This window comes from Scyliorhinus canicula, chromosome 20 (assembly GCF_902713615.1).
Source record: "Scyliorhinus canicula chromosome 20, sScyCan1.1, whole genome shotgun sequence".
Lineage (NCBI taxonomy): Eukaryota > Metazoa > Chordata > Chondrichthyes > Carcharhiniformes > Scyliorhinidae > Scyliorhinus > Scyliorhinus canicula.
The window spans coordinates 18,044,232-18,116,320 of NC_052165.1; the positions used below are offsets into that span (position 1 = coordinate 18,044,232).

At 44.4% G+C, this 72,089-nt stretch overlaps 1 protein-coding gene across 1 annotated transcript; it reads left to right on the top strand.

Moving 5' to 3' along the window:
- Window positions 1-15,226: 15,226 nt before the first annotated feature.
- wif1 (wnt inhibitory factor 1) lies at window positions 15,227-53,303 on the top strand. Its single transcript, XM_038780409.1, has 10 exons — window positions 15,227-15,532; window positions 17,915-18,054; window positions 29,202-29,310; window positions 32,222-32,362; window positions 35,988-36,083; window positions 38,433-38,528; window positions 44,788-44,883; window positions 47,575-47,670; window positions 51,338-51,433; window positions 51,943-53,303. The coding sequence occupies exons 1-10, from the start codon at window positions 15,394-15,396 to the stop codon at window positions 52,062-52,064; spliced, it is 1,131 nt and encodes a 376-aa protein (XP_038636337.1). The 5' UTR covers window positions 15,227-15,393; the 3' UTR covers window positions 52,065-53,303.
- The last annotated feature ends 18,786 nt before the right edge of the window (window positions 53,304-72,089 follow it).

Genomic DNA, 72,089 nt, shown 5'->3' on the forward strand with positions numbered 1-72,089 from the left:
CCAGCCTCCAACCTATCCCTGGCCTATTTTGTTTTATACTTCAGGAATATCTGCAGTGCTGCATCTCATGACAGAGGTCCACTGCAAAGCTTGTTAATGTTCAGGCCGCCTTCATAGAGGGTTTAGGCTCGAGTTCCTGTTAGACCATCTCCTCCAACAGATTTGAGGATTTGATTTAATCATTGATGAGGGTTTCATCAATATCGCTGCCTTCAGGGCAGCTCACAAATCAATGTGCATCGTGAGATAATGCATGCTGCCACTGTATAACTCTATGAGCTAACAACACGTCTGGGCCTTCGTTGATGCCTGTATGCATCATAAAAAGAAGGCATGGCCTGGTGGCTCATAGATGTGAAAGTGACAGAAGCGGTGGCTTGACCATGTGACGATCCCATTCTTGTCAATTATGGATCCCACCAATCCATGAGATTCTCAAAAACACAAACCAGTGACCTCACAGATACCAGTTACCAACGGAGCACCTGGAAGAAGCAATAGATTTGACTTGCGATGTATAGCAATTGTACACTGCCAGTAAGGATAACACCATGAAGCTAAACACAAGACGTATCCACATCACATTTTGAAGCATAAAATTTGGTTGTCTAAAAGTTATACTGGTCTTGGGTTTCCTAGGTCTGGGGCTGTTTAGCACAGGGCTAAATCGCTGGCTTTGAAAGCAGACTAAGGCAGGACAGCAGCACGGTCCAATTCCCGTACCAGCCCCCCACGAACAGGCGCCGGAATGTGGCGACTAGGGGCATTTCACAGTAACTTCATTTGAAGGCTATTTGTGACAATAAGTGATTTTCATTTCATTTCAATGACGCTTCTGCCACAAGTATGGTAATATGCATGCAAAATACTTCAGCTACAGTAGACCTGGCCTGTCAATTTAATTTCTGTGTAGTTTTCTGTAGGCAGAATCTCCATCTGCTCCAAAATAATACCTTTTGCCAGGGTTGTGGGTCTGGTTGGTGGGATGGGTGGGTGGGAGGGAGTTCTAGATCAGGAGGTTCCTTTGCTGCAGTCCAGCATGTAGCTGGTACATGATTTGAAAGGAAGTGTATTGGCCTGAAGACTAGATTACAACACTAAAGAAAACAGCCCTCTTTACTGGGTGGGGTGTCGCATAGGCAGAGTACAATGATGATAAGCTTCATCCAACTAGAATTCTGGGCCTGGACGTGCAAATATATATCCAAAAAAATGACTTCCACCACTTCCCCCACTCTGGTAGATATCTGATATATAACCATTACTAGCTTTGTACTTAAAAAAAAAAGAACTTTCTCCTCACCTCACATATCCCAGTAAAATCAATGACAGAGATTTCTGGCAGGAAATTCAAGGCACTTCCAACAGTGACACAGGCCAGGTGTATTTGAACTCTGTGCTCGGAGAATGGTCTTGTTATGATGTTGTTTAATATAATTATTGAATTCAAACTGATTAATTATAGAGCCTGGTAAACAAAATAAACGGATAACAAACTATCAGTTTCAAACAGAATCCTGTAGTTAAATTAATTCCTTTATAATTCAGAATTGGCAATTCCAACCAGGCTACCTTGTAACATCAATGAAGGTCGCTCACTCCTGCAGTAAAATTAGCACTATCTTTTGATTAAACTTAAATACATTAAATGCGAGACAAGATTATGCCATACAAAAGTAATCTTCTTCGTCCATGTCCTTTTCACTGATTGCAAAATCCGCTTGTTGTAACATATTCTCCTCTGATCTGCATGTTAAGACACAGTAGTGTTGACCACTGACTTATTCCCAAACGCTGTTAATGCTCACAAGTGATCCAATAGGAGGTATGATTTTAAGCAAATTAAGTTTGACAGCATCGGTTTTCTCCACATTTCCATCTGGCAATCTGTTCAGCAAGCTTGACCAAAGACTGGTGAAATTCTCAATTTATCCAAATGAGACTGACTGCTAGGCCTCAAATTCAAACTTTTGACTTCTTGTTTAAGGGGCAAAATGCTCACACGCGCATGTAAGCTACTTAGGTGATGGTTGAAACCCATATTTGAAAAATCAGGAATTTCTATCTTTTTTTCTTACGCAATCCAGCAACCATTACCTGTACTTCTGAAAACACTGGTGTCCTGCAGAGGGCTCTCTCTGACCAGAAGCCTGTTCAGTTAACATTACTGCTTCTGAGGAATGACATTGCAAGGCTATTGTAATATTTAATCCACATACTTTAAACATATTACTATACAAGACAATTCTTTCATTTGATATAAACCCAATTGATAAGTCTTATAAACTTGAATATTTTTGACTTGTTTACATGATCAGCAGTACAGCACATCATAAAGATTAAACTGAAGGTCATGTGGTTGGCTGAATACACCCATTGCAGTTTGAATCAAGTTCACAATGATGCTGAAAATTTAAAAAAGTGTTTAACATTCAATATTTTGTGGCATAAATTAACCTTCTCACATTGCTTTTGTGGAAAATAATTGTTTTTAAACATTCTTTTAAAGGGTAAATCTCAATATTTCGGGGAGTTACCAGGTAAACTCATTTCTCTGGGGGAGTTTTCTCTGAAAAAGCTTCTGAAGCAGCATTTAATTGAATACTACAGAAAATCTCTACCACGAAAGACATTGGCCGGAATTCTCTGCGTCCCGACGTCGGTGGGGAGAATTGCGATCAGGCAGAGGATTGCGCGCAATGGAAAAATCGGGATTTGTGCTCGGCGCTGATTCCGATGCCCAGCTCTGGTCCCTTGTTGGTGGCGTTATCGAAGTTTGCAAAACCGTCATTTGCAAGGATTTAAATCTCATTAGTGGGTTGGACACTTCATGCTCCACCCCTCTGCGATGCTCCGCGCCTCTTAGGCAGTAGTCACGTAGGCGTGCATTGGTGCAAGTATTACAATGGGGCCTGGGAGCCATGGTTGTTGAGGGGCAGCGAGAGACTTAAAAACTCAAACATCATCGGGCTTCCTGAGGGTGCTGGCAATTTGCACATCCTGATCGCGGAACGAGTAGCGCCCCCAAGGGAAAGCGGATTGCAGGGAATTCAGTCCTAGCAGGAACACTTCATTTTGCAAATGGAGAATCCAGCCTCTTGTGGGTGAAACTTGTCTTTTAACAAAAGTTGTTACATCTCTTTTCCTCCACAATTAACATCAGTTCAGGAAATTGCTTTCAGAGTAATTGTACATTTCAGAGCTGTTTGTTTCTACAATTTTGTAATGGGCCCCTGTAATGAACTCCAATTGGCTTTATTGGTTGGCCAATTGGAGTATGAGCTCCCTCAATGATAGCACATCGAGGGGGTCCATATAAGCACCTGTGAAGGCTTTGTGAGCCAGTCTTAAGTTGACTGGACTGCTAGCAGCACTGTTTGTAGCTGCTCCTGTAATATCGTTATTGTAAATAAATATTGGTGTGGTGACTGAACTCCTGCCTCCTGTGCATTACTGCAGTGGCGATGAGGTAAACTAAGAATTTTGCGGAGACCAGCTGCCGCACTCGGAGGGTAAGCCTTGCCATTTTTAAAATGCCGTTTTTTGGGAGGTTAGAGGCATTCGACCCGGCTATTGAGGACTGGTCCCAGTATGTGGAGAGAATGTGCTACTTCTATCGGGCAAATGATATACTAACGGACGAAAGGAGACGGCTTATCCTGCTGTCGGCATGCGGACCCTCAGCTTTTGCCATTATACATAGTCTGACTTATCCCGATGCGCCGGACACGAAAACTTTCCAAGAAGTAACGGAATTGGTGAAAGAGCACTACGACCCAAAACCACCCCTCATTTTGCATAGGTACAGATTCTACACAGCGAAGCGGAAAGACAGGGCGTCAGTCACGAATTTCTTGACCCACCTGAGAAGGCTGGCGGAAAAATGTGAGTTCGGCCCGATGCTAATTGAAATGCTTCGGGACCGGTTAGTGTGTGGTATAAACGACCTCACAATACAGAAACACCTGTTGGCGGAAACGGAGCTAGACTGCAGGCAGGCGTTACAGCTCGCACTGTCCCTAGAAAAGGCAGCAAGTGGGGCCCAGGAACTACAGGGCACGCCAATGGAGGTAGATTAGTGTGAGAGGGACTACCACAACGGGTCCTGCTACCAGATAGCTGCTCTCAGGAAAAACCTGAGGAATAGAGGGGAAAAAGGAAAACCCCAGAACTGCCCCCAAGTCTGCCAGGACTAACTGGAGACAGAGGGAAGTACCGGCTGAGGCTCCCCCAACAGAGAAGGACCGTTTCTGGCACCAGACAGAGTGGGGTAACAGCGACAGAAACCCTAGAAGGAGGTGGCAAAAGAGGAATAGCAAGTGGGGACGCAGGGAAGTACACAACCTAGACGCCCCATCCTCCTCCGAAGGGGAACAATTACATAATATTGCAACGAAGAAAGCAGAACCCATTAAGATTACCCCACGGGTGAACGGGCGGCTGACAATAATGGAAATAGACACGGGTGCGGCCGTATCAGTAATGGGAGTGGCAGCATTTAGAAAAATCAAAGATGAACTCTTAATGGGAAGATGGTTGAGAACGAGGCTGAGACTCCTTTTCCCAAATTTAACGGGGAAAGTGGAGAAACAACAGGAGGCCCAATGCAGGGGACTTGATAATAGTCGGCAGCAGAGACATTTCCAGGTGGGGGCACCGGTTTGGGTCAAGAATTATGGGAATGGACCAATGTGGGTCAAAGGCACGGTAGAGTCCCAAACAGGGCCCATATCCTATGAGGTTTCGATAGGAGGTAAGGTGCTGAAGAAACACCTAGACCAAATAAGGGCAGCGGAACCACACCTGGAGGCAGGCGAAGCAGGACCGCCCCAAGCTGGGATAGCCCAGACGGAAAGGATACCCACACTCCAGCCCCGAGCAATTTCTCCAGACCCCTGTCATCCAGCCGTCAGAGTCGGAGATGGACACGCTCGACGAGGCCGCCGCAACACCTCTCCCCGAGGAGGAGGAAGAACAACTTCCAAGGAGGTCATCAAGGAAAAGACGGGCACCTATAAGGTACACCCCGCCCACTTCGGAGAACCACCCGGCGGACGACACAGAGGTGACAGACTCAGACATGAGGAGCAGGAAGAAGCTCAGAGGAATGCCAGCTGGCAGGAATTCCTCGGACCTTGGGGGGGAGGGGTGTAATGAACTCCAATTGGCTTTATTGGTTGGCCAATTGGAGTATGAGCTCCCTCAATGATAGCTCATTGAGGGGGCCCATATAAGCACCTGTGTAGGCTTTGTGAGCCAGTCTTAAGTTGACTGGACTGCTAGCAGCACTGTTTGTAGCTGCTCCTGTAATATCGTTATTGTAAATAAATATTGGTGTGGTGACGGAACTCCTGCCTCCCGTGGATTACTACAAGGCTTATCAAAGCTTTTGGTATCAATGTTTATGATTTCTGCCAGTTTCCTTTAGTGGTTCATATTAGCTCATTACATTTTATTTTTAGTAGCCTTTTGCTGAACCTTAAACTTCTCCCAATCCTCCATCTTACCACTAGCTTTTGCAGTCTGGCATGCCCTAGTTTTTTGCCTTTATGTCCTTTTTGACTTCCTTTTTTAGCCATGGAACGTTTCTCTTCCTTTTAAAATTCCTCTTCCTCTCAGGAATATACTTTAATTGAGAGGGATTTTTTTAGAGTACCCAATAATTTTTTTGCAATTAAGGGGGCATTTAGCTTGGCCAATCCACCTACCCTGCACATCTGTGAGACCCACGCAGACACTGGGAGAACGTGCAAACTCCATATGGACAGTGATCCGGAGCCGGGATCGAACCTGTGTCCTCGACGCCATGAGGCAGCAGTGCAATTGAGAGCTATTTAATATCTCCCTGAACATCCGTCATTGTTTCTCAGCTGTCCTACCCTCAATTATTTGTGCCCGGTCTACTAAGAGGACCAACTCTTTCCTCAGGCCTGTATAATTACCTCTGTCCAATGCTAAAACTCCAATATGGCACTTTATCTTCTCTCGCTCAATCTGAATTTGAAATTCCAGCATGCAAATACAAAACTAGGCAGCAGAAAAATAAGGAAACATTGTTGAATTCAGCAACCGTGAGAGCTCTGTCTGAGAGGAAACTGGCAGCGGATCCTGCTGCATCGGCGGGCACTCCACTAACTGCTGAGGTACTGACTGGCATCTTAGTGGGGGATCTTCAGAAACTATGGCGGGAGGTCTCTCAGGATTATGAAAGAGCGATTGAAGGGGCGATGTCCTTGATTCAAGCAGCCTTGGCAAAAGTGGAAGAAGTGTTAAAGGCACAGGGTGCGGAGTTAAACGAGGTGGAGGCGGCTATTTTGAGGCAGTGACCAGATCACATCTCTGGAACTGGGGATTGTGCGGATGACCGGTTACAACAAGAGCCAAGATGGACGATTTGGAAAATCTCTCCAGAAGACAGAATTTGAGTGTGGTTGGGTTGCTGCAGAGCTTGGAGCGTCCAAATCCGCCAAAGTTTATGTCGTAGTTGTTTTGGAAGATGGTGGGGGAGGGGGAAATGCCATCCCTTCCGGGTTTTGAGGAGTGCGTGGGCAAGTTTCAGCTTCCAAGAACTAATCTATTTAGGTATTATCAGATGTGTAATGTTTTGCATAAGGAGATTCCTTCTCTCCCATTGGCACCCTTGCCCTCCTGATGGATGGGCTTCTTTCAACAGTTGAGCTGGGAGGAGGGCGCATATCGGATATTTATAGATGGCTAGTTTCAGTCGAGCAAGCTGCATTGGATGAGGTTAAAGGGAAGTGGGGGAGGGGCTGGGTCAGGCTTTTGAGGGGGCTGTGGAGTGAAGCTCTACACAGAGTGAGCTCCACATCCTCATGTGTTAGACTCAGCTTGATTCAGTTCAGGATGGTGCTCAGGGCACATCTGACCAGGGCACGGATGACTTCAGGGAACTGGTCACAGTCAGATGTTGTGGGGGGAGGGGGGGGGGTTTCAGGGTTTGTTTTGGGTTTTTTGTCTCAGTTGTTTTTACTTGTGGGGGTGGTTTAGTTTAAAATTGTATTTGTACTTGTGTAATATGGGTATATAACATGGATTTTACTGTGTTTTATATTGAGAAGATTTTCTGAATAATGTTTTTTTTTTACTATTCAATTGGGGAAAACTATTCTGACAGCAGAGGGATCTTAACAATATCCAGGTCTACCTCCACAATGTCTCTCACCGGAGCACCCAGAGGAAACAACCACTGGGCTGGTGCATGGTTACTTACAGCCCCACGTGATCTGGAGTTGCAACACAATTGAAATTAACAAAGATTTCTTTGGAAAAACACCCAAAATCGTTGGCCTTTGGTGGCCCAATAACCACAGTCAGCAGGTTTGTAAATAATAACTATAATTCAATATGCAGCAAATACAACTGGTTAACTATTATCTAATTCCTAACCTCCCCCCTTTAACTCACCCCACCCGCTACACACACAAGACAGGCAAACAAACACAGAGGGGAAACGAGGGGTGTAAACATAATGGGTGAAAGTAAAACGGATAAGAGTCTTTGTTTCAGATAGTTGTCTTCAAGCACACCTTCCTTTAGTTCAGGTTTTCAGTCTGAGGTTTCTGCTTTCAGTCTGTAATGGTTTTCACTGTAGATTCATCCAGGTTCTCTGTAGGTTCAGAAACACAGCAGCTAGAAGGGCGGCATGTGGCGCAGTGGTTAGCACTGGGACTGCGGGGCTGAGGACCGGTGTTCGAATCCCGGCCCTGGATCACTGTCCGTGTGGAGTTTGCACATTCTCCCCGCGTTTGCGTGGGTTTCACCCCACAACCCAAAGATGTGCAGGTTAGGTGGATCGGCCACTCTAAATTGCCCCTTAATTGGAAAAAAAATTGTGTACTCGTAATTTATATAAAAAAAGAAATACAGCAGCTACAAAAGAGGGAGAAAGACCCACACAGCTTCATCCAGGACCCAACCGTCCTTTCTTTCTTTCTCTAAAAACCATCCCACTTGGATAGGACCCAACCACCGCCCGTCGCTGGGCAGAATTTGGCCACTAGCCAACCAATCGAACTGAGTCTCTTCTATCTCTCGGGTGCCAAAAGGTGCTGCTGGTCAAAAGCTAGCAGTGTACTATATTATAAATTTTGAGTTCTTGACTTCCTCTGCTCGACTTCATGGTCTGTGTCCATTATACATCCATGGATCAAAAATGATAATGGCAAATAAAATAAATGGGAAAAAAGGGAATCAACAGGAAGGGACCTTACAGTATGATCAGCACTCATTTGGAGTTGGCCATAATCTTGATGTCACTGAGAGGCATCTCCTGGACCAAGAAGGGAAGGGGGTCAAGGATGCATCCTTGGAGTACCCCAGAGATGCAGGGATGGGAAGAGACACTATAGGTATTGGAGTTCTGTTTAGGATAGAACAGCCAGTGGCGTAATCACACAAAACAGCTCAATGATAAGGTGCAAAAGGAAGATGTTGTGAATGGCTCTGTTAACTACTATGGAAATGCCAAGAAGGACATGAAAGGCAACATCATAGAATTTACATAAAGTGGTTATAGTCACAAATCATCATGGAAAAGGCATTGTTCTGTTCTTCAGTGATAGAGGAGTTTCAGGTCTGTCTTCCTCTGAGTTCATTAGTCAGGCATCAATTAAAGAATACATCAGTCCACCCTATTCACGAAAACAGAATTTTTGCCTGGTTTGGTCCTGGGGTACAGAAAGCAGGAGGCACCCATATTCAATTCTGATGAATGCTGAGTTAGCTGATTTCAACTGTGGTAATTGTAAGCGTACCACAATAAGCCTCAATGCCCCTAAGCGAGGGAGGTGCAAAAGTTAGAATTCCAGCTACTAACTACTATCCAATGATTCCTGCCAGAAATGATGTACGTCAAGTGAAGACACTATTGTACTTGGCTGAGATGCTTTCCTGCTTCTGCAATCCCTGCCCATGCCTGACAAGTTGAGCAGTCGTTTAACATTAATTTACAAGCTCACAATTCGTAAAAATTGGCCACTTGGTGAAATATTGGCAGGCTGTAGTTATTCATAGAACTGTATTCCAGGACCAGTCAACAACTAAAGGATGAGTTAGAATAAAAACTGGACCACCTAAGATGTTTTAAACACTATCACTTACTCCTTATATTATAAATATATTTGAGAGGTAATTTGAAAAGATATTCAGCTAACAATCCAAAAGATTTTGTTACAGCCTCGCAGTAGTTCAATCCTCTCTTTGAATTATGCATTTTTTATCGAATGAGAATAAAGATATCCGTGCCGCTAAATATTTTGCCATTTGAAAGTGGAAATTATGCCAGAAGGGATGGCATGGTAGCACAGTGGTTAGCACTGTTGCTTCACAGCTCCAGGGCCCCAGGTTCAATTCCCGGCTTAGGTCACTGTCTGTGCGGAGTCTGCATGTTCTCCCCGTGTCTGCGTAGGTTTCCGCCGGGTGCTCCAGTTTCCTCCCACAGTCCAAAGATGTGCAGGTTAGGTGGATTGGTCATGCTAAATTTCCCTTAGTGCCCAAAAAGGTTAGGTGGATTTACTGGGTTACAGGGTTTTGGGTGCAGGTGTGGCCTTAGGTAGGGTGCACTTTCCAATATCCGGTGCAGACCTGATGGGCCGAATGGCCTCCTTCTGCACTATAAATTCTATGAAAATGGATCTGAACATTTCACAAGGGCTTCTGGTGACTGTAAACTGTGAAGGTCTCTGTAAGAACAATTAATTTAGGGCGGCATGTGGCGCAGTGGTTAGCACTGGGACTAGGGTGCTGAGGACCCAGGTTTGAATACCGGCCCTGGGTCATTGTCCGTGTGGAGTTTGCACAGTCTCCCCATGTCTGCGTGGGTTTCACTCCCCACAACCCAAAGATGTGTAGGTTAGGTGGATTGGATATGCTAAATTGCCCCTTAATTGGTGATGTTTTTGGGGGGTACTTTAAATTTAAAAAAATAATCATTTGTATTTAATAGTGTAACATTAATAATTATGCTTCTACCATTTGTGATATATAATTTTTAAAAAAAAAATAATTTTTATTCAAATTTTCACATTTTCCCAAAAATAAAACAATAACAGAAAATTCTAAGAACAAAAAAAAACAGAACCCCCCGCCATAAATACAAAAGAGAAACAATAAATTAACGCCTGTCGTTGGCAAAAAACAGATATTCAACCCAATACAAAAACAAAGAGCCAACCCCCCTTCCCCCCGGGGTTGCTGCTGCTGCTGACCTTTTGTTTTTACCATTCTGCCAGGAGATCTAGGAATGGTTGCCATCTCCTGAAAAACCCCTGTACTGACCCCATTAGTGCAAATTTCACCCCTTCCAATTTAATAAACCCCGCCATATCGTTGACCCAGGCCTCCATGCTTGGGGGCCTCGCATCCTTCCACTGAAGATTGTGATATATAATTTGATAACAAGTGAAAATTAGATCTCATAATTCTATTGATAGTCCTCTGAACTTTTGGAAGTGTGAAGCACTCTTCAATTTAAAAAAAATAAATTTAGAGTACCCAATTAGAGTTTCAAATTAAGGGGCAATTTAGTGTGGTCAATCCACCTAACCTGCACATCATTGGGTTGTGGGGTTGAAACCCACGCAGGCACGGGGCGAATTTTCAATTTGTTTGGTCCCCTGGACATAAGCAATGCTGGTGTTTCATTGCCCTGCAAAAGTGGTGTTGTGCTCTTTCCTTGAACCACTGGAGTTTGTGAAATGATGATGCTCCTGTAATGGTGTTCTCCAAAGGGTACCCAAGAATATTGATGTAGCAATGGTGAAATAATAACAGTGCATGACCAAAGACGAATGGTGAGCGACTTGGAGGGGAACCTGGGGGAAATGGCGTTCCCATATTCTGCCTTCCCTTGTCCTTCTTAGTGATAGAAATTACAAAGGAGAAAATGATCAAAGTGATGTTGGAGAGTTGCTGCTCAGCATCCTGCAGATAGTACTTGTTGTAATTTTACCCTCCCATCACTTGTGGCATTAAAGTGCCATGTTTCCAATTCCTCAACATACACTGAACAGAAACTCCTGTACTCTGATCATTTTAAATCTTTTTCTAATCTGTCTGAACTGCTTTTCATTTTGCGACTTAATGAGAAATAATGCGATACATTTTTAATTTTGTGGAAGTGGAACTCAATTTAATTTGTGTGACTCAGTCCAGTAATCTACAGCCCTGTCACCCCACTTCACCTGAAAAATGTGTTTAGTCCTGCCTGTGAAATGCCACAGTAGATCAATTATACTCTTCATGTATGAAGATTAAAAATAAGTATCAGTGCCAGCATATGGTTAACTGTTAACTCCCATTAATGGGAGCAGCCTCCCTTTAGTTTCTCTTAGTTTAATTTTTTTAAATTATGCTTACACTTGTCATCTTTTAAAGTACACCCATGTTTACCATCTGCTGATATTGTACATTTTGGATGAAGCATTGAACTAAGGTTCTGTCTATTCTCTGTAACATATTAAAGATTCCATGGCATTACTCAAAAAGGATAGAAGCTCCTGTGGTGTTTGGGCCAATAATTATCCATGAACTAATATCACTTATAAACGATTATCTGCTGACTTCCGGTGGCGCCCTCGAGGAAGCAAGTTGCAGGTCAGATCGCTCCCACTCGCGATGGGCAAACGGACCTTTTTCAACGGACTTTTTCGGGACCTGGCGACCTGAATCGGTGGAGGAGACCATAGGGAAGAGGCTTCTCCCCCCTGGGGTATGGACAGCTGGACCAGAAGTGGTCGAGTGGAGCGGCAAGGATCGAAGCGGGGACCCCAGACCGGGCGGCGAAGCATGGCGGACGGCAGGGACCAGGGAGCAGAGGCTCACTGGCCAAGGGAGCAACAGATGGAGTTCTTCAGGAATTGCTTCGCCGAACTGCGGAGGGACACGCTGGATCCAATGAGAGCGGTAATGGACCGAATGGTCGAGACACAGGTGGTCCAAGAGAAGGCGCTCAGGGAGGTCGAGGTGAAGCTCTCTAGCCAGGCGGACACGGTAACGGAGCTGGAGCACGAGGTGGAGGAGCTGAACGCCTGCCAGAGGAGGATGCAGGAGCAGCTTGAAGAGCTGGGGAACAGAGCCAGGAGGCAGAATTTGAGGATCGTTGGCCTCCCCGAGGGCTGCGAGGGGTCGGATGTGGGTGCATATGTGACAGGTATGCTCGCGGAGCTGATGGGACCGGAGGCCTTCCCTCGACCCCTGGAGTTGGATGGGGCACAAAAAGCAAGGGTGACCGACCGAGGGCCTTGGTGGTCCGCTTTCACCGGCTTGCTGACAGGGAACGTGCACTGCGATATGCCAAGGCAGAGAGGAGCAGCAGATGGGAGAACTGCGAGGTGCACATTCACCAGGACTTGGGAACGGAGCTGGCCAAGAGGCGTGCAGGATTCATGAAGGTAAAGGCAGTCCTCTACAAAAAGGAGGTGAGGTTTGGAATGCTGTATCCTGCGAAACTTAGGGTTACCTTTGAGGAACTCCACTACTCTTTGAGACACCAGAACAGGTTTGGGCTTTCATTAAAGATAAGAAACTGGACTTGAACTAACGGGCACTTAGTTCTTTCAGTGCTGTACAGTGGCGGCGGTCTGTTAACCTAATTTGCTCTGATTAGGTGTGGACTTTTATTAAAAGAAGAAGCTGGACTTGAACTAAAGGGGCGGAATTCTTTCCCCCCATGCCGGGTGGGAGAATTGCTGGGGCGCCGGTCGAGTCCCATCACGCCGCCCCGGCACCCGCACGTGATTCTCCCACCCCCCCCCAAAACCGGCGAGGCGGGATTTACGGCTGGCCGCTCGGAGAATCGCCGCTCGCCGTTTGTAACGGGCGAGCGGCGATTCTCCGGCCCGGATGGGCCAAGCGGCTTGCCCAATACGATGGGTTCCCGCCGGCGCCGTCCACACCTGGTCGCTGCCGGCGGGAACAGCGCGGGAACGCTGGGGGGGGGGGGGGGGGGGGGGGGGGGGGGGGGGGGGGGGAGGCCTCAAAAGGGGTCTGGCCCACGATCGGTGCCCACCGATCGGCGGGCCGGCCTCTCTGAAGGAGGAACTCCTTTCCTCCGCCGCCCCGCAGCATCCATTCAATATTTCTTATTTATGAAAGTAGCTATATAAATGCAAGTGTTTTTTCCTTTCAGCGTTACTGCGTCACAGAACTTTCACTTTGGACAAGAATTCAGGCAACTTATTGCGATATCTTGTTATCAGATTCAGGGTTGTTGAGGAAACTGAATGAAGCAGAAAGATATTTGTAACTAATGAACTTTAATCAAGCATAACATTTTATAGGCTATAAAGTGTATTCGAATATCTGTCTCTGCACTTATGTGTACCGAATAGGCAATGCTTCCTATATCATGAAGCTTCTGACTGAAAGTTGTCTTATTCCCTCTTATTAGGCTAACAGCGTGCCTTGGGCTCCTGATGAATTAAACAGTTTGTGTCAAGTCTTCTGATACATAGAATTTAACTTGTATTTGTAAAACATCAAAGGTGGCTTGCACTCCACAGAAGTCCTTAAATATGTTGAAGTGTGTGTGCGTGTGGCAGGGGCGGGGCAGGCTATGGGGAGGCACTGGGCGATGGTGGGAGAAAAAGTGACACAACATAAACCTAAAATATTTGATGGGCAGCATGTTTCCCTAATTACTTTCAGTCATTATGCCCATGCCTCAGGGTACGGTTGATGCTTGGAAAGCTTGATGTATTTATGGAAGCTTGGCGTAGTCAAGTTGACACTGGGAGTCATAATTATTAGTTTCGCAATTCTACACAATGAGCATATGTCAGGATGCAATTGCACAACATGGGGCTGGTGCTAGGGTTGATACAATTTAAATCCAGTGCCAGTGCTGCCCTGAGGACTGAAGCATAGATCTGAAAAGATGTCTTACTCTCCATCATTATAGAGTCAGGCCAAACCCTAATTGGGCATAAACAAACTGTAGCATTGATGTTAGACAAAATTGCTCAGCACCAAAGCTACTATTGCAGTTACAACACAAGACTGGAAACATTTAAGCACAAAACACTCCATGATCAAGGCAATTATTAAGTTAAATATGTGGTACTTGTCATGACTACTATAAGATCACTTTTCTAATATCCCAGGTAAAACTACTTGTTTACTGCCTTATGCATTCCTGAATGGACTAAATTATGGACCTTCACCCGAGGATGGAGCAGTGCTCCGAAAGCTAGTCATTTGAAACAACCTGTTCAACTTTAACCTGGTGTTGTAAGACTTCTTACTGTGCTCACCCTAGTCCAGTGCAGGCATCTCCACATCATGGTTAGGATAGTAGTGGGGATAGGTGTATGTTTTGGGGTAGTTGGTCTGTTTGGGGGGCCCCGATCGTTGGGCAGGGAGTGATTGAAGGGTTGTGGAGTCACCCAGCAGTTGGGAGCAGGATTTTTATATTTTATCCCATTCTTAAAGTTACAAAGCCCATGCACAGTGTGGACAGGCAAACACTTAATCCTCCTCATTGCTTGCTCCAAAAGCCAATTCAAATTGAATCCAAATCATGGTCACCACAAGAGAGACCTACAAGTTTCAAGCTTCTCAGCAGTGCCTTCATACTTTGGGGGCTGCACGGCAGCATTGTGGATAGCACAATTGCTTCACAACTCCAGGGTCCCAGGTTCGATTCCGGCTTGGGTCACTGTCTGCGCGGGGTCTGCACATCCTCCCCGTGTCTGCGTGGATTTCCTCCAGGTGCTCCGGTTTCCTCCCACAGTCCAAAGATGTGCAGGTTAGGTGGATTGGCCATGCTAAATTGCCCTTAGTGTCCAAAAATTGCCCTTTGTGTTGGTTGTGTTACTGGGTTATGTGGATAGGGTGGAGGTGTTGACCTTGGATAGGGTGCTCTTTGCGGTGCAGACACGATGGGCCGAATGGCCTCCTTGTGCACTGTAAATTCTACGAAAAGCTGAGAAGAAAAGGCATTGCACCTCACCTTGGTGTTTATCTGAAACTTGATCTTAACCCAAAAAACTGTCTTTCCATAATCCTGCCCAGTGGGGAAAAAAGTGAAAGGGGAAATAAGAATGTTTGTTTTCCCCGCTTCTGACTGGGTCACACACACACACACACAGCCCGAGTCTGTGGAAAGTTTTTGACCCACGTTTTCTTTTCGCTGGTTTAGCGGGGCGGGGGCGCGCGGCGCTCTGCGTGCCTCGCCTGGCGGGGGCGCGCGGCGCTCGTGCCTCGGCTCCCCGGTCAGGTTGTGCGGGACGCCGAGGAGCGCAGAGCGGAGCCGAGCCGAGCCTGGAGCTGAACATCAGCGTGAGCGCAGGGCGGCAGCGAGAGGGCGGACAGAGCGAGAGAGGAGACACACAGAGAGAGGAGACACACACAGAGAGGAGACAGCAACCTGCGAGGATGAGCTGCTCCGGGACACTGCTGCGAACCGCGAACCTGTGCTTGACGCTGAAACTTCTGGTGCTGCTGACTGAAGCCACCCGGGCTGAGGGGACCCTTAACATGTGGATAGATGCTCACCAAGCCAGAGTATTGATAGGTGAGCACCATTCTTACCCGTGCCTGGCCATGCAACCTTCAGAAACACTCCCTCCACTTCAAGTGGCAGGGTTTGCAAAGGTTGTTGCAGGAGTCTGCCTTGCCTTTTTAAATTTTTATTTAAAACTCACTTTGCCAGAGTGTCTTCTGTTGGCAGCGCTTGGTGCTATGTGTGACGTTCACTGAAATGTTGAGGAGACAGTCGTGCTAAATGAATGAAAATTCAATTGAACTTTTTTTTTGCACATCCTAATGTCTCGGGGTGGCCTTTCCCCCCCTCCCGAAAATTAATTGAGCTTTTAATTTTTATATTGCCATGTTTGGCATTCCTTCAATCGGATTTATGCCCCTGCCACAGTGCCCAAACGAATTTTATCAAAGTCACACACAAATGGCATCCTGTGGGATTGTGACCAAGGTAAACTTCCAACTGCTTTGACCTCCTAGATCTGTCTGCAGCCTTTGGCATGGTCCACCACCCCACCACCTCCTGATGCCTCTCCACTGTCGTCCATCAGGGTGGGACTGCTCTCCAGTAGTTTCATTCTTATCTAATCATAGCCAGCAAGCAATGGTTTTTCGTCCTGCTACCACTCTGCCATGCTACCTCTGGTGTCGCCAAGGATCAATTCTTGGCTCCCCTTATTTCTCATCTGCATGTTGGCCCCTGGTGACATCATCTGAAGACACAGTATTAGCTTTCAAATGTGCGCTAATGACTCCTAGCTCATAACTACCTCTATAAAATCCCTACAGTGCAGAAGGAGGCCATTTGGCCCATCGGGTCCGCAACGACCCTCTGAAAGAGCACCCTACCTAGGCCCACTCCCCTGCCCTATCCCTGTAACCACATAACCCCAGTTAACAGTCGCAGCTTTCGGACACAAAGGGGCAATTTAGCCTGGCCAATCCACCGAAGCTGCCCATCTTTGGATGTTGGGAGGAAACCCGATGCAGACACGGGGGGGGGGGGGGGGGGATGTGCAAACTGCACACAGGCAGTCATCCAGGCCAAAATTGAACCCTGGTCCCTGATGCAGTAAGGCAGCAGTGCTAACCATTGTGCCATCCTGCCTGCCTATCTCAACTCCTTCACTGTTGCTAAATTATCTGACTGCTTATCAGGCATCCAGAACTGGGTGAGCTGAAATTTCCTCCAATTAGATATTGAAAAGACTGAAGGCATTGTTTTTGGCCCCCACTCGAAATTTGGTCCCCTACCTGCTCACTCCATCCCTCTCTCGGGCAACAGTTTAAGATTAAGCCAATCTGTTCACAATCTTGGTGCCACATTTGATTCTGCAAACTTGCATTTGTGCCATCTGTAAGACAACCTATTTTCACCTGCGTAACATTGCTCAACTTTACTCCCGTCTCGCCTCATCTGCTCAAATCCTCATCCATGTCTTTATTTTCTCTAGACTTTGCATATTCTACTCACGGTAGACATGAGGTTGTCCCAAATTTAGCTGCACACAGTAACTCACAGTAAGTTATGCTAGCTGACCTCTGTTGGCCCCTGGTCAAGAAAAGTCTTGATTTTTAAATTCTCATCGTTGTTTTCCAATCTCTCCATGGACTTGCTTCTCCCTATGTCTGTAATCTCCTTCAACCCCACAACCCACTGGGATATGTGTGTGCCCCTCTAATTTTGGTCTCTTTTGCATTCCCAATCACTAGTGCTCCACCATTGATGGTCCTGCCTTCAGTTACCAGACCCAAACTCTGGAATTCCCTCTCTACACCCCTCTGCCTCTCTACCGAGCCTCCTTTAAGACACTACTTCAAGCTGATTTCTTTGACAAAGCATTTGGTGATTTGGCCTAAAATCACATTTGTGCCTTCATGTCATACTTTGTTTAGTAATGCTCCTGTGAAGTACCTTGGAATGCTTCCTTATATTAAAGACGCAATATAAATATACATTGTTGTTGCCCCCATGTCCTGGATTTACTTATGTACACTGTTGTTGGGTACATCCCTTCCTGTTCTTACCAAAAATCCAGCACAATCAGTTTAAGATGACTTGAATATATGGATATCAATCTTGAGAGTTGAGAATGAATACATGTGATGTCCACAAATGTTTGTTGAACAATGGGCATCAAGCAGGCTGAAAGGTTCTGAGTGATTTATAATTCTAATTAGTTTTATGAAACTGCAGTGGTCTTTGTGATTACTTCAGAATGTAAATGTGCAATTACCGTGCTCCTTGAGGATCTGGAAATCGGTGATATTCAGTTCAAGAAAGACTTGTCTAAAATATTGAACTCACACATGACTATGTTTGACGATTTGGTGTTCAGATTGGCCGGAAAAGGTCAAACCGCTGCCACAGTATTAGGTCTAAGTTCTTGATCATTCTGAAATTACCACCTTTTAGGTTTTGAAGAGGATATTCTTATCGTTTCTGATGGTAAAATGGCTCCGTTCACTCATGATTTCAGGAAAGCCCAACAGAGAATGCCAGCGATTCCAGTCAACATCCAGGCCATTAATTTTACCTGGCAGGCGACAGAGCAGGTAAAGAATGGAGCCAACATGATTTCATAGCAAATGTTCCAGTGTAAGCCTTAATTATATCTGCAAGTTCTGCCTGTGACTGTGAATTTCTTGAGCGTGGTGACTTTATTATTCTGTAATTGAAGCAGCCATATATTTCAAAAATCATTATATTTGTCTACGCAACAACAAAGATGGCTAATTATCGATCTGTTCCGATAAATTCACAAATTCTACAGTATGCATTTCACATGGCCACAAACGTAGCTCTGGTAAAAATTGTACAGCAGGTCAGTAAAGATTGTACATCATCTCTACTTAACTGTTTGGAAGGATTATTATTTTTTTTTAATGCTGTTGAAAGCAAAACTGAAGCAGCTGGTTGTATTCCAGGGCAGCACAGTGGCGCAGTGGGTAGCACTGTTGTCTCACGGCGCCGAGGTCCGGTTCAATCCCGGCTCTCGGTCACTGTCCATGTGGAGTTTGCACATTCTCCCCATGTTTGCGTAGGTTTCGCCCCCACAACCCAAAGATGTGCAGGCTAGGTGGATTGGTCACGCTAAATTGCCCCTTAATTGGAAAAAAATGAATTGGGTACTCTTTAAATTTTTTTTAAACCTTTACGGCGTATTCTAGATGCTGACCCTGTTTCTGCAAAATGAAAATTGTACCATTCGGTGTAGCATCGAGAATAAAATTCCTAACTTGATCAGTCATGGCAAGAAAAAAAGATTATTCATAAATTTGGAAATGATCTATGAAATTATAAATAAATGTTTACTATATTGTTGGCCGTTAAGATAATGAAAGAGCAAAATTTATTAGAATACTTTAATATTGTCAGTATATCTTTATTTGAAAACATATTAATTCATATATATTTTGATTTTGTTTACCTGTCACATTGCCCAGTATGTGCTCAGTCATGTAACTATAATTTTGCCCCGATCCACCCCCATAGTACCTTGTCCTTTCAGCTGTAATGTCATCAAACATAAGAAATACCTTGTTTGTGGCCTCTATCCAGAGCAGCTTGAATGTGGATGTGAATTTTGCCTGTAGCTTGTAAGCTTTGTTTTACAGAAAGTGGTTCTTGTTGAAAATGTGCTCCTTTTGAAGCCTTAATATTTTTATCATGTTCCACTGTGGTATTTTGCATCTTAGTGCTGTGCATGCCAACCAAGATTAAAGCAACGGGCCCAGGAGATACCACTTTATTCAGTACAATATGCATGTGGCAGCCATCTGTTCCATCTACTAACAGAAAATAACAGTGATAAACTTCTCAGACTTCTGCCAAACTTAAGAGTTTATTGCCTACAGAGGAAGGTTTGATAGCTATCTTGTGGTCTACATCTGGTTTCACTGGAACTGTACATCATACAGACGCAAACTTGGTGTTTATGTGGCAAACATTATAGCTGGGTTATAGGCTATCAAAAAAAGAAAACATGCACTCTGAAGAAAGAGAAAATGTAGTGAAATATTAGAATTCAGATTAAGCACACCCTTGTATTTTTGTAGCAGTAGAATCTTTATGACATTGTCTCAGCTTAACAGTGTTCAAAGGATAAGGCTGTTTCAGCTTAACAGTGTTCAAAGGATGAGGCTGATTTTGTTCAGTTAAGAAGTAATACAAATTTTATTATTTCCAGGTAATCACTTAATTATTGGTTGACAAATGTTCAGTAATTACAACACAACCATTATTTCTTCAGTCTAGACACTTACAAATGAATATAATGAAGCAATGTGGTTATTGGCATTTACAATGATAACCTCGCTGGAATTAACAGGATCAAAAACAAAGTAAAATCACTACTGTTACTCACAGACATACTATAACACATATGTCTTATGGCGGTGGCTATGTTTTGCATACATATTATGTTAGTTACGTTTATATATAATGTATTTAAAATTATTTCAAGAGTATAATCTCTTTTCAGGTTTACTACGGTTGCAAATTCCTTGATATTGCTTCCTTGATATTGCTCCCACATATTCACTGGCCTCTGTTTAAAAATCAAATCTGTACATTTTTGTCTGCTCCCTGCCCCATTGATGGATTAAGCACATTCAAAGTTGAACAAAATAGTAGCAATCTGCTAAATATCATTGATAATGGTGTTACATCGAGAAAGTCTTTCAAAAGTTTACTAAATAGAGTTACAATAATAAAATGATGGTGAAACTTAAAATTCTTAATTACACATCAGTAAGCGATAACTGAATTATTTTTAAGTTTTGTTTTACTACGTCTGCTGACCCTGAAGTAGGTACAACGAGTGTTTAACCACTGGTCTTGGAATAAATGCTGTAGTACATCTTATGTTTTTATAAGCAGAGGTTACCTATAGAACGAACTGCTTTCAGTTTCAAAAAATAAAACTATAAATAACCCACAAAACAAAATGCTGTTTTTTAACTTTCAAACTCCTTTTAAGTAGTTCAATATTGTAACCTGATAGTTAAATTCCATTGGTACCGTGCTGTTTCTGATGGGGTTTTGGGTTTTTTATGCCGTGGCTCGAGGAATACTTAACGAACCAGGTACCCAGGCTCATCAATCTCAACAAGTAAGGGAATAACCCATGGCTTTACCTTTGATCCGATGTGGCTTTAATGAAGGGAGTACTCTGGGATTAGAGGTAGGCTATTTTTTTTTAGGAGTTTCATGGACCAATTATATCCTGGGAACAAGCTAAAATTTGGTGTCCATTTTCTGCTTTATTAAAATGCATTTTATTAGTATTCAGTAATGTGTTCAATCTGAGTGGACTTTAAATGGGTGAAGATTTGTTGAACAAGCTTTTGCGTTCTTTTGACCAAAAATTTACTGGTGACTGATTACCATTCCAAATGATCACAATCGGGAGGGGGGCACATTAGGAGGATTTCATCCTGAACTTCAAAGCTATATTTAGGGGCTTAAGAACAAAGACTTTGAGACACGAAGCATGGCCTACTTTAATGTTATGGCTTATCCGTGATGATTACTATTCAACAGCTGGATTAACCTTTCCACACAATGTGAACTTTCTCTCATGTGGCTCATTAGGACATGGGATTGAGTGATTGAGAAAGGTTGCAGAGGAGGTTTACCAGGATGTTACTAGGGATGAGGAGAAGGCTGAGAAGTATTTGGACTGTTCTCGAAGAATGATAGAATCCCTACAGTGCAGAAGGAGGCCATTCGGCCGATCGACCTTCCGAAAGGACACCCTATCCCCAGGCCCCCACCTAATCTTTGGACACTCAGGGACAATTTAGCATGACAATCCACCGAACCTGCACATCTTTGGACTGTGGGAGGAAAACGGAGCACCCAGTGGAAACCTACTGGGAGAACATGCAAACTCCCCACAGACAGTCAGCCAAGGCCTGAATTGAACCCGGGTCTCTAGTGTTGTGAGGCAGCAGTGCTGACCATTGTGCAACCGTGCTGGCCTTATCCTCCAAACAGGAAAGTTTAAGAGGTGGCCCAACAAGTTGGTTTAGAGACGATGAGAGATTTTGAACGTAAACAGGAAAACAAAATATTCCCTCTGGTGAGCGGGTCAATAATTAGAGGTTGTGGATTGAAAGGTCAATGGATGGATGAGGAGAATTTTAAAAAAAAGTTGTCATCATCTGCAATGCTTTGCCTGAAAAGGTACTGGAAGTTGATCCTATAAATAATTTTAAAAGTTTGACAGTTACTTCAGGATGAGAAACCTGCGAGGATATGGACAAAAAGTGGGGTTGTGAGACTAAACGTGACTGATTGTTCAAAGAGCTTGTTTGAGCACAACAGACAGAAGGCCGCCTGTGCGGTACGTTTCTATGATTTAAAAAAAAAAACATTTTTATCATTAATTTTCATCATCTGGCAGATCAGAATTCATGGCATCATAACAGCAGAAAGATATAAATCAGGCTTTTAATCAGTACTCCTGCTGGCACACGGCAATAATTAAAATTTCCAGAATACTCCTTGGGACATGGAAACAAAATCAGATAAACGTGGTTTAAGTTTCGCAGTAAGTGCTGAGTATTTCCATAGCCAAATATAGAGACTGCGCAGCCATGTAGCTCTTAGCATTACCTGATGAAATTAGATGGATTAAAGCTAATGATCTGGATCATGCTATGGACTATCGAGCAAACTGTTTCTAATTCTAGGGATTCCTATCTCTCCTCTAGTTTCATACAAAGCAGAAGAATCATAATTGTATCTTATTCATATTTCCACAAACAGAAATTAAGCCCAAGTATCGACCCGTTCTGAGTGCATGCCATTGCTTTGTTTTTCGCTGCTCTTGGCTTTATTGAATACCACTGAATTCCTTCACCTTTCAGCGGCATTCCCATTCCATGACAGAACTTTGCGGTTTTCGTCGACGGGTTTGCAGAGGGGGGCAGGCGGGCAATAAAATTCCTCAGATGGTTTCCCCACCAGGTTCCCGCCTGCCCAAACCTCTCTGCAATTTTACAGCGGAACAGCTGAGGCTTAGGCAGGCCCACCCAATTGAGGCTCTTCAGTGACCAATTCAGTGATCAATTCAGTGACCAGTGATCAATTAATGACCACTTCAGGGCTAGTACCCACCTATCCTCAGTTTTCAGATTGGCAGGAGCAGTTCAGGATGGGGAAGCCTGGAAAGTGACCTTGCAGGGGCCTCGGGCAGGATGAGGGGAAGGTGCATTGGGCACTGTGGCTCCTGACACTGCTGGGACTAGAGAGCTGCCGGCTGGGTCTCTGAGGGCAGGATCTCCTCCCGGGTGAAGGGTGAAAGTCCCATTTCCAACCAATTGATGCTGAATGGCTGTGGGACAGTGATGGCGGCAGTGCATCCCCACCCCCCCCCCCCCCCCCTTCAGATGGGAAACCCTCTCCTAAAAATCCTAGCCCGTGTTTCTCTTGCCTTTACTCATACCTGTTAACTACTGCTTTCTCCTTGTATGTTGGAGTTACCTCATAGCTCCCTCTCTGTGATTCATACTTTTGAATATCTTCACCCACCCCATAATATTTAGTTTCCCAACTTGCGTAAAATACCTATTTCAGGCTTCGCTTCTAATGAAGGGTTACACACCTATAATGTCGCAACTGGTTTCTCTTCCTATTTACTGATTGATGTCCAATCTTTATTCTCTATTAGAGAGTATTCCCAATGTGTATGAGATTGTGCAAACCATTGTAACCAGAAAGGCAAAGTTCCACCTTATTCAGGGAGATAAAATGGGTAGTCAAATGTAATGACACATCTGTTGGAAAGGAAGGGATCTGGAAAGCATGAGGCTATATACCTATTGCTAGGATTAGGCATTTAATCACCATTGAATGGATATTGATGCAACAGCATGTTGTGCCCCCCACAAAATGCATTTTTTTTCCAAAACGGAAATATCAAACTGCATACCAGGCAGTAATCTCACTTGAGGGTCTCATAACAAAGTTCTAATAGTTGTTTGGCAGTGCAGAACTTGAATCTTTCTGAAAAAGGAGAAGTCTTTTGTCGAAGCTTTTTGTTTTGCACTCATTGGGACAATAAGAAAAAGTTTCCAATTAAGGGGCAATTTAGGGTGGCCAATCCACCTACCCTGCACATCTTTGGGTTGTCGGGGTGAGGCCCAGGCAGACACGGGGAGAATGTGCAAACCCCACACGGGCAGTGACCCGGGGCCGGGATAGAACCGGGGTCCTCGGCCCCGACAGGCAGCAATGCTAACCACTGTGCCACCCATGCATCAGGACATTTCTGATGTATTCTCCATGGCAACACCAATCAGAGATCACTTGCTAACCAATCAGCACTCTCTTCCCATTGAGTCTAAATTTGTTGTCTCTCTTGGATTTGTATTCTTGCAAAATGTCCTGATAAGTGTTAAAAGCTTCATTGTAAAAATGACTTTCTTTCAGCAATGCTAAAGCTCAAATATTTTACAGCAGTTATCTAAATGGCTTGATAGATATGTGCTTCAATAATTGTGCCTAATTATACTCCATCTGGGTGTAAATTTTACAATTTATTACTCCTAGTGTGGTGTATTATGCAGTACAGCAGACATTAGGGGCGGGATTCTCTTACCCGGCACGGGGGGGGGGGGGTCCTGGTGGGACGGAGTGGCGAGAACCACTCTGGCGTCGGGCCGTGCCAAAGGTGCGGAATCCTTCAGGGGCTAGGGCTGCCCGGGAGTGGTTTGCGCCACGTCGCCCGGCGGGAAAGGGACTTGGTGCCACGCCAACCGCCGCCGAAGGGCCTTCGCCGGCCATCGCATGCATGGGAGCACCAGCATGTGCTGGCGTCATCCCCGCGCATGCACAGAGGGCTTCGCTTCCGCACCGGGAATGGTGAAGGACCACAGCTTCTGGTGCGGAAGGATAGAGTGCCCTCATGGCACAGGCCCGCTCGCGGATCGGTAGCCAGGCCACCGTGGGGGCGCCTCCCCAAGAACACCGGAGCCAAACCGCGCCACCAGACCCCGCCGGTAAGGGACCTACTCTAATTTACGCTGGCGGGACTGGCAAAGAACGGGCGGGACTTCGGCCCATCGTGGGCCTGAGAATTCGTGGAGCCCCGGGGCCCACTGAGGTGCGCCGGTACCCGCCATTCTCCGAAGCGGGTGGCGTGACCCATGCCAGGACAATTTTTGGGGGGGCGGGAGAATTTGGAGGACGGCGGGGGAGGGATTCGCGCCAACTCCCAGCGATTCTCCGACCCGGCGGAATCTAGTTGACCACAATTTCTAATCCATTAAAATAGATGCGGGGGGCACTAAATTGTATATTTTGCCTCCGCTTGTAAAGTAGCTGTAAAACTTCCAGGTAATTAATTATTCCGTGATAAACTCGCGGTAACCATATCAATCTTTCAATATGGCTTCTCATGTTTCAGCTACATGGAGTATATTGGGGCGGTACGGTGGCACAGTGGTTAACACTGCTACCTCACAGCTCCAGGAACCCGGATTCAATTCTGGCCTTGGGTGACTGTGTGGAGTTTGCATTTTCTCCCCGTGTCTACGTGATTTTTCTCCAGGTGCTCCAGTTTCCTCCCACAGTCCAAAGATGTGTAGGTTAGGAGGATTGGCCATGCTAAATGCCCGTGAGTGACCTGCAGGATAGTTCAAGGGTGGGCCAAGGAAGAGTGCTCTTTCAGAGGGTAAATGCAGTATCATTGTGCCGAACAGCCTCCTTATACACCAAAGGAATTCTGTGGTCCTATGTGTCTTTTGATACTTGCCATTAGAAAGCAAAAATATAAAGTCTGCCCAGAAGGTGTCATCTTCTACATGTTTACCTAGCAGAGCTCCCATGGTGTTGCTCATCATGAGTCTTTTGCTCACCTGATACTTGTATCTTTTTAATTGTGTCAGTGTGAGCTCACGGTGCTTACTCCACTTTTATTCTCAAAGATATGCAGCGCGATTCTCCGCCCCCCACGCCGGGTGGGAGAATAGCTGGAGGGCCTCCTGACATTTTTCACGCCCTCCCGCTATTCTCCCCCCCCCCTCCCCACGGCCGACCCACGCCACAAAAACGGCGAGCGGCGATTCTCCGAGGCCGAGCGGCCGGGCCTTCACGCCCGTTTCAACACGGCAGCAAACACACCTGCTCGCTACCGTCGTGAAACGGGCGCCAGATGCCCGTTTGGGGCATCTGGGGGCCCGATTGGCACGGCAGTACCACGGCCGTGCCAAGGGGGGCATAGGCCCGCGATGGGTGCCCACCGATCGCGGGCCGTGCGTCCGTAACTAACGCACTCTTTTCCCTCCACCGCCCCACAAGATCAAGCTGCCACGTCTTGCGGGGTGGCTGAGGGAAAAGACGGCAACTGCGCATGCGCGGGTTGCCGTTGTCCAACCTGCACATGCGCGGTCGACGTCATCGGCCGCGTCAGCCGGCGTGACGCTTGACGTGCGGCCTTGACGACCGTCGTCAAGGCCGCGCCGCCGTGACGCACGGGGTCGCGCTCCTAGCCCCGCCCGGGAGGGAGAATCAGCCCTGAAAGTGGGCGTGAAGGCTGCCGTGGGTCACGGCCTGTCCCACGGCAGCCTTTACGATTCTCCGCATTTGCGGAGAATCTCGCCCATGTTTTCTCTCAGAAGTTGTGTTTTTATTTTTGTGAAATGTGAATCTGAATTTTGTGTTTTTCTTTGTCACAATTTGGGCTTCCAAGGATCTATTCTGGGACATTACATTGCATAACCACCATCTGTCATATATTTCCACCACTGGTCACCTGTTGCATCGCATACTGCTTTTTAACACCAACTGTAAAAGCAAGCAGACTCTGTTGACTAATTGCATAATATTTGACTGTCAAAGCCAAACAGCCGTTTTCCCCATCACCAATAGTTTTATAACTAATAAAAGAAAGTGTTCCAAGAACATTGAGATAAAATATGCTTTGTTTCTTTAATGCTCCTCGGATGTTTATCCTCGGTTGCTTGCAACCGTGTCCAGGAGGTTAGCCTCCGATTCCTCGAGATTCTGAGATTATTATCCTGGCAACTATAGTCCCTGTTTGTGACTCCTCCTTTCAGTGTTCCAGATAGATTATCCATATTTTTCCTCCAACCCTTTTGTTATGTCTTATTTTCCATCTTTTCATTTGCTACAGTTTATTTCTTATCCTAAAATGTTTATTTTTTTCTCGGTGCCTCAATCTCTCTCTTTCAATTTGTGTCTCCATCTATATTTCTGCTCCATTAATTTTTCCCTGTGACTCAGACCCTGAAAATTTTTATGTTTTTCTGTTAATTCAGAGTTTCTGAGGACAAATCCCACCATGGAAAATTATGAAACTGGTTGTACTGAATCTGGTGATTTACAGACTGGCACAGAAAAAAGTGAACATCGAAAGAAGCTCGATTGTCGTAAAAACCCAACTGGTTCACTAATGTCACTCTACCTGGTCTGACCTACATAGGACTATAGGCCTACTCTCTAAGGATAATTAGGGATGAACAGTACATGCTGACTGTCCCGTGATATCCACATCCCAACAACAAATAAGAAAAAAGCATTCTGTAACTGTGCTGACAATCTCATTTTTCTCTATCCTATAGGTTTCTCACGCTCTCTCTCTCTCTCTCTCAGTGCTCCTTTTGTATCTGTATCTACCTCTTATTGCTGGCCCTTAAATCACCTCTCTGGTCCTGGAGCACTGGTGGAAGTAAGGGCAAGTATTGACCTTCCTCCCTCCCAAAGCCTTCTCAGTGAAACAGTAATGAGTAAGAGTGAGTTTCAAACTTGTTGTCAGTAGGAGGTGGTGTGGCAGAAATGTAAAACCCTCCCCTCACAAGGCTCAGATTCGTGGTAGTGGAAGCCTTATTAACAGACATGTAGCAGTTTGCATGTTGTGAGTGCGGGATAGAGGTGAGAGGACTTGCCAGCCATCACATTCTTCTTTTGGTGGGTTTGAGCATAGTGTTGGGGAAGAGGAGGCAAAAGGTCGCGAGTACACCCGACGGGGGAGAGGAGGGGATGAGCTTCTTGCCAAATGTCTGATACAACTGAGTAACAGTCTTTCAGGTGGCCAGTATGTGGCAGCACAGAACAATTCAGGGAAATAGTCTTTTTTCACATCAAGTGATGCCTTTGGCATCCTATTGTTAGTCTACAAAATAGAGATATCCAGGATTGACTATGGGTCAGAAATGAAAGGAGGAATGCAAATTATGCTGTAAAGCATCCAGGTTTTACTTGCAGTTGATGACTTCACCTGAATCCCAGTTGGAGTTTGCTGTCTATAAAGATCTACGGGTGTCGATAGCCCTTTGATTATTCAAAATTGCACTAGAAAACACGCAATCACCCAATTTTATAAAATAAACCTGAAACACATACCTCAAAATTGTCTAGGTTTCGAAAGGAAAGCCATTCTTCCTTCAGATTTCAATTTCAGACAAAATGTTTATCACATCCAAAAATTTCTGGAAATTCAAATGTGCGAATTATTTATTTTGCTAAAATGATTATTGGTCTGAAATAGACCACCCACATCCATAATATATAATTTCTAATAACAATAAGAAGTCTTACAACACCAGGTTAAAGTCCAACAGGTTTGTTTCAAACACTAGCTTTAGGAGCACTGCTCCTTCCTCGGGTGAATAACAATGATATATTTCCCTATCAACATTTAACAGAAGTACTAATGTCTGCAGGATTATAAGTGTTCTCCATCAAGTTCACTGACCTCACTACGAGCATTCACCTTGGGCTAAATAAAGTTGTATCTTATAACCCATAAGTCACAAATTAACCATCTTCTCTTCCAGAACTCTTAATGAATGGTATGGTTCTTTTTAACTTTGAGTCCTCCAGTGAGAAATATAATAGATTCTGATCTCTAATTAGTAAATCCTTTTTTCGTTTTTAAAAAGTAATTTTAACCTCACTTTTGTTTTAGTTTTTTTCCTGTTCTATTTCCATAAATGGTTTACCTTGATTGAAATTTTTTAGAATCTGTAACAGTGATCTTTCTGTGTTTGGATGTGTAATTTGCAGAAAAGCGGATCGTCAGAAGGGAGCTCGGTTCTGATCTGAATTGGATTTCAGCTGTTCGAATCGAAGTCTTGAATTTGGATTTCTTTTCACATTTCTCACCAGGTTTTACTCCCTCCTGCTAAAAGTGGTGGGTCTTGTAGGCATATGCTACCACAGGCACAAATGCCATCCAGAACCTTGTGCATATGTGACCCTGACAGCAAATGCTCTTAAGCTATTCAACTTGCAAAGGGCATCATGTTTCACCTAACACTGTCTCTATATCCACATAAGCGAATTCCAGCAGGAGTAATACTTGGGAAGGTGACCTGACCGTTCTTTGCTCCCTCTCTTGACTTGCTACTACCCTAACTGGGATTAGTACAGATTTCAACTGGTTTCAACTACACCAGGTATTACAGTTGCTCACTGAACAGACTGGATGCTCAGCCTTTTCTTTGTAAGGCGCATGCATGCATATTCAAAAAATGTAATTAGCTGAAAGAAACAAAGGTAACATTCGTAATATGAATTTGTAGAATCTGGGCAAGTTTTAAAATACTCTAAAATTCTCAGTTATACTCTTTTTAAAAAAGATACCTAGTCGCAGTTCACAGAAGACAAATTAATCATTGGAAAATGAATTAATGTCAATTCTAATTATCAATTCTATAAACCATCATTACAGGCTCTGTATTTTTATGAATTTCAATCCCTTCGGTCAATGGATAGAGATGTCATGGGAGATCCAACCGTGAACATTCCATTGCGGGCAACAATCTCACACAAGGCCACAGGTCAGTAGATTTTGTGTTTCTTACTTCCTTCGGTATCAACTAGATTGTTTTCAAATGCTTAACGTTAGAACTACCACCTGCTTGTTTTACTTGTACTTAAAAGAACCAGTTTGGAAAACAATGCTTTAAAAAAAAACGCTGTTTCATGTTTTAAGTGTGAAATATGTTCAGTTGTGAATACGGTTAATGTTGAAACAAAATAGGCTGAATGTAGGTAGATTTAAAAGGTCAAATTAAAATTGTGAATTTTGCGCTGCCAAAGATTTGGTGGGTTAATACACTGTTGGCAGTGACATTGAGCTCCAGGACTGGAGATGTTTAATTGTGATTGCCCCCTGGTCTGTGCGAGCATGAGACCTGGTTCCATCCTCGCTGGTAAGGGAGGGAGAACAAATTTGGCACAGCTCCCGATCGCCTATACAAGTGACCCTCGATGTAATGTGCATGTGAAGATATGATAAAGCTTGACTGTAATTCCTCCCTCCTCCACCCCTACCACCATGTTTCAAATACCTGACAACACTGAATGTTAGGCTTGAAGAATGGTACCATGCGGTTTCCTACATTAATCAGCACAGCCAGAAGGGGAAGGAAGATGTGTAATTTTGAATTATTCCTTATTTTCAATTTTCTTTTCTTAATGTCATGAAGCCATTGACTCTTGAGCACATTCCTTATGTTTTAAATAAATTTAGAGTGTCCAATTCATTTTTTCCAATTGAGGGGCAATTTAGCATGGCCAATCCACCTACCCTGCACATCTTTGGGTTGTGGGGGCGAAACCCACGCAAACACGGAGAGAAAGTGCAAACTCCGCACGGACAGTGACCCAGAGCCGGGCTCGAACCTGGGATCTCGGCGCTGTGAGGCAGCAGGGCTAACCACTGCGCCACCATGCTGCTCCTCTTTTTTAAAAACATTTTTATTCTCCTTTTTCACATTTGCTCCCAGATTTATACCCAACAATAAACAACAATTATGCTGTCCCTCTTGAGCATTCCTAACTTTTACTCTATCCTTTTTTTTCAGTGCACTGAGTTTTAAAAAGTATTTTGAAAAGAAACGTCAGTAAAATATGGCTGGTTTGGTTTGAGCAGTTTGGAATAAATTTTTATATATAAATTTTATGAAGTAGCTGATTGAGCCTCTGGTAATTTAAATGACTGCCCTTTTCAAGATGCTCTCTATTAACGATATTGCTCTTATCACAGCAGTGCAATTTGCTGATCTATTATGTTACTGGTGAAATCACATTGCTATAGAGATCACTTTACTGGGTAGCAGAAATTCACAGAATCTTCCACAGTTTGGACTGTATAACAGTATTAGCTCAACAGTATAGTTATGTACTAAAGTTACAGGACCCCTGTGTTTCATCCTCTGAGCTGGAATTTTGTCAGAGATTGATCAAAAGCCACATTGTCTGAAAGAAAACACTGATTTAGAAATTTTAAAGCGAAGGTTAAAATATATGCAGAGCTTAAAATCCAGCGAGGCCCAACATAATACAGTATAGAAATGTTGGGTGAGTTCAGTAATTTGGTTGGGGTTATTTCTCAACATTTTCAGTGGAGAGGACTGTTTGAAGGTGAAGTAAAGCCTCAGATGAGTATTTTGTGCTTAAAATTGCGTCCCCATTTATAGGAGAAAATAATGTAGATTGTAATGTAAATAATGTATATTATGTACTATAATTTTCTTGATGGTGTAAAACCTCTTCAGCTGGGCTGCAGTTGTGATTGTGTTGATGAAATCCACGTTCAAAAGCAGCTGTATGGGTAGTACAACAAGCCACGTTTTTAGAGCAGCACAGGTACCATTATGCAGTAGGGTGGATCCTTCCATCCGTGGCTATTTCTAGTCCATGAGGGGGCCATGGGCATCTCTCTCTGTTCACACCAACTCTGCACACAGCTGTCATTCCTCCCTCAGTCCAGTTTATGGATGGTGCTTGCCCATCCAATCGTCCTGCCCCCTGACCTGTTCTGTCCTGATTTTTCACCATTTATTGCTGCCAACACCAGACCCTCACTTGCCTTTCCCACCTTCTCATTTTCCACTCAAGGGGACAGTCCAAACAAGTTTGCAGTGCGTTAGCTTGCGACCATTCTACACAGGTAATGGTCCCACTCCTAAACAGGTGGGGACCGTTTTTTTTAGGTTTGCCTGTTGATACCTAAAGCGGGTAAATATGTCAATGAGTTAACAGTTAACGTCTGTTGAAAGACTCTGCAAAATTTGTCCTCAATGAGCAGCTCAGAATTCTCCAGCCCCTGTGGCTGCACACGAAAGGTAACTGCTTTATTTCAAAATAAAATGCCTTCTACAGGGCCTGGCGGAACAGAAATTTCCAGAGCTTCCCCTCAACGCCACAGCTCCAATTCCCTTCAGGGCATTTTGCTGAATTTATGTTTCTCATGGGGCAAGTTGCTTTTGGAGGCGCAGAAAATGTAGCTAGAACTTGTGGCCAATTTCAGGACAGCTATGGGCCTCGTTGATCGGGCACACGCTGCTTCTGGGCCTGGATTTTCTGCCACAATCTTCCCATGGAAATGGGTTCGCTCGGTCCCATGAATCAGAAGCGACGTCAAGCCAGTCTGAAGTTACAAGTGCCCACGGTTTCCTGTGGAGTCTTTTGAGGGCACATCCTCAATTGCAGAACGGACTAAGAGGAGGAAATGAGGGAATGCCCTATTTCAGGGGCTCCATTCCTGCCACTAAATGACTTTTTCAAGTAAGACATTGAGCAATTTCTACGTAGGATGTGTGGATTATTAAAAAGGGAAGTGCCCTTATTCGCTTCTTTTCCCTCTTCCAAATTTGGAAATTTTTCAAGGATGTGTAAATGCAGATAATGAAAAGGAGAGTGTAGCAATTTTCAGTGCTGATGTAAGCTGTTGTGACGTTTTAGTTGTGCAGATTGGATTTCCTTGCCTTGGCAACCAGGATGGGGTCGCAGCTTTTGAGGTCACCGTGGTCATTATGGATGTTGAAGGGAATGTTGTTCTTCGGACACCTCATAATGCAATATTCTTCAAAACATGTCAAAGAGGTAAACAATGCTTTTTCTAATCGTTACGTTGCTTTTGTCATTTAAATACATTTGCTAAAAATAAATAGAAACATGTAAGTCTGCAAAATTCATTATTTTCTGATTTAGAATCATAGAATTCCCACAGTGCTGAAGGAGGCCATTCAGCCCATAGAACTTGCACCAATCCTTTGAAAGATCATCCTGCCTAGGCCCAATCCCCCGCCATATCCCCACCCAACCGTTGGATAGTTAGGGGAAATTTAGCATGGCCAATCCACCTAACCTGCACATCTTTGGACTGTGGGAGGAAACCGGGGCACCCGGAGAGAACCCACGCAGGCACGGGGAGAACGTGCAGACTCAGCACAGACAGTCACCCGAGATTGAAATCTAACCCAGGTCCCTGGTGCTGTGAAGCAGCAATGGTAATCACTGTGCAGCCCTAGATTTTGAAAAGTACTTTGCAAAATAATCTTGCTGGACGTTTGAGTTCATGAAAAATATAATGGAGCAAATGCATCACCTGAACAATATAAAAATAAACAACTGTTTAGAACTCTGCTAATGTTAAATGCAAGGGTATTCAAAACCCAGAATTGTAAACCAATTCTTAGTGCTGCATATTTTCAGTTTGGTATACTGTGAGAAATGATATGCCAACCAGAGAGGAATAATCCAGTAATTTTGTGATCAATTAATAAAGAATATTTATCAACTTACAAAGAAAACCACACAATAAGGAGGACTATAATACACTACAGCAGCACTCTTAACTCCACTGGCTATGCACACACAGTATTACATGAAGTTCCTCCTTTGTTCTCAACTACCTACGTTTCCTGAACACTGAGATACCCCTTGTTCCCAAACAACATCCAATATTATATTAGAGCTAAATCGAGAAAATAATTACCATGCACAGGTTAGTTGTCCATGTTTGGGAAAACTGTCTTCAGTTTCAGCGAGGTATAGTCTTCTTGGTTCGAGTTTTGGATTTTAACCGGCTGCCCTCTTAGCAATAACTTGTTTTCAGGAGGGACTAATTTCTGCAGCTGTGTGGCAGTGATGGTAACTGCCTTTACTGTGTCCCTTTCTCCAGTTATTGTACTATGGCTACATAATGCTTTTTGCACGGCTGCACAGTGGTTAGCACTGTTGCTTCACAGCACCAGGATCCCAGGTTCGATTCCTGGCTTTGGTCACTGTCTCTGCGGAGTCTGCACTTTCACCGTATCCGCATGGGTTTCCTCCGGGTGCTCCGGTTTCCTCCCACAAGTCCCAAAAGATGTGCTTGTTAGGTGAATAGGACATTCTGAATTCTCCCTCCCTGTACCCGAACAGGTGCCAGAATGTGGCGACTAGGGGATTTTCACAGTAACTTCATTGCAATGTTAATGTAAGCCTACTTGTGACCATAGTAAAGATTACTATTATTCCCATTGATGTTACCCACCCTGTGGATCCTTCTTTTTAGCATGCAAGTGCCAATCCCTTTGTACAATTAGTTACCTCTTCTATACCTCATTGTTTCTCCCTAGTCACATAGATAAACATTTGCCTTTCTCACCTGGTATGCTAATTTGCATATCAAAACCTCCTGTACACAGCGGCCCTTAGCAGTTTCACTTTTTATTTTATTTTATCCCAATTTCATTTTTTAACCTGAATTTCCTCCAATTCCTAACATGACCACTGTAAAAATCTCATACTTTCAGCCAAGATGTGTCTTGTCAAGGTAGCTAGGCATTGCTGGGCTTGTAATGAACATTTGTATTCGTGCATCACCAGAAATGGGAGACAGAGAAGTCAAGAAAGAGAAGGGAAGTGTCGGAGATGGACCATGTGAAGGAGGGGAAGAAATTAAAAGTAAATGTGATAAATGTTTGCAGGTCAAGATGAGAGTATGAAGTAGCACCAATACAGTCCTCGATGTCATGGAAAAAGAGTTGTGCGAGAGGCCCTGAATAGGACTGGAACAAGGGTTGTTCTTCACCCACAAAAAGAAAGGCATAACTGGGGTCCATGCGGGTACCCACGGACACACCTTTTATTTGCAGCAAGTGTGACAAGTTAATGGAGAAATTGTTGAGTGACAGAATGAGTTCAGCCAGGCTGAGAGGAGTGGTGGTAGATGGGGGAAACCTCGGGCTTCCTTTCAAGGAAGAAGTGAAGAGCCATCAGACCCTCATGATGGGGAATGGAGGTGGAGAGGGAACAGACATCCGCAGTGAAGTGAAGGTGGTTTGGGCCAGGGAATTTGGAATTGTTGATGTGACGAAGGGCATCAGAGGAATCACAAATATAGATGGGAGGAGACTGGACAAGGGACAGAGGATGGACAGGGCACTCAACCGGAAGCAACATTTCACTTGCACCTCCTTCAATTTGGTCTATTGTATTGCTGCTCCTAATGCAGTCTCCTCTACATTAGAGAGACAGGATTAGAGATCACAGACAGGGTGATTGTGTGACTCCCACCTTCCTGTTGCATCCCATTTTATCTCCGCATCTTGCTGTCAAGCCCACGTGGCTACATTTGGCGGGCTACAATGTTCCAGTGAAACCCAACACAAACTGGAGGAGCAACACCTCCTCTTCTAATTAAGCACACTACAGCCGCAGGACTCATTGTTAAGTTCAACAACTTCAGATTGTGACCTTTCTCCTCAATCTTTAATTCTTTTTCTTGTTCCTATCCAACCCCCCCCCCCCCCCGCAACATCAGGCCATCTGTCACTTGTTCTGAAATTTTGTAACATCTCTGTTGCAATCTCTCCTAGCTCCCACTAATCACTGTTCTAGCTGTTCCACCTCCTCCTATACAGCCACATTTTCTCGTCTCTTTAGTTCTGAAGAAGGGACATACGGACTTGAAACCGTTACTCTGTTTTCGCTCCAGACCTGCTGAGTTTGTACAGCTTTCTCGGTTTTTGTTTTAGATTTCAGCATCCGCTGTATTTTGCCTTTTTTTTTGTTATTTGGATCATCAGTTTTACCCTTCGTACATGATTAGAACGGGTAAGATCCCATCCTGCTATCTGCTCACCCCTGCATTTGTTTTAAAGAAAAACTGACCAGAAAAAAAAGAATATTTAAAAGGCAATCAAGACAAATATAAAATTAATCCTGTTGACATTTTTGCCAGGTTAAACACTGGTTGAAAAAAATCCTCCAGAAACTACAAAACCATTTGCTCAGTATAGGAACGAACCTTAGCTAGCTGTCAGTTTTAAGGAAAATCAACTTTGCCGAATATGGGTGGCGCAGTGGTTAGCACTGCTGCGGCGCAGTGGTTAGCACTGCTGCCTCACGGCACTGAGGTCCCAGGTTCGACCCCAGCCCCGGGTCACTGTCTGGGTGGAGTTTGCACATTCTCCCCGTGTCTACGTGTTTCACCCCCACAACCCTGTGCAGTGTAGGTGGATTGGCCACACTAAATTGCTCCTTAATTGGAAAAAATAATTGGGTACTCTAAATTTATTTTTTTAAAACTTTGCTGAATATATGCTTGTTTTAATTGGTAAAGAGAAAACTATTTATTGTTACATATGCCTTTATTTATGAATCACGGAAATAAGGAAACAAAATTGTACATGCATTATTTACCGAAGATTTACACAGACATTTTTTTTCCTGTGTAAAGCTAAGTGTCCAGGAGGCTGTCGCAACGGAGGTTACTGTACAGAGAGACAGGTCTGTGAATGTCCCGATGGATTCTATGGGCCACATTGTGAAAAAGGTAATATTTAAACCACAAGCATACAGACTATCATTTAACTGTGAACTTTTAAAACTTGTGCAATCAGAATAAAGTTTTATGCACAAATCAAAGTTTGATCAGTTCTGTAACTGATGCACTGCTTTCTGCTCACCAAGACATTCTCTCTCTCTCTCTCTCTCTCTCTCTCTCTCTCGTTATTGCTTTAAGCTACCCAGAGAAGGGAAGGAAAGTTGGCAGGCAAATCACCTGGCGGCTCTCGCACACCTTCTAGCAGCCTGTCACAAGGGTGTTTTTGTCTGGCCTCTTGGCAGCGATGTGCTGCAGAAAACCTACAGGAGAGAGAAGATTAAAGCAGCACGGAGAATAAATTTAGGAATGAATAAACAAATCAAATGAAAACTATTTGAGTTACTTTGTAAGCTAAAATAGTGGATTTAAAATGATGTGTTATGTTAGAAATATAAAACATTTCAAGCTCACCTATGCCCTACAACAAGAAAACAGCCCTGTTACTTGAAATAAAAAGTGATGTCTTGTGATTATGCCTGTTCTGTTGGTGTAAAGGACCTGACCAAATGTAAGAAAGAGCTCAAGGCAATTATCCCAGATTGGTGGTACCTCGAGCATATACTTTGGCATGTGGTAGACCTATTTGTCCACATTTGTTATACATTCTAAATTATGCAAAAATTAAATGCTCTGTTTATTTTTTGCATTAAGTGTGAAATATTTTTGTCAATTTTTAAATTAATTATTGTAAAAAAAAAAGCCCAGTTAATATGTTAATCATAATCTTATTTGTGGTGTGTTTACATTTAGCCCACTGAAGTCAACAAAAAGAGCATTTAATATTTTCAAATTATCTCATGTAGTCTTGACATTTGAATTTTCCTGCCCCGAGCACCCTTCAGAGGCAGTGTTTCTGAAGTGTGCTGTTGCTGTTTAGCCCCAGGAACAATGACGTTTTCTGCTGTTTTCACGGGCTCATGGGACCGGGTTGGAAAGGGGTGGAAAGTAGATACAGTAGCACCTTAGAAGCCTCCACCCCTGTCTGTGTTCTTCAGGAACTTCTATCCTGTGGTGCCAGCCAGCAAGCTCGCCAGAGAATAAGATTGAGAAACTGGGAACAACACTTCATCTACAGTAAATATATTCCTTCTACAGCTCTCTTGTCAAACGTCACCATGCAGGAAAAGCACCTAAAATCCTGCAGTAATGTTACAGAGGAGGGATCTGACCCCCTGAGCCCCACCCTCTCTTTTCTGACTTTCATGCCCTGGGTACATCGTTCCCTTCAGTTTTAACTTTTAAAATGTGCAACACAAGATGAGATATACCAAATGGTCCTGAAAATGAATAAGCCAGCCAGTCCAATAATTATATTGGGACTGAGCCCGCTGTTCATTCCACTAGGGTATGTGGAGTCGGCCAACAGCCAGGTTATGATTGTTCATTGGAGAACCATTACACAGAGTAAATTTACCCCTGCATATTAGGCCACTCCAGCCCACTTCCTAGCCTCATTAAAGTGTCTTGGGAGCAGGTTGTCTGCTGTCTTGGCTGGGCTGGGAGAGCAAACACAGGTGCAAAATCAATGCAAGAAAGGTACACCATAGAAAGCATCCTATTTGGCTGCATCACAGCCTGGTATGGCAACTGCTCGGCCCAAGACCCCAAGAAACTTCAGAGAGTCGTGAACACCGCCCAGTCGATCACACAAACCCGGGTCCCATCCATTGACTCTGTCTACACCTCCCGCTGCCTTGGGAAAGCAGGCAGCATAATCAAAGACTCCTCCCACCCGGGTTATTCACTCCTCCAAATTCCTCCATCGGGCAGGAGATACAAAAGTCTGAGAACACACGCAAACAGATTCAAAAGCAGCTTCTTCCCCGCTGTTACCAGACACCTGAATTACCCTCTTATGGGCTGATCTGATTAATACTATACTCCTGTCGCTTCACCCTGTGTCGATGTATTTACATTGTATATCTTGTGTTGCCTGTTAAGTTTTCTTTTCATGCACTAAATGAGCTGTTTGAGCTGCATGCAGAAAAATACTTTTCACTGTACCTCCGGACACGTGACAATAACCAAATCCAATCCAATATGTTTATCAACTGGTTTCTTTGCTCACTGGGCTAAATCGTTGCTTTTAAAGCAGACCAAGCAGGCCAGCAGCACGGTTCGATTCCCGTACCAGCCTCCCCGGACAGGCGCTGGAATGTGGCGACTAGGGGCTTTTCACAGTAACCATTGAAGCCTACTCGTGACAATAAGCGATTTTCATTTCATTTTCATGCTGTACTGAGAATCAGTACATTTCTAAAATTTCATTCAAATTTCCCTTTCCTTTCGTCTTGTTAGCTCTGTGTGCCCCCAGATGTCTGAATGGAGGACTTTGCGTCAGTCCAGGATTGTGCATCTGCCCTCCGGGATACTTCGGAATCAACTGTGATAAAGGTAAAAATAAGAGAATGGCGGAGGAACTGTGTTTTCTTAATTTCATTAGGATACGTTTGCTGAATGTTTGTGCTCATCAGGGTGAGGGATGTTTGCAGCAGTGGAACACTTCTGATCATGGGGCCAACGAACACAGTCAGGTCAGATATGACACTGAGGTGTACTTAGACATGCCCCCCACGCTCCCTCACCACAAAATGGTCAACCAACACAAGAGAATAAATGTTTTTTTTTGTTCATTCTAGGTATGCATATGTTCAAAAATGCTTTCTTATCAATCGATTATTGTCAGCTATAACTCAGCTCTTCCAGAACTACAATATTTAAATAATGCCTTTCCTGCCCTCGTCAGTCCAGACTCCTGTTACTGATTTAAAGTTGGCAACTGTCTCTGTAGAACAGATACAGTGAGAGGAGATTTAAAGTCAGTAGTAGCTGGACTGGAATCAGGAAGGAAAGTTGGCATTGAAATATCAGCGTACTGGAGAAGCCAAGTTGTTGCTCCACTCCCTTTGGAACTTGTTAAAAGGAAAATCTAATGCAGATCATGTTTCATGATTGTATTATTCAGATTGTAGCTTTATCCCATACAGATGGTGTAGTGTGGGATGCTCGGTGTGCTACAGATGCAGCACAAAAATGTCCTCTGCTCAATAATGTCCGCAAACTCCGTAAAATAACGTGCGGTGTGAATATGAAATTCGCCATTTCTCACAATAGATTTGAGTAATGCTGCTAATCAAGTGGTAGGTTATTGTTCTGGAGCGTTGGTTACACCTCGGTAGGTTTGATGATGTCTTTGTAACCTTTGTTAACTACTAGCACAGTGGGTAGCACTGTTGCTTCACAGCTCCAGTGTCCTAGGTTTGATTCTTGGCTTGGTTCACTGTCTGTGTGAAGTCTACACGTTCTCCCCGTGTCTGCGTGGGTTTTCTCCGGGTGCTCCGGATTCCTCCCACAAGTCCCGAAAGACGTGCTGTCAGGTGAATTGGATATTCTGAATTCTCCCTCTGTATACCCGAAATGGCGCCGGAATGTGGTGACTTGGGGCTTTTCACAGTAACTTCATTGCAGTGTTAATGTAAGCCTACTCGTGACAATAAAAATTATTATTATTATTAGAACTATTTACAAATATACAATAAAGGGTTTAAGCTAGGAACTGTCTCCATGCTTGGCTCTGTCCAACAACACAGTGACCCCGTGGTGGAGTCATGTGTTCTCTCTCATCGCCCTGCGAGCTGCATTTTACTTTGTCCCATGTTAACCCTTTATGTGCCTGACCCTTATACTACACCTCCCCCACAGTCTGTGTCCAATGTATTTTAAGTGATCGTTTATCTTATGCCTTATGTTGTTACTACTATCATACATTTATATTGTTATTACCACACTATCAGTACCCCATCTCCCGCTTCAAGAACTTGAATTTAAACGTTCAGCCAGTCTGGAGGCAAATCTCATTGGCTTTACTGTTGGGAGGCCTGGTAGGCTCTGTCGCAGCTGTTCTTTCTCTTTGTTTGGCGGTTGAGCTGCCATCTGGATACCTTTTTCATTCTTTTACTTCATGTTGAACCGAACTTGGCTGGTTCAGCTGTTCCACTGAATGGTGGTGGTTATTCTCTCTCGCTTCTTGCAGGATGGACAAACATTGTGCTCATCTCCTTGTCCTGCTTTCACTTTTTGAGGTTTTGCGATATGCCCATTGTCACTGACGGCTGCTACCTGCTTCCATCGAGTTTTTAGACTTTGGTATGCTGGCTGGGAGTTGCAGTGTATTCATGATGGCTGCAGTGTTGACCTACCGTACTGCTACCTGAGCCAGCGATTGAGACTCATCGGGCTGCTGATCACTCTCCTTTGACATCCTTCACTTGAGGAACCTTGGTTATTTCCTGGGTCGCTGGCTGGCCTGACCATTGAAAATTTGCAGACACCATGTAACAAGAATAGATAAGGTTGCTCCACAAAGAGAGAAGACAGTTCACAGCTGAAGTCCCAGTCTGGGCACTTTTCTTTGAGTACTCTGGGACATGCAGTTCTGTTCGGTTAACGACAGTGGTGGTTAACGACAGCAGTTGTCTTGGCATCACCTGACGTTTCGAAGAGATACAAGGCTGTACATGCATCCCTGCTCAGGAGGGGGAATGGCTGGTTACAGATGATAGAAGTCAGCTGGAAGATCCTTTTGCTGGCACACCTTAATGGTTCCAGGATCATGCCAATGAGTCGAACTCCGTTTCCTCCTGGCTCATAAAATGCTGTATCTGTTGTATGAAATCAGAGGTCTTTTAGCCACGGTTCTTTGTCTGGTAGGACCGTTAATGCTGCCTGCTGTATCAAATTAAAAGTCTGTTAAATGACCATTGACAGAACGATCTGCATTCCAAAAAAAGAAACCAAGATTTTTGACCTCACCCAAGAAGATTGGCTGTGTGTTTTCTGAGTTTCACAAAGTAGTGTATTCACCTCTTCTATTTATTTGAACCTGAAACAATATTGTATCTTAAGAATCTTTTCCTCCAAAGTCCCCAATATTGTGATTAATCTGGGCCTTGGATTAGTCTGAATTGACTTAAGTGTGGAATTCTGAAGTGTATGTCTGCTTTAAGAGCTTTCTGAATTTCAAGATGGTACCGCCGTTCACTTGGAAACAAAGGAATTTACCGTGCTTGTCGGTTTTGGCTGGCTCTGCTACAATGGTGATAGCGCTTGGCTTGAAATTTTTAACAATAGCTGCCTGGATTGGATGCCTGCAGACTTCTCTTGTTCAGCGCTCTACATTTTTGCATCATAATTTGAATTCAAACTTCTGCTACCTTTTGCCAAGCTAAACAGTTGTGATGTTTCCAAAATATTTAATTAATTCCTTTTTTTCCCCGGCGGAGCTCAAGAGTTTTGTCACAGGGATCCGGTTTTACCAACCGGTTTCTTTCATACTGCACTTCTGACACCAAATTACTTTAAAGGTTTTTTTCTCCAGGGCTTGCTGCAGCCTGGGATTTTAAAAGGTTTAGCTCACCAATGCAAGTTCTGCTGACTCTGTATTCTGAAGCTGGACTTCCAAAGGAGATTCAATGGTGTCTTCTCTTCTGTTGCAATAAGGAATTTTGAGTCTCTGTCTTCAGTTTCCAAAGGGCATTTCTTTGCCTCTGGCGCCTCTTCAGATCAGACTGCTTTCTTGAATTTTTCTCAGTCTCCCAGTATTTCGATTTACCTCTGCATTTTAGCAAGGTTCGGGGTTTTTATTCCAAGCTGCCACCATGCTGTGGCGTGTTGCTTACATCTTGGTAGATTTGATGAAGTCCTCATAGTCATATGTAGGTTAACTGTAAGTCTTTATTAACTACTAGAACTATTTGCAAATATACAGTAATCAAGCTTGGATCTGTCTCCATACTGAAGCCTGCAAGCTGTTTTGTCCAACATTACTTCGACCCCCTAGTTGAGGGGCACGTATTCTCTTACATCACTTACACCTTTACTCCGTCCCACATTGTGCCAGACCCTCATACCGCAGTTATGTACACTTTTGTGAGACTGTCAGTTGCATTACACTTTTCAGCAAGGGCCTTCTAGCCAGTGATGTGAGAGAGAGCTTTCAACCTATTGGCTTGGACTAATTTAAACCTATGTCCCAGAGATGAAAGAATGGCGTACTGAATCACTGAGCTGAACACACCCCAGGGAACCACATTTAACACTAATGCGGGGAACCTCCTGCGGAATTCTCCCATTCCGCAACAGTAACTCCACTGGACGTGCAGGTTTCCAAGCATTTCTATCAAAGTAATGGCTGGAGAATGGGATCAGCTCCAAGGAAATTTCCTGATAGCCATTTGCCCCTTCCTGTTTGTTCACATATACGGGGAGCATACTCATTACAGTCCGACACTTAACTATTTATGGCTAGTTTATTATTAAATATTAAATAAAACAAAGCCAGTGCGATTATTTTGCACCAGTACTTACCACAAAATCAGCAGGGCAGGATGCAGCAGCAGTTTTAAAGTACATGGTAAATAATGTTAGTTGCACTCGGTGATTTGCCACGTTATCCTGACTTGGGACATGTCTCCCCATTCCTACATCACTGCTTCAAAGTCCTGGAAATTCACAGCTGTATGAGTACCTTAAAAACTAAAGGGGATGTCATTTAGGATGGAAATGAAGAAGAATTGTCTTTGGAATTCCTTTGCACAGAGATTATTGAAGGATGGGTCACTCAATATATTCAAGGCTGAGACTGCGAGGGAGTCATGGGTCATAGGTGGGAGGCAGGAAAGTGGAATTAAGGCCATAATCCAATTAGTCGTGATTTTATTGAATGGCGGAGCATGCTTGATGGGCTGAATGGTCTACGCCTGCTTCTTTTTTTAAAAAAGTATTTTTATTGGTTTTGCATTTATAATGTAACAATATTGCAAGGAATACACACAGTAATAGAGAGATATGAGGCAGAAAGAAAATAAATCAGGAATATAAACAGGTATGTGTACAAAGGTAACGTTGTACAGTTGCGGGAGCCCTCACTTTGGGCCCCAGTGATCAGTTGCCACAATCATGCTATATTAACTTTATATATGTTGCTTCCTGGTATTAGAACATATGGAGGGCATGTTTGATGCTACCTGGGAGTACCTTGTCGCCGTTGTTTTGATCGCACCCATGTGTTTCCTTGCCCTTGCTCCTCTGCCTTGCCTGCCCTATATCCTGGTTGGTGTTCCCCATCACCCCCACTCTCTATTCTTCCTCCGTTGTCCGTTTTTGTCATGGCCTTCCCTTCCCTTATTGCCTGCTGGTCACAAACAGGTCTTGGAACTGGCTGGTGAATTGCTTCCAAATGTGGTGAAAGCCTTCCTCCCATCCCCAATTGGAGAATTTTATCCTTTCCGATTTAAGGAATTCTAGCCAGTCCCCAGCCTTGGGTGTTGGGCTGCTGATCTCCAGTCGAGCAGGAGTCTCGGCAGGCAATCAGGGAGGCAAAGCTAGGGCATCTGCCCCTCTCCTCGAAAAGAGCTCTGGCTGTTCCGATACTCAGAAGACTGCCACAAGCGGGCATGGCTCCACCCTCACCACCTTGACGTGGCCTCAAAAAAGGCAGTCTAGTACCCGACCAGTCTGGGTCATGGGGATAGGGTGCGTGAATGGGGGAGTGTAAATGGGTAGAGTGCTCATTTGAAGGGTCAGTGCAGACACAATGGGCCAAATTGCCACCTTGTGCACTGTAGAGATTCCATAAAGGCACTCAGTTCCCTTACCATAGCTGATTGTTTCCTTGAATTGGGACTGGATTTATCCGACCATGGGTCCTGTACACAGTTGAAGTGTCCCCCCCCCCCCCCCCCCTCATGATGAGTTGGTGGGAGTCTAGGTCAGGGGTTATTGCCATTGTCTTTTTTGGCAAAGTTAGCATCGTCCCATTGGGGCATATGCATTCACCAGCACCACCAGTGCTCCTTCCAGGATACCACTGTCCATTACGTACTGTAGCCCTGGGTCCGTCACCATTATCGTCGCTGTAAAGGCTGTCCTTTTACTAAATAGTATGGCCACCCCCTACCCCTTGTCCTGCAGCAAACCTGGTAGGTCATATCCAGCTTGTTCTTGCCCGCAGTCGGTCCTTCTCCCTCAGTCTTCCTCCAGGAGACACACCTATGTCGGCCCTCGAGCTTCTCGGATGGGCATAGACTCTAAGTCTTTTCGCTGGGCCGTTAAGTCCCCTGAGACTCCAGGTGACGATTCTGGAAGAAGGTTTCTGTCCTCCTTGATGGAGTCCCTGTGTTTTTGGAGCTCCTTTCCACTGCCCTGTCGGTGGGGTGAGCTGGCATTCACGCAGGTGATCCCTCTTGGTCTGCCAAATCCTGCTCCCCATCGCTCCGCGTGTCTGAGGTCTGGATCTTCCTCTCCTGACTCTTGCTGCTTTTACCATTTTTCTAGCTCTGTGGCTGGTTTGAGGGCATTTCCTCGGGTGCTTGTTAGTTTTGGGTAAGGGTGTTTTTTTTGTTGTTGTAGTTTCGGTGTCCGATCTCCGGATTAAAGGAGCCTAATTTGAAGTTCCCAAGGGAGAGCCACCTTTTGTGCGACTGTTCGACATATCTCCACCACCGGATGTCTCCAGCTTCTATTTCTTATCAAATGCTCTTAACTGGATCTCACAAAATTCAAGTTATTTTATGGGCAGTACTTTTTTTTTGTTACACTATTTCTTGTTGAGAATTATACTGAGCACCTTACCTGAAATTAAATTTTATTTCAGCAAACTGCACGACAACCTGTTATAATGGTGGAACCTGCTTTCATCCAGCCAAATGCATTTGCCCACCAAGCTATGAAGGGGATCAGTGTGAAATCAGTCAGTATCAACCATGTACATTTCAATATGCCAGCTTCTATTTAGTCGTTTGTATTTGCCAGAAGTAATGTGTTGTCAAAAAATGGTTTCTTTCTGATAGTGGGCAAATTATTTCCAACTTTTACACTTCAGCTCTTTGCTGTTATTTGCAATAGTTGCTTTGTGAACTCGGCTTTCAACTGACAAATGATTTAAAAGATTAAAAGGGTCCCCATGCTGGTCATTTGCTGTTGCTTATGTGATGAACCAAACTTTTTAAAAAGCGAAATAATTAAATAGTCCTGTTGCAATCTTCAGAGAGACACTGTTGACTTAAGAAATTTGAACTCCTGGTTAATAGCTGAAAGGATGACACAACAAGATTTCACGTTATGAGATGTTTACTGTAACAAAAGACTAAAAGCAATACTTGCTAAATATTATCTTTGTCGGCAAATTAGACTTTACCACAGGACTGAATACCCTCCCTTCTAACCGTTAAGAACAAATTTTGCAGCTATACACTATAATATCCTTTAAGTTGGATTTGAAACCTTCCAGAATTGGTCCAGAATGATTCTTTGCTCCCAAGCGTTTACTTCTGATCTTTTCCTTTTCCCAGGAAAGGTTTTAACTCCAAAATTGTCTTTCACAGTGAGTTTTCGTAGAGGTTTCACCCTCTAGCTAAAGCTAGGCAAATCTTCTGCCACATTTGAACTCCCCATAAATTTGGTCTTTTTAATACTAATGTGAGCTTCCACCCAAATTCTGCCGATGTGAACTAATACAGAGATTTTCAACTTCTAGCTGCTCTTGTTCGGAGCCTGGCAGACTATTGTGTCTGAGAGTTTCCAATGATAACTTAGAAATCCTTCCCCTCTCGCAGCCTATTTCCATTACAACATAGAACATTTCAGCGCAGTACAGGCCCTTCGGCCCTCAATGTTGCGCCGACCCTCTAAAGCCCATCTACACTATTCCCTTATCGCCCATATGTCTATCCAATGACCATTTGAATGCGTTTAGTGTTGGTGAGTCCACTACTGTTGCAGGCAGGGCATTCCACGCCCTTACTACTCTCTGAGTAAAGAACCTACCTCTGACATCTGTCCTATATCTATCTCCCCTCAATTTAAAGCTATGTCTCCTTGTGCTAGCCATCACCATCCGAGGAAAAAGGCTCTCACTGTCCACCCTATCTAATCCTCTGATCACCTTGTATGCCTCAATTAAGTCACCTCTTAACCTTCTTCTCTCTAACGAAAACAGCCTCAAGTCCCTCAGCCTTTGCTCATAAGTTCTTCCCTCCATACCAGGCAACATCCTGGTAAATCTCCTCTGCACCCTTTCCAATGCTTCCACATCCTTCCTATAATGCGGCGACCAGAACTGCACGCAGTACTCCAAATGCGGCCGCACCAGAGTTTTGTACAACTGCAACATGACCTCATGGCTCCGAAACTCAATCCCTCTACCAATAAAAGCTAACACACCGTACGCCTTCTTAACAACCCTCTCAACCTGGGTGACAACTTTCAGGGATCTCTCTGTTCATCCACACTACCAAGAATCTTCCCATTAGCCCCGTACTCTGTCTTCCTGTTATTCCTAAACATGAATTATGTAGGCCTTGTTTCCAGATAGCAATGCAGATTAGCTGTCCTTTAGAGTCAACACTTCCAACTTTGAACAAAATGGACAGTTTAAATCACAACTGTTTACTACCTGACATTCTCAATACTTTTCTGGGACTTTGGAGACTCTCCACTATAATCGCATAAGCTGCTGACATTGTCTCCAAGCACAATACCTGGCACCTTCTTCCCAGTAAACAATCTGAGACCTCTTTAATCTCGAACAATTAAACTACCCAGGCTTGTTGTTCGGCAGACTTCAGCATGGGTCACGTAACCCCCTTCATCTTCCACTAAATGGTCCCAAAAGATAATCTTATAAATGTCGCAATTATTACAATTGCATTAATTATTAACAAAATTGTCAATGTATGCATTTCTAAATGCTAAGGTGTTTAAATGAACTTAATACAGATCAGTCATGATTTATTACGCTGCTAGTGGAACAGACTTGAGGAGCTTAATGGCTTATTACTTTTGTTCCTTTGCTAGCTGCATCATATGCCGTGCCCACCTGTGAGAGACTCGGTGGCATCCACTGCCGCCCCATAGTCGAGCATGTTGCTTTCAAAATGTTTACTTTTGTTCACAAATTCCTTTTTATGACCTTGCTGTAGCCGACCTCAATAAGCTCCTCCTAGCAGGAGCATCAGCTTACACTGTCCTTTGAGTCTGGACTATACTGTGTTCTCTCTCACTCCCCATGATTATGCATATTGGAAATCCCGCTAAGCCTTGCTAAATCTCACCTGTAAAAGCATCCTCTCAATATACTTTTCTGACCATTCTGCCACATTCTGTTTGGTGTTCAGTTTACTGAAATGGCTTGTATCATTCTGCCGTGTTAAAAATGCAGTAACCTCATAAAATAACCAGGGCATAAGTACTACAACCACTTGAGTATAATAAATGTCAGATCCTAGTGTTTTTTAATATGCTTCCTGTGTATTGAATTATTTTTCATCAGCGGAGCTTATTTCTATCTTGTGCTACCTGAAGTTACTTGGCGTAACTGAAACATGTTGGGTAGTTAGAAATATGATTCTCTCAGCATGAATCTGCTCTTCCTATTGCACAGGCAAATGTCGTCAGCCATGCAGAAATGGAGGGAAATGTACCGGGAGAAACAAATGCAAATGCGTTAAAGGTTACCAGGGCGACCTGTGCTCTAAGCGTAAGTACCTTGCAAATTAAAAAAATTGCATCTTTCCAAACCTCTCAGCACAACTTATTATTTTCACAGTCTGAGGATTCAGGGTAAACCATTTCAGACAGATGAGGAGACATTTGTTCACCCAAAGAGTGGTGAGCCTGTGCAATTCATTACCACAGGAAGTAGTTGATGCTAAAACATTGAATATATTCAAGACGCGGCTAGATATAGCACCTGGGGAGAATGGGATCAAAGGCTACGGGGAGAAAGCAGGATTAGGCTATTGAGTTGGATGATCAGCCATGATCGTGATGAATGGCGGAGCAGGCTCGAAGGGCCAAAAGGCCTCCTCCTGCTCCTATCTTCTATGTTTTAATGTTTCTATGTATTAATGAGAGAATGGTGAAAGGAAGTCGAATAAAAGTGTTTTACGTCCTCTGAGTATGAGGCAACTTGTAAAATTCCGACCAAATTTTGATTTCCCTGGTTGGTTATTTTATCTTTTGATTGTGCAATAATTATTCAGTGTGTTATACATTGGGTTTGTTTCATGGTGTGCTCTGGTGCCTGAAAATTGCACAGTGGTCCTGATAATTGAGATCAGTGCTCCTTTGACTTCAGTGGCAACCTGAACCACCTTCCAAGAATCTTTTTAATGAAATTGGCCTTCATCAACAATACGAAATGAGCAATGGCTGATTTGTGAAGTTGAAGTTAGAACATAGAACATACAGTGCAGAAGGAGGCCATTCAGCCCATTGAGTCTGCACCGACCCACTTAAGCCCTCACTTCCACCCTATCCCAATAACCCCTCCTAACCTTTTTGGACACTAAGGGCAATTTATCATGGCCAATCCATCTAACCTGCACGTCTTTGGATTCTGGGAGGAAACCGGTGCACCCGGAGGCAACCCACGCAGACACGGGGAGAACGTGCAAACTCCGCACAGACAGTGACCCAGCGGGGAATCAAAACCTGGGACCCTGGCGCTGTGAAGCCACAGTGTTACCCACTTGTGCTACCGTGGGCGAGATGCGAAATGAACGGCGAATTCTCTGTTGGTAGTTCTGCAGTTTTGCTAAAGACCAGGGTCGCGATTCTCCCAGCCCCGCGCCGCGCCGGAGAATCTGCGCAACCGCACCACGCTGTCCCGACGCCGCCGTGCGATTCTCCGAGGTGCAGTCGCGGGCCCCTGTACGAGGTCGGGCCACCGATTCTCCGGCCCGAATGGGCCAAGCGGCCGCGCGGAAAAAACAGAGTCCCGCCGGCGCCATCCACACCTGGTCGCTGCCGGCGGGAACTCGGCGCGAAGGGTCGGGGGGCTCCGTCCCTGGGGGGCCTCCGAGGGGGTCTGGTCCGCGATCGGGGCCCACCCTTTTGCTACCTTTGATAGTTCAGTAAATAAATGTGTGATGCTAAGTTATACAAAATGACAAGATCTTTTGATTTTCATGTAGCTATCAAAGCTCCCTGCATGCATTATGACCATTTGAATGAGGCTGGCAGGAACTTTTAGAAATGGACTACATCAAGGAGTCAACCTATCTGAGAGTGTTTACACATTTTTTGGCTTCAGGTCTATTCTGTGCTCTCAATTACAATTTGACATCAAATGCTCCAATTTGGAATGAATTTGGCATCAGATTTGATAGTTCAAAGCTATCCAGCATGCTCAAGCCTATATCCAGTGCATTCAAAAGCTATCAAATGTGCTCCCCAATCTGCATTGAAAAATGTAAAGAACTTAATTACTTAAACTGAATAAATTTTAAAAAGAATTTAGTCCCGCTATACAGTACATTCTTGAGAGCACCAACTGATCCCCTGCAGTTCTTCATTCATTTTAATCTCGGGGTCTGTACTTTCCACTCACCCCGAAGGTTTCAGGCTAAACTCTCCCCAACGTCAGGGTTCAAACTCCCCTCAGCCAGTATCAACCCTCTCCATCCAGCCTCCAAATTCTCCAATGACTCCTCTTGCCAGCCCTCAGTACTCTCCAACTCCTTTCGACCACCCCCTACCTGCCCCCACCACTCAGGCTCCAAGCCAAATTCACACTTCTGAGCCAGGGCTGGTGGAAAATGTTACTTCCGTCAACATAGATCTCCGCTTGCTGGTGGTGGGGGGTAACGGGGAAGAAGGTGGGGAGAGGGGGAGGAAGAAGGCAGGAAGAGGGGAGGAGGGGGAACGGAAGGGAGTGAGGTAGAGAGGGGGAAGGAGGAAATTGGGGAAGGGGGGGAAGGAATTTGGTGGGCGAGAAGGGGAAGGTGGGGAATGGGGAGAGGGGGTGGAATGAGGGGAATTTGGAAGGGGAGAGTCGAAAGAAGAATGGGAGGAAGGGAGTGGTGAAGGGTCGGAGGGAAAGGGAAGGTGAATGGTGACGGACAGGAGGTGGGGAGGGTGCATGGGAGGCGATTAGATAGAGGATGAAGAGGTGGGGGGGTGGAGTGAGGATCGGAGAGGACGATGGAAGGAGGGGAGGGGCAGAGGAGAGAGTGGAGGAGGCATGGGAGGGAGGTTCTGGGGAAGGTGTGGAGGGGAGGGGGACAATGGGGGAAAAAGAGTTGAGGAGTGGGAAACAGCGGAGTGAGAAGGGAGGGAATTGGCAAGAAAGGAAGAAAGAGGGGTGTTGGGAAAGAAAAATAAGTGATGTAGTGAGAGGGAGGTGAGCGAGGAGGGAGAGAGGGCAGTTAAGTGGGATTGTATGTGTATGACCCTACACACTGCATACATAACCAGCTGGGTCTTCGGATTTTCTAGTCCCATATAAAGTCACTTTTTGTGATGATCATCATGCCTCACATACCCAGGGACCCAGGTTCAATTCCGGCCTCGAGTGTCTGTGTGGAGTTTGTACTTTCTCCCATTTAGCCATGCTAAAATTGCCCTTTAGTGCCCAAAAAATTAGGTGGGGTTACTGGGTTGCGGGGACATGGTGGAGGCATGGGCTTAAGTAGGGTGTTCTTTCCAAGGGCTGGTGCAGACACGGTGGGCCGAATGGCCTCCTTCTCCACTGTAAATTCAATGATTCTTCATCTGTCAGTGGATACTTGTTTTTGAATGGAAATGGCAGCTAAACGGTCAGTTCTGATGGAAAATGAAATAGAATGTTAGCCAGATGATTGCTTCTGAGCACAAATGATGACAAAATGATTGCATTTGAGAACAATTGACTTCACATGTTGGCACTTGATTGCAATTGAGCACCGTTGACAGCAAATGAACGTTGTTGAAAGAAAATTCTGTCAAATGATATGAAGAATTTCACGTGGGGAGCCTTTTCAAGAGGGGAAGAGGGAAAGAGAGAAAACATATGGAAAATACATTTTTGAAGTATTAAATTAATAGTAATTAATGATTTGCTGCATTGTAGGCATTTGGCTCAAATAATTTTTCAGAACGTCTGTTATTGATTTTTTAAAAAATAATTAGACGTGCATTTGTTGTAAGTGATGTGATAATGACATTTTAGCAAAAGTAAACTTGACGTAAAAAAAAGTTAGGTGAAGATGAAAATATATTTTTAAACTAATAAATTACCATACCCATTTGGGAAAATCAAATGTTAACAACTGTGATAACTGCAACTTCAACAAACCCATTAATCTTATTGTGGGCAAGAAATCTTTCAGCCCTCAAAAAAAATATTAAGAAGAATTAAACTTTGATATTTTGCTCTTTTGCAGCTGTTTGTGAACCTGACTGTGGGCCGCATGGATCCTGTATTGAGCCCAACAAATGTGAATGCAGGGAAGGCTGGCATGGAAGACACTGTAACAAGAGTAAGTGGGAACAGAGGGATATTGCAGAAAGCAAGCATGACCTATTTCACAGCCTTTTTTGCCAAATAATCTGGACAACGTATTTGATCTTAAGAATGTATTAAACCCCAAGTAATTTGATACCTTTCAACTAATTACCGTGGTTCTTTGTCCCATTTAATAGAGACGTATCTAACCAATAAATCACCTCCAGAATAAATTTAATGCTTTAATGCTGGATTTGATTTCTCTCACAAACCAAACGTCTGTAGAACATCGAGTAATCATTAAATGGAAAAAGCGTAGCTGTTACTGTAGCTAATTGAGATTGTAAATTGAATGCAGAACATATCTTTGAAATCCTATCAGTTCAGCATAGCTTTGTTGACATATTCCTGCTGTTTACTGCAAGCATATTCTTTCAGCAGGTCGGCATTGCAAATGTTCCAAAAACACATGAATTGCACAGATGCTGGAGATGAATCAGTCGGTTGTTTTTAGCTCTTTTCTGTTGATGTATTTTTTTTTAGGATATGGAACAAGCCTAATGAACACCCTGAGGTCAGCGGGCTTCAAGCACAGACAGCATACGCCTTTACCTAAGGAGAAGGTTGAGAGTCACATACCACCCGAATCTAATTACATTTGGTGAAGGAAAACATCTGAAACCTTTTTACTGTACAGTTTACGACTCGACTAACCCCACTGAGTACTAAGTTTAAAAAAAAAATCTGTAATGGAAAAACCACTCCTCTACTTTGCCATATTATCTTCAAAACTACAGTTGCATTGGAGCAAAAGCCCTCTAACTTTATGACAATATTCTTTCCCTCCATTGCATTTGAACAGAATCACTGTACATTTTTAGCTCAAATATTTTAATATTTACACTTAGAATTTAAATTAATGAATTTTAGATAATAGCTACATTTGATGCAGCAATAAACATCGAAGAAGTATTATTTATACACAGCATCTACTACTTACTGAAGCCAGGGTAGCTGGCGCACCAGCCACAAAGGGGTGCCAGTTTATATATTTTAAATATGTATATATACATTTGTACACAAAAATACATATTAAAACAAATTAAATATTCAGAATATCTTTGATATACATCAGCATTGATATTGCCTGGGGTTAAAGTACACAGGCCACCCACCCAAAGCCAGTTGTAGAGTAATATTAGCTAGTCCTGCAAACATTCCATGCGAAAGCAGACTTGATTTTGAATGAAATGAAATGAAAATCGCTAATTGTCACAAGTAGGCTTCAAATGAAGTTACTGTGAAAAGCCCCTAGTCGCCACATTCCGGCGCCTGTTCGGGGAGGCTGGTACGGGAATTGAACTGTGCTGCTAGCCTGCCTTGGTCTGCTTTCAAAAGCCAGCGATTTAGCCCTGTGCTAAACCAGCCCCTTATTTTGTTCTCTGTTCTGTAGTCTGATAGACTTCACTGCAAAGAACGTGATCTACAGTCTAGGCTTTTTGCTTTCTGGCACGAATTTGTGCAAATACATTTCTCTGGAATTCCTTGTAAGTGAAGGTAGAGTGTAATATATCACTGAAACCTCTGAAATAAAACTGTTACATGACAGCAGGCTAGACGTTTTGGTCTGAATAGCTCCTAAACACAGACACAAGTTGGCTTTTTCAATGAGGTGGAGAACTTGCAATGGTACAAGTGTCATACTTTCTAATTTTCTAAATAATGATATTAGCAATCCACCTTAATCTAAATGTTATCCTCACATTATATTTTATGTACAATGTTTTTGTTTTTCAAAATGCTGTAAGACATAGCTTTTTAATGTTTAATTCACAGGGCAAATTAAGAAACTGCTGTATGCATCTGTATAAATATGAACAAAATAAAGACTTCATATCTCAGAATTTTTGTTATAAAATCTCTGCGCAGTTTAACAATTAAATGACACTGTGCGGAACTATATCTAGTCATTTAATTGGGATGTTGTTTGGGAAACCGGTGAAGTCTTGCGGAGTTCAGGTATCATTGGAGCAAGGGGTATGTTCGATTATAACCTGTGTTTAGTAATTCATACATCTTAATTGCATGAAAGTAGAGTAATCATGTTCATGTATATTTATCTTTACTTTAATGAATAATCTTTAATTATTGTTACACGACGACCAGGCTGTTTATTCTCACTGCGATTTCACTTGACTCCTCACGCCAAAACAAAATAAAACTATACATCCCCAGTGTTCCAAGTTGGGTGACCTTCTCCGATAACATCAGCGTGCTTCGTGACAGAAAATTGGGGGCTTGTCCAGGACCTTAAAAAGGTGCATTCCTTGGGTGTAGGGAATTTTTACTTTTGAAGGTAATGAGAGTGAGAAACAAATGAGACGGAGGAAAAATGTATATTAAGTAAGAAGGCTAGAGGAAATGGCTCTTGACCTCATTCGATCTTATCTGGACGTAAACGATGTAAAGGTAGCATGTTTGGCATTTCTGCCTAAAACCCAATTGATGGAGTTGGCAGATAAATTGGAGGTAGCCTTAACTACAGGAGCTAAGACGGCTGAGATCATTGAAAGCCACGGAACACATTTAACTGTATGGGGGGGGGGGGGGGGGGGGGGGGAGGTTAGCCGGATGGAAAATTTCAAAAAGTGAGGGAATTGGACTAGTGTGAAGCTTCAATTACAACGAAACGTAGAAATTAAGGAATTAGAGGTCCAGGAGAGAGACAGGGTGAGAAAGGTATCAATGGGGACAAGAGGAGAAGCAGTTTGAAAGGGAAATGGAGATAGCCAATGGGAGGAAGGAGAGAGAGAGAGAGAGAGTCCAAATTCACACCCAGGCAGCAGCCATCCAAAGGTTAGAGCTGATGGCAGAGGAAGGTGGTTCTAGAAGGCAACCTAGTGGGGAGATGTTCGGATATGTATAAGCTATGTTAAAATTTGATGAAAAAAAACGGCAGGACATTTTTTGTGCTTTTGAGAAAAGAGCTAACTAGATGAGGTGGCCACAAGATTGTTGGACCCTTCTCTTGCAGGCTAAACCTGTTGGTCAGCTTAGTGAAGTCTATGCATCCTAATCAGTGGAAAGGTCTGGAGATTGAGACAATGAAGAAAACTATATTGCATGTTATATGAGCTATTACTAGAGGCATATGGACCAAAATATTTGATCTGTAAGGTAACAGGCTGAACAGACTTGCCTTGAATTAAGCAACATAATTTTGATAGGTGGGTATGAGCATGAGAAACCTATGACACCCTTAGAGAGATAACTCTGCTGGAGGAATTTAAAGATTCATTGTCTACAATCACAGAAATATACAGTGCAGAAAATGCCCTTCAGCCCTTCGATTAGAATTTGTCGAGGAGCAGAAAGTTAAAACAGGCAGACAAGTCACAGAGCTTACGGACGACTATGAGCTGCTTCATATACCAAAGCTTTTCTCTATTCGCAATTTAAAAAAAAAAAATTTAGAGCACCCAATTCACTTTTTCCAATTATGGGGCAATTTAGCAAGGCCAATCCACCTAGCCTGCGCATCTTTTGGGTTGTGGGGGAGAAACCCACGCAAACACGGGGAGAATGTACAAACTCCACACGGACAGTGACCCAGAGCCGGGATCAAACCTGGGACCTCGGTGCCGTGAGACTGCAGGGCTAACCCACTGCCCCACCGTGCTGCCCTCAGTCTATTTGCAATTTTAAATGGCGAGAACTAGAAATTGGGAAGATGCGAGAGAGGACATGTCAGCCAAAGAGGGATTGATCGGGGACTCGAAGGATGTTTTACCTCAAAATAAAACACTATCTACTGACGGGGTGGGAGCCATTAAAAAGATCACTATGCTGGAGAATAAATGGTCCGTTGGTGTTACAAACCTTAAAATGGGAAATATGAAACCAGGGGCTGGAGAACAAGAGAAACTGGTGGGATTTGTACATGAGAGTAAAGGAATAGACAATAGGAAGGAACATAAATGTAGCACTTGCATAGGGCAGAGTGACCAGCTGGTGGTGGACATAGTTAAAGAATTTGTGCGCCAGGGTAAAATATTTCCATATGAACAGGATCAAAGGGGAAAAGATATTAAGATTTTATGAGATATAGGTATGAGTCAATCTGTTGTTGTGAGATAATGATATTTGTTGTCTAGAAGGGGTATTAAAGGATAAAGTGCTGGTCAGTAGCATTCTCAGAGAAAGGAAAGTAATTCCTTTGGTAAAAATAAGCTTATAGCGTAGCTTGAAGGCTGGAAGTAGTGGTAGGTGTGATAGACACCTTGTCCATTGCAGGCATTCAATTCATTTCTGGAGAATGATCTCGCAGGATCCCAGATGGTAGTGATGCCCACTGTAGTCGAACAGCCGCTACAGAATCCTACCGCAGAGAAATTACAGAGACACCCCTGGAGTATTTCCAGACTGAGATGATGCAATCAGAGGCTCATAAACTAAGTCAAACGAGGGAGAAGTTGCGAGCCCAGCGTAAGGCCAGTGAGATCAAGTTATCTAACACCATTTTGCGCAAGCTAATGGAGGAGACAGACACAGAGAACGAGGCAAATGTATTAAATTCAGAGAGGTTGAATTGCAGTAGAGAGACTCGAAAATAAAACATTTAAAGACAACCCAGCAGGGAATAAAAACCATGGCTGTTATGAAGGGCCAGACTCAGAATTTTACAACCGGAGAGAGAATGCTGGTGTTGTTAACTGTGTTAGGCAAGCCCCTGAAAGCAACATTAAGTGGGCCGTGGAACATTGAAAGGAAATTGAATGAGGAAAACTATCTGGGACACACTCCAGATAGACACAAATCACACAGCGTGTGTCTTGTGAACATGTTAAAAAAAATAGTATTGGGTCAGAGGAGATGAAAACAAGCAGGAAATATTGTTTGTAATGAAGCATGGGGAAAACGAGGGGTCAAATTCTGACTGACTTCTCCGTAATTCATTTGGACTGGAAGCACTGAACCATTGAAACCAGTGGTTAAAGTCATTTCCCAGATAAGAGCTGGAGTGAAGTGACAGAGTTACTGCAGTCTTAAACAGGCATTGAGGGAATAAAGTAGGTCGAAGGGAGTTTGTGATGTATGACGTAGATGTGGAGGACACTCTTCCAATCAAACCGCATTCATATAGGTTAAATCCAGCTAAATTATCGCAGGCACAGAAGGAGATTGAGTTTATGCTCAGGACTGACCTTATTGAGTTGAGTTCCAGTGAATGAACCTCCCCTTTCATCGTGGTGCCCAGACCTGATGGAACCCAGAGACTGTGCATGCACTACAAGTGGGTGAATGCCATCACCTAGAGCAGGGGTGGGCAAACTATGGCCCGCGGGCCGCATGCGGCCCGCCAAAGGTCTTTATGCGGCCCACCAAGATCAAGTCATAAAAAAAAGTTAAAATTTTTTTTTACATGTTTTTTTAAAAATTAAGGTTAATGGGGGGGGGGGGGCTGTTGGGTTACTGGTATAGGGTGGATACGTTGACTTGAGTAGGGTGATCATTGCTCGGCACAACATGTGTTTCATGTGAAGTTTCTACTTTAAAATATTAATTAATAAAAATTAATTGCTTTTTTTCTTTAAACTGAGTTACTTTGTTTTTCAAATAAATGTGTTTCATGTAAAGTTTCTACTTTAAAATATTAATTAATAAAAATTAATTGCTTTTTTTCCTTTAAAAACCTTTTATTTTGGCTATTTTAAATATTAATTATTTTACTTAATATTCTATGCGGCCCTTTAAAATTGTGAATTTCTGAATGTGGCCCTTGCACAGAAAAGTTTGCCCACCCCTGGCCTAGAGGGATTTGTTTCATGTTGCACGTTTGGAAGACTGCATCGAAAGCGTTGGATTGTTGCAATTCATCGCTGACATAAACTTGCTGAAGGGCTATGAGCAAGTCCCTCTGAATTGAGGAGGCAAAGGGGATCGGCATTTGTGTGATACCTTGACGACTTAATCCTTTTTTAAAAAATGTATTTATTACATACATGTATCAAAACAGGTTACAACACATAAACACCCCGGGAAACATACTTCCCAGCAATCAACTATACAATTTTTTTCTCAAACCCTTCTGCAGAGCCCCTAAAGACTTTATCAATCCAAGGGTAAAACATTTGGGATTTTAAAAAAACACCCTCTCAATTATTCAGAGACTCACGCACAGAGTGATCTGAGGATTGAATCACTGCCACATACATGAGTGACTTAGTGGTGTTCAGACAGAAGTGCACCGATACCACTTAACAGAGCTGACTATTTGGAAGGAGCCAAGCTTGCGGTGAACCGAGCTAAAAGCAAATTTGCTAAGGTCCAAACTTTCATCTCTGAGACACATAGTGGGACTTGGTCAAATGGCACAATAACATGCCAAAATACAGGCCATGTAGGACTTCCTGGAACTCACCAGCAGAAAAGAGAATTTAAGCTTGGTACTGGCGCTACAACATTTCGAGATTTATGTTTTCAGCAACTCAGCAGAGCCAATCATATAAGCAGACCGCAGCCCTTTCAAAATTCCCAAGCAAATTTTAAGATCGGATCATTTGGCTATTCCAATGGAGTTTGCTATTGCAACCATGTAACTTAAAAATCTTTCCTGTGGTCTGAGAGAAGGTCATTGTGGATGCTTTATCCCGAGTATAAAAGGGATTTTTTGGAATAGAGGGAAAAGGGGAAATTTTCTAGTGTATCTTCTCTGTTAATGCATGTTCTTGAATTTTGTAATATTTAATCAGATGGAACCAATAAAAGAAGGGTTGAGAAATGAAACATCTTTCAAATCAAGACGTCCCATATTTTAAGATGGGAGATATGTTATGAATCTGCCTAGCAACAGCAATAAACGAGATGTCCAGCAACAAGTAGAAATCTGCCTAGAGACAGAAGTAAGCAGTATTCAAAAGTCACCAATGATATCCCTCTCTCCCCAGTAACAAGATTAGGAGGCTGTTTATATAATAATCAGGTGTGCATAGCTTCTGAGGGGAAAAGCTTATAGAGGATGGGAAAGATCCATGAGGTATACATATGTTAATGACTAGAGTAGGAATTTGATAGGGGCAGATGGCCAAATACACAGAAGGCATAATCAAAAAGGAACAAAGATATAATGTGATGGATGATCAGAAGCCAGGAACGCAGTTCACATCTATCAGCCTCAGAAAGCAGGCAAGCCAGTTTCCAGCCACCAAGCCTGACGGCCAAAGTTTTTCACCAAGCAGCCTAGAGGTGAAGTTTACAGGACCCACTGGACCAACCGTTGGTAGCCCCGCCATTCTTGCATGCCGGAGCCACAATGTTAGACAGAATGTGAATGGACTCCTCCATTGTGTGCTCAAGTCTGCTGACAGACTCTCAAAGCTCTGCGCAATGTTCAGCTGGCAGCTGTTTCCAGAGGCTCATCATCTGACCAAGCCTGAGTGAGTGGCTGGTCTTCAGCAGCTCTCCCCCTGCCAGAGACCTGGGCTGTCTCTGCCTCCAACTGCTGCGGGGATGTATCTGTGAGGTGTTCTCCAGTAAGTGACGCCTTATATAACTTGAGCTACGCTGCGCCGAGGTGTGCGTCTCTGCGCTGGTGGAGGGCTCAGGTGAGCAGTTTGGCAATACTTTCTGAGCCTCTCATCCTCAGACATCCTCGGGGCAATCGGAGAGCTGCTCAGCGAGCTGGTCAGAGTCTGCTAATACCTGCAAAAGACAAAAGTTTTATTGGATGAGCTGAAGCTAATTCGAAGTACATTGCACTCACTTTGAAATGTACGATTGGGTGTAGTGATGGAGATGAGATCCATATCAGATTGTTGTGGGAGGCCAAACTCTGTGTCCTCACCAGTGAGCTCTGCAGCAGCCTCCTCGAACTCGCTGAGGGCGATGATCTCTGCCGTCCCTCCCTTGGGCTGGGCTCCCTCATGCGTGAATTTAGCCTGTGTGGGAACAAAAGAAAAGATGTGATGAGAGGGGATAGAGCAGAGGTTGGGTGAAATGCATGTCCCCTACGTGAAGTGTGTCCGACCTAGAAGGGACAGAGATTGGAGTTGGAGCAACAGAACAGATGGGGTGTTTTTTAAAAATTCATTTATGAGATGTGGGCGCCTCTGGTTAGGCCAGCATTTATTGCCCATCCCTAGATGCCCTTCAGAAGGTGGTAGTGAGCTGCCTTTATGAACCACTGCAGTCCCTGAGGTGTAGGTACACCCACTGTGCTGTTAGGGAGGGAGTTCCAGGATTTGAAACAGCAACAGTGAAGGAACGGCAATATATTTCCAAGTCGGGGTGGTGCGTGACTTGGAAGGAATTTCCAGGTGGTGGGTTCCCAGGTACCTGCCCGGCGGCACAGTGGTTAGCACTGCTGCCTCACAGTGCCAGGGACCCGGGATTCGATTCCAACTTTGTGTGACTGTCTGTGTGGAGTTTGCACATTCGTCCCGTGTCTGCATGGGCTTTCTCCGAATGCTCCGCTTTCCTCCCACAGTCCAAAGGTGTGCAGGGTAGGTGGGTTGGCCATGCTGAATTGCCCCTCGATGGGACTGCGCGGATAGGTTGGGGGAGTGGGCCTGTGCATCGTGCTCTTTCGGAAGGTGGGTGCAAACTCGATGGGCTGAATGCCCTTTTCTGTACTGTAGAGATTCTATGATTTGATGATCTGCTGCTCGTGTCCTTCTAGATTGTAGCGGTAGTGCTGTCTAAGGAACCTTGGTCAGTTACTCAGTGCATCTCATAGATGGTACACATGGCTGCCACTGTTTGTCGCTGGTGGAGGGATTGAATGTTTTTGGAAGGGGTAGCAATTTAACGGGCTGTATTGTCCTGGATGGTGTTGAGCTTTTTGAGTGATGTTGGAGCTGCACTCATCCAGGCAAGTGGAGAGTATTCCAATACACTCCTGACTTGTGCCTTATAGATGGCGGACAGGCTTGGGGTGTGGGGGGTGGGGGGGGGGGGGGGGGGGGGAATCAGGAGGTGAGTTCGGATTCCTAGCCTTTGACCTGCTTTGGTAACCATAGTATTAATATGGCTAGTCCACTTCAGTTTCTGATCAATGGTAACCTCCAGGATGCTGATTGTGTGGGATTCAGTGATGGTAATGCCATTGAATGCTAAGGGGCGATGTAGATCACCTATTGTTGGAGATGATCATTGCCTCGCACTTTTGTGGCGTGAATGTAACTTTCTTTTTCTTTTTTAAAATAAATTTAGAGTACCCAATTATTTTTTTCCAATTAAGGAGCAATTTGGCATGACCAATCCACCTAACCTACACACCTTTTGGGTTGTGGGGATGAAACCCACGCAGACACGGGGAGAACGTGCAAACTCCACACGGACAGTGACCCAGGACCGGGATTCGAACCCAGGTCCTCAGCGCCGTAGTCCTAGTGCTAACCACTGCGCCACTGTGATGCCCTAACTTGCTACTTGTCAGCCCAATCCTGGATATTGTCCAGATCTTACTGGTGGCGTTATTAAAGTCTTGTTGAGAGACAAAGTGTTGATATGTGTCCCGCTGTGGATGTGTGAGATCTGTGAACAGACTAGCCGTTTGAGTACATGCTGCCACGCTGGGATTTTGACCATGGAGAGAGTTGAGAGACGACATACCCTGACAGAGCGGATGAGATCATTCATCCACTCCCTGCACCGCGTGGTGCTTCATGGGGGGGTGACAGTCACGTTGACTTCTTGGGAATAGCCTCTCAAGTTGGAGGGGTGGGGTTGATGTGCTTTTCTTGAGCTGTCCCTGAGATAGGGGACATGCCGATGGGCCTGCACTCCCTGAATAAGGGCCTTGAGGCTCCTGGTGGCGACAGCTGGTGTCGCCGCCTTCTAGAGCAGTGTTTTTCAAACTTTTTTTCCAGGGACCCATTTTTACCAACCAGCCAACCTTCGGGACCCACGCTGGCCGACCATCGCGACCCACGCTGGCCGACCTTCGCGACCCACGCTGGCAGACCTTCGCGACCCACGCCGGCCGACCTTTGCGACCCACGCCGGCCGACCTTCGCGACCCACGCTGGCCGACCTTCGCGACCCACGCTGGCCGACCTTCGCGACCCACGCTGGCCGACCTTCGCGACCCACGCTGGCCGACCTTTGCGACTCACGCTGGCCGACCTTTGCGACCCACGCTGGCCGACCTTCGCGACCCACGCTGGCCGACCTTCGCGACCCACGCTGGCCGACCTTCGCGACCCACGCTGGCCGACCTTTGCGACCCACGCTGGCAGACCTTCGCGACCCACGCCGGCCGACCTTTGCGGCCCACGCTGGCCGACCTTCGCGACCCACGCTGGCAGACCTTCGCGACCCACGCTGGCAGACCTTCGCGACCCACGCCGGCCGACCTTTGCGACCCACGCTGGCAGACCTTCGCGACCCACGCTGGCCGACCTTCGCGACCCACGCTGGCCGACCTTTGCGGCCCACGCTGGCAGACCTTCGCGACCCACGCTGGCAGACCTTCGCGACCCACGCCGGCCGGCCTGCGCGACTCACCATTTTCTCTTACCTTGTTTGTTGCTGACAAAAATGGAGGAAATGGTTTTGGGTCCCTTTGGCCCCAATGGCCCCTTTGTCCCTTTGGCCCCCCGAACTTGAAAAAAAAAGGCTGCGACCATATTTTTAAAAATGCGTCCGCCACTGCGCATGCATGCCCGATCATCAGTGTGCATGCGCACCGATGATCGGGCACGCATGCGGAGTGCGGCCAATTTTAAAAATCTGTTCCTGACCCTTTTGAAGGCCTTTTGCAGCCGGCATGATTAAAAGCCGGCTGTTGTGCGTGGATTTGCGCGATCGGGAGCGCCATGACGGATGGCTCCGCGGCCCTCCTGACACCTGCCCGCAACCCACCCGCGGATCACGCCCCTGAGTTTGGCAATGCCTGTTCTAGAGGCTGCTCGCCTCGTTCCTCCGCGGTCTGGGCATCCTGTACGGTTTGGTGAATACAGGTGGGCTGGAGAGAGTGATATGCGTGTGATACACTGGTATTTAAATAAGGCGCTGAGACCATCAAACCTGCCAGCTGAAGGCGGCTGGACAAGTCAGCTGTCGGTCCGCCAGGAGAGTCAGAGGGGAATTTGTGCATAATTAATGAGATTCCAAGTGTTGAATCTGACAGGATGATCCTGCCGTTCTTGTCAGGGGGACAGATGGCACCGGAGCCGCCCACCACCGCACCATTGCTAAAGACTCTGCCCATTGTTCAATATGTAGGAACATTCAGCTAATATTTTGCATCATTGACTGAACTGCACTGAAGTGCCGTTTTTAACCTTGCAACCTTCCCACAAATCGGAGAGGTTGATGATTATAATACAATAGTGGTGTACAGTGGCTATATTAAAGACATTCTAGATGTTGCCAGATGTACGCTACTTTCAAATAATATTCCTATTTTGTGTGGGTACCTAGCCATCCTTGGAAATTAAGGCATTTTGCAATATGGGCTGCACAGTAGCACAGTGGGTAGCACATGTGGCTTCACAGTGCCAGGGTCCCAGGTTCGATTCCTGGCTTGGGTCTTTGTGAGGAGTCTGCACATTCTCCCCGTGTCTGCGTGGGTTTCCTCCGGGTGCTCCGGTTTCCTCCCACAATGGTTGGTTGTGAGGAAACTGGAGCACCCAGAGGAAACCATAAAATGTATACATTTTCATAGATTGAGTTCCTTTGGGTTCAGTTTTATTTTATAACCAGGCGCTTTGTACGGTGTAAATAATTGCACACCATCAAAAGAAAAGTGTCTGAAGTGCACCTTGCAACAAACGTGCAGCTTCTTCAACAAAAACATCTGGTGCACGGCATAGTTTTAACGAGCTACAGCTGCCCACCTCAAAGAGTGCAATCTGTGACCTGCAGTTGTTCACCTAAACTTTAAATCTCATTTATTCATGTTACTAGAAGTCAATTGCTTATTATTAATCTAATTTTATTGCCTTTTTTATTTCACCCAGTTTTTTCTTCCCCCAGGCAGATCACTTCCTGCCGTTTAATGGGTAGGTCGTGTAGTCCCAACATATGTCAATCCCATCCCATTCTCAACTTGGTGTCTGGAAACATTCGAGAGAGGTCTAGCAAACGTTACCCAAACGTTTTTCCATCCTTCGCCTCCACCCACTCGTTCTTGGGGCGCTAGCCGGCTTCAGCTTGGTGACTCCTGACAGCAATGGCCAGAGTTAAAAGTTTAGCTGACTGAACAGCACAATGCTTAGCACTGCTGCCTCACAGCGCCTGGTTTGAATCCAGCCTCGGGTGCCTGCCTCTGTGGAGTCTGCACGTTCTCTCCGTGTCTGCGTGGGTTTCCTCCAGTTGCTCCGGTTTCCTTCCACAGTCCAAAGAAGTGCAAGTTAGGTGGATTGACCACGGTAAATTGCCCCATAGTGACCAAAGGTTAGCGGGACTTAGAGTTAGGGCGGAGGAGTGGGTCTAGTTGGGGTGCTGTTTTGGCGGGTGGGTGCAGACTCCATGGGCTGAATGGCCTGTAGGGATTCTATGATTCTGAGAGATGGAGTCTTTGTCGCACTTTGTCAGTGGAACTTGCATTCAGGCTCTGCCTCACACGTGTTCCAGCTAAAATATTTTTTTTATTTTTATTTTTAAATTTTCCTCTTGACAATTTTTTCTTCAATTTATTCTTCCCTGGGATGTGGGCATCGCGAGCAAGGCTAACATTTGCCATCCCTAATTTCCCTTGAAATGAGTGGCTTGTTAGGCTATTTTAGAGGAGAGTCAATCACATTGCTGTGGGCCTGAAGTCTCGTGTCGGCCCAGATCAGGTCAGGATGGCACATTTTTTTCTCGAATGGACATGAGTGAACCAGTTGGGATTTTCCAACAATGGATGCCATATTCATGATCACCATTACTGAAACAAGGGCCGGGATTCTCCGGGCGTTCACTGGGGGGGCGGGATCCTCTGGTCCTGCCGGCGACACACCCTGTCCGTGGGTTTCCCGGCGGCTTCGATGGGAATTCCCATTGACGACGGCCAGAGCAGAGAATCCCGCCGCCAGCGAATGTCGTGCCGCCTTCAGCCGGCAAGAAACACGCGGCCGGGAGGTCGGGGAATCCTGCCCAAACTTTCAATTTCAGATTTTAGAATTGAATTTAAATTCCACCAGCTTCCGAGGTGCAATTTGAACTCGTTCCCCCAAAGGGTTAGTCTGGGCCTCTGGATCGCTAGGACCAGTGACATTACCTGGGTACCACCATCTCCCAAAGTTGTAATTAACACTGCAAAAAGAGGCGCCATTATAATTGCAGTCGATGAATATATTAAAGGAGTAATGAAAGGGACACTGGTCAAAGGAAATATCCATCATAAATAAATGGAAATGGGAGATTAGGAATATTGCAATTTGTTAATTTTGATTTGCTACAATTTGTAGACACAGGATTCAATGGCAGAACAAAAACAATGTCAAGCCCCGTGCTTCAACAATGTTCAGGAGGTCACTCCTCCGGTTTTCTCCACCTTAAATTGTTCAAGCAAAATGGAGGCAGTTCCCAAGCTTTGAGTGCACAGACTCAACCGGAGCACAAAATACACATGGGGTGACATTTTCCCACAACTTGTCAGAGTGTCAGGATGTCTGACTTAAAACCGGCGTAAATCACCAGATGCACAGCCGAGTTTTCAGAACAGATCTTGTGCCATTCTGACAAAACAATCGGGAGGAGGGGGGGGGGGGCGTGGTTTATGCCCTCAGTCTGGCGGGGTGGGACCTGATAGAGCTGGCAAGGCTGGCTCCGCGGAGATTTGATCAGCCCCCTCCATCACAAATGTATCTGGATTTCTCTTCACCCCCCCCCCCCCCCCCCCCGCCCCACAACCAGGGCACAATTATCAGGGGCTACCTCCCATCCCATCACACAATTATCAGGGCATTTTCTTCCCTCCCCTACAAACACAGGAGCACTATCATCGCATCTCCCCATTCAATGCCAGCTTGCCTCCCCTCACTGCCTGCTCCCTCCGTCACTGCCAGGACCCCCTTTCAAAAGCCTTGGCAATCTCCCCTCCCACCACGCATACCCGTAACCCTCCTTCCCAATTGGGCACTCTGGGTGGTCCATCGCGGCACCACCACCTGGCAAAGGTTGGTACTGCCCAGGCATGCCCCTCTCCTCTGGAAGCTTTAGTGACCTTGACACCCCTTGCAGGATCCCCTTGACTGTTTCCCGTCTTCATAAAGCTGTTGTGAATATCGGGCAGGTGTGAATATTCAGTGAGGGGAGGGGGGGGGGATCATGGCCCTTTAATAATATGCAAATTCATCAAATGTATTTAACTGAGGTCGGGACCCTTGCTACTTCACCGGAGCAGGGAAAATTGGGGAACGAGATCTTACCGGCGAGAACCTTTTTTCTTGGTTCACGTGAGATTTTGCACCTCCATCTCTGTTTTCACTGGCGGCGAACAAGGGCGCAAAATTGCCCCCCGCAACTGGCAAGGTATCAATCCTTCAGAATGAAGCAATGGCTAAGCGGTTCTCGTGTCTTCACAAGGGTTATTTGCAAAATGTCACCAGTATTATAAAGAGATGCCTCAAGGAAGCCACGCTCTAGTTTCTTTTTAACAATCTGGACTTCATCATTATGCATGTATATTGATGCAGGGCAGCACGGTGGCGCAGTGGTAGCAGTGCAGTCTCACGGTGCTGAGGTCCCAGGTTCGATCCCGGCTCTAGGTCACTGTCCATGTGGAATTTGGACATTCTCCCTTGGTTTGCGTGTGTTTCGCCTCCACAACCCAAAGATGTGCAAGTACGTGGATTGGCCACACTAAATTGCCCCTTAATTGGAAAAATAAATTGGGTACTCTAAATTTTTTTAAAAATGTATATTGATGCAATCCTTCTGACGTTCTTGCTCCAATTTTTTAAAAAATGTCTTATAAATTTAGAATACCAAATTCATTTTTTTCCAATTAAGGGGCAATTTAGCATGGCCAATCCACCTACCCTGCACATCTTTGGGCTGTGAGGGTGAAACCCACGCAAACACGGGGAGAATGTGTAAACTCCACACAGACAGTGACCCAGAGCCGGGATCGAACCTGGGACCTCGGCGCCGTGAGGCAGCAATGCTAACCACTGTGCCACCGTGCTGCCATGATCTAATTATTAATACAGGCACAATAACACCATGACAATTTACTCCCAAGTTGCTGTGAACTCATTGTTGGCCTATCCTTCCTTGGGGAACTTGATCCATTTTGTTATTTGTGAAATATTACTGATGCAATATTATCTTACTAATTCAAGTACAGTAAACTCTTAACATCAATCCCTCAATTCCATTGGTTTTAATGGCTGCATTTCATACTAGCTTAGACATAATTAAATTGAGATGAAACATATAACACTTGCCACTAACCACAAGGAAAACTTGCCTTGATTTATGTTTATCTTATACTTAGGATGTTGTGGTCTCGCAGTTTGATGATGCTCCAGCGACTGATTAGCACAACCCAAATCGGGTCTGTGGTTCCTGACATCTTGGGAAAAAATGTCATCATAAACACATTGTGGCAGATTTTCTATTTCACTTCCTGGGTGGTAATCTGTCACCGTAGAATTTCCATCCATGTGATTTTCATTTTATTGAAATTAATGGAATGGAAATCAAGTGGGTCTATTTCGGGTCTGTGATCCACTTGGCTGGATTACCAGCAAGATGCTGGGCAAAAACTCCCCTCAGTCTTTCTGTGAGCATTTCATAGTGTCGGTGAGCATCCACATAGCAACCACAGCAATTCCTCCGAATGGTGAATATCCTGACCTTGATTCTGACACCAAGGGAGGTACCAAGTAAAAAGCCAAAGGTCAAATCAGTGCCAGTCGAACATAGCTTCCAGAAACCTCGTTTGCCTGTCTGCCTCCTTGGCCAAGGATATACGGAACTAAGACATCTGAAGAAGATAACTCAGAAGTGGTCAGACCCTCAGGATCTAAAGCCTGTTAGTAGCTTGAAGTTTCCAATCTATTTTTCTTAATATTTGGACTGAGCTTTCCAATTTCAAAGACCATGAAGACATCATTAATCTGTCTTGTGAAATAACAAATCCCAACAGTGATTTTAATGAGAATAACATACTTTGACTGTTATACGAGAAGAGGATTTTTAAATAAGTGCCCAAAAAGTGTAATCTAAGCCTTGCGTATATTAGACATATATGGCAACGACAGGAATGGTGAAAAAACAGGCCATTTGAGCAAGTGACCCAAATAACATCAGGCTTCATTACAGTGTTTGCTTAAACAGTACTGCCTGTGAACCTATTGCTATTGCAAGCATGACCTGGCTTTCTGTTAATTAAAGAATGTGAAGACAAATAATCACAATCAGGATGTGGACAGTAATCTTGCTGTACACTGAAAATGCATGCCATTTAATTAAACTCCCCCACACAAGCGCTCTCTTCATCCAGTGAAATCATCAGGCGTACTCTGTTTGTTATCATAGCATCGGAGATGAAAAGCATATTATTACCAAACTGCTTAGCTTCAGCTTTAGAAGTGAAGAAAGTAAATATTGCGGGTTAGCATACCCAAAGTTAAAACACAATCATATGCCTGTCAGAGCTGGAGTTTGTGAACTCTTCATTGCACAGTCCAAACCATCTGAAAAAGATTGAGGTAAGGATAGCCAGTGTTTGAACCATTTTGGCAAGATTACAGAGAATTTGAGAGGGCTCGTGGTTTCCATCATTCTTCCCAGTCAGGTTTAGGAAAAAGAAACAAAACTCTATCAGAAAGATGTGGTTACTCAACACTAGTCTAACAGTGAGCAATGTTTTGGGCCTGTTGGAGCTAATGTTTACCCTCGTTCACTTGCATTAGATAAATAGTATTTAATATTATACTCTGCATATTTTTTATTTTTAAACAAAATCTGTACTTGGCTACCTGAAGACTGCAATAATTATGAAATTCATCATATTCCAGAATCGCGTTAACTAAACAAAATATTCTAAACAGCTCCTCTAAATTTGGGGCTTCCTGGACACATCGGTGGTCCATGCATCAATCAGTTTGTCAGTCCGAGCCGGTCAATAGTGACAGCGCTAGAAATGGCTCCCATGACTCTGGACTGAGTAGAGAATAAAAATTCAGCTGTAGTTCCCTCTTCTGACCACTAGCAAGTGACCGCTGCTGAAAAAAGTGGAGGACAGAACGAGCTTAGCTGTGATGATTTCCCCCATGGCCAGACAGCTTGCTAGCACAGAAGACCTCACCTCAAACAATGGCATTTTGGACAAGTTTCCTGGAAGTCTACCATGCCACCAGCATCAGTACTCATCAGCAGAAGAGAAATGGACATTGGAAATGAAAATCTAACAGCTTCATAAAACATTAGCGGCTTCAATTTTCTTCGATTGCCATGCTAGTGTTGCCAGCCACCAATATCCACCAAAGTTACTTTACCGTAGTCACATAGAACAATGTATATCGCCGCTCCTTCACTGTCGCTGGGGCAACATTCTGGAACTCCCTCCCTAACAGCACAGTGGGTGTTCCTATTCCTCAAGGGCTGCCGTGGTTCAAGAAGGCAGCTCACCACCACCTTCTGAAGGGCATCCAGGGTTGGGCAATAAATGCTGGCCTAACCAGCGACGCCCACATTTTAAAAGTAAACCATTTTCTTCCATGTATTTTGGGCTACTGTCAGATGCCAGTGTTAAGTGAAATATAAAAAAAGTTTTTGATTGCTATTGAAGACAGTTTCACTGTTTTCCTCTAATTCTGTCTCACTATAAATACTTTGTGAAGAAATGGACACCTCAGACATCTCATTGCTATTTAACTGTGGGAGGATGTGCTATTGCTTCGTTGTCGAACTTGTATCTCAATATATGAACGTGCTTATTTACTCAGAAAATCTTCTTTGTTATGGTAATTAATTACAAGATAACTTTATCCAGCTCTGAACTATTTCCTTTTAAACATTAGGGAGTTTGGATTGCTTGAATGTTTGAAGATGCTGGAACCACTTCAAAGAATCAAAGATTAAAGAACTTTGTGGATAGATCTTAGCTGTGAGGCACCGAGGACTGTTGGTTAAGATGACAAACAAAGTTTAAAATAACAGCTTCTCAATTCATTTAACCTTAACCGGTATCACTGTGATATAGAAAGTAGATTTATTTGAAAGAAGGAACTTGTCACCAGTGTACTAATAGAGTGTAACATTAATGCTGTACATTGTTGGTTTTGCTCTAAATTAACCTTTAATTTTCTGCATGGATGTTTTTTGTTATCTAACTAATCAAACAGTTCTGAAAGAACTAATCTTGTACATGATTGATGTTGGAATTGCTTTATTTTGGAACAAGCATGGCTTCAAAGAAAAAAGAGCAGGAGTTTGTGTAACATACCCAGATATAATTTAGTTATTTCTTTATTGGATGGAACTGGCAGTAATTTTTTTTAAATGGTGAGATTCTGAATTTCAAATTCCATTGACCTTAGTGACATGCAATTTGTAGAGACAACTAAGTCCAAATAAAGATACTTTCCAGAAATGTTTCTTTATGTCAAGACTGTACAGCCAGATATTCTGTTGCTGCCTATAGCTACAATCAGTTGGCTTAGCATACAATACCATGGGTCTTCCTGGTTTATCTGACAGTACTTTTTGAATATGTTGCTCATCTCTAATGTACCTCAAGTCATAAGCAACCCCCACCAGCTTCCTCCCCTCCTTTCATATAGGCACAGTTTCTTAGGGGTGTCTAATAATTAGAGAGTATGCATTCAAAAACAAGTACTCAACACATGGCAATATTGGCAAGGCAACATTGACCATAGATGGTTATGTTAGGATTCCTTGATTTTGTAGCCCATTAAGAGTCAAGCATGTATGGGAACAATTTTAACTCCCTCCAAGCCTATTCACTCACACAGAGTTCAAACTGGGCCTGCATCATGAGATCAGCGTGACATTTAGACACGGCTGCATAATAATGACAAGGTTCCTTCTCCAAAAGGCTGGAGCTAGATTGCGTTGTTGGGCAAAATGAATAGACCTTTTCTGTGTCAAGTTGGAAAGATAAGGGAAGATGGCACTTGAACTTTTTATAGCATCTTCCATAACCTCAGGCTGTCGGAAAGTACGTCACGGGTAATATGTTACTTAATTGTGCTTTCCATGACCTGAATCGCTTGATCTTGATTACCTGAAATGGAAGGAGCTTCATTAAGCATTATTTACCCCTTCGTTTTGAGCAAGAGAACGGTTGCTGTAGAAAATATGCAGAACCTCATGTGCAGAGAAGTTATTCAATTAAGTATGGGGCTCAAACTAGACTATTCCTTGCAGGCTGGTCAGTTATATATATTTAAATGAATCTTTAGTTAGAATAATGGGGCGTTTGCTACAACTCGGGCTTCCTGATTGGATGAAGCGGGCCGCAGATGGCAAACTCAGGCTGAGAGGTTTCAGTGGGAAGGTTTCTTTTTCAAAAGCACGTAATCTCCCTCGTCATCAAGAGACACTTAGCTGGAAGCAAACCCCTTTGCGAAGGGATTTGCAAGTCAAAGGGATGTTCACTAATAGGCCCCAAAACGTCTTGAAATTAAATGTGTGAAATTAGTAACAGGTGGCAATTCTAACTATGTAGCTACTAAATCCTGAAACTGTTAAGTTGAAACATATGGGTGGGTGATGCTCACTTGCTCGCTGGTGCAAATGGGGTAAAGCACAACATTTCACCAGAAGTAGGCGTCTCGTTTGTTTTTGCCTTATGAGCCGTCAAAATAGTTTGACTATTTGCATTTTATTCCTCTTGGTGAGATAGATGAAAGTTGACTCAGAGATCTTTGAAGGAGCCTGCTATGGTGCAAACTTTTTTTCCCAGGACCCCATGCCTGCCAACCTTTGCGACCCACACCGGCCGACCTTTGCGACCCACGCCGGCCGACCTTTGCGACCCACGCCGGCCGACCTTTGCGACCCACGCCAGCCGACCTTTGCGACCCACGCCAGCCGACCTTTGCGACACACCATTTTTGCTTGCCTTTAATGCGACAAGTGAGTCTGCTTGGTCCTCGTGATCTCACTTGCTTTGTCATTCAATATTAAACTTTCATTTGCCAGTACTTCTCTGCATATAACACACATGGGCTTGGCATCCTGATTTGCATTGGCACAATTAACAAATCCATACCTCAAGAAATCACCTTTGCACTGCTTTGTTTCCGATTTCAGTTTTTTCTTTGTTTAAAATGATCCATCTTCAGTTCTCCACAGTCCTGTTGCCTTGCTTGCTCGCAGCTAGAAAATGGAGGAATCTCTCCTCCGTGACTTGTGGGCAGCACAGTAGCACAGTAGTTAGCACAATTGCTTCACAGCTCCAGGGTCCCAGGTTCAAACCCGGCTTGGGTCACTGCACGTTTTCCTGCGTGTGTTTCTTCCGGTTTCCTCCCACAGTCCAAAGATGTGCGGGTTAGGTAGATTGGATATGCTAAATTGCCCTTAGTGTCCAAAAAGGTTAAGTGGGGTTACAGGGTTACGGGGATAGGGTTGAGGCGTGGGCTTGAGGCAAGGGCCAGTGGAGACTCAATGGACCAAAAGGCCTCCTTCTACACTGTAAATTCTATGATTTCACACCAAAAGCAGGGGCGAGTGATGTCAGTGTATGTGCTGGCTGCATGATCTGCTCTCTGCTGCCGCTTCTG

Bases quoted from the DNA above. Each gene is read 5' to 3' on its own strand.
- wif1 (XM_038780409.1), top strand. From the start codon at position 15,394: ATGAGCTGCTCCGGGACACTGCTGCGAACCGCGAACCTGTGCTTGACG. The intron at 15,533-17,914 runs GTGAGCACCATT...ACCACCTTTTAG, and splicing joins CCAAGCCAGAGTATTGATAG to GTTTTGAAGAGGATATTCTT. The intron at 29,311-32,221 runs GTCAGTAGATTT...GTGACGTTTTAG, and splicing joins AATCTCACACAAGGCCACAG to TTGTGCAGATTGGATTTCCT.